General features: G+C 39.5%; 1 protein-coding gene across 12 annotated transcripts; it reads left to right on the top strand.

Moving 5' to 3' along the window:
• Window positions 1-590: 590 nt before the first annotated feature.
• Window positions 591-57,040, top strand: Agfg1 (ArfGAP with FG repeats 1). Of its 12 annotated transcripts, XM_060368730.1 has the most exons (16): window positions 977-1,031; window positions 15,946-16,039; window positions 19,725-19,809; window positions 28,059-28,174; window positions 31,971-32,133; window positions 32,632-32,785; window positions 36,283-36,402; window positions 37,042-37,113; window positions 38,367-38,576; window positions 39,431-39,611; window positions 42,452-42,528; window positions 42,719-42,811; window positions 47,302-47,349; window positions 49,242-49,400; window positions 50,209-50,300; window positions 50,858-57,040. In XM_060368730.1, the coding sequence occupies exons 2-16, from the start codon at window positions 16,029-16,031 to the stop codon at window positions 50,915-50,917; spliced, it is 1,641 nt and encodes a 546-aa protein (XP_060224713.1). In that variant the 5' UTR covers window positions 977-1,031; window positions 15,946-16,028; the 3' UTR covers window positions 50,918-57,040. The 12 variants fall into 12 exon arrangements, with proteins under 12 accessions (XP_021515929.1, XP_021515930.1, XP_021515933.1 ...); XM_060368729.1 differs by lacking the exon at window positions 19,725-19,809 and having other exon boundaries at window positions 731-1,031; window positions 39,494-39,611; XM_060368726.1 differs by lacking the exon at window positions 19,725-19,809 and having other exon boundaries at window positions 732-1,031; window positions 50,215-50,300.
• Window positions 57,041-72,089: the final 15,049 nt, after the last annotated feature.

Here is a 72,089-nt window from a genome sequence, read left to right on the forward strand (position 1 = left end):
GAGGACTTTTGGTTGCGGTACCTTGGAAAGAGAGGGGCCTTAGGGTCACGGCATTTAGTGGACAGAGGTGAGGCATGCTTCACCCGCAAACTATGCCGTGCCTAGGACAGCCTCGATGCCAAAATTAAACATTTCCAAAAACTCAGGAGCTTAAGGTGAAGTTGATGAACCTCGCTTGCTACACCGAGCACACCAAGGGCGGGAATGAGAAAGAAGCTGTGCTGGAGAGAACAAACCCAAGTCTAGAGAGGCTGAGGGAGTGGGAAAGGGAGAGGGCGACTAGGCTAGATTCCGCTGCTAGTGAGGAATTTGGAGGGAGTTACTCCTAAAGCAGCGGGAAGCTGTCGGGGACACTTCTGCGGGGAGGAGGGTAGCCGTTGCGAGGCGCCCGGCACGTACAGGCCCCCGCGGATGGATAAGGTCTGTTATTTATTGTCACCTTTGTGTCTTCCCTACCCCGCCCATCTCCGACCCCTGCCGCAGCGTGGCCGCAGTGACTCCTCCCGGCCAGTAGAGGGCGCCGGCCGGCACTTGGCCGCCGGCCGCCCGAGGCGGGTCTCCTCTTGCCGCTCCCCCGCTGCCCCCACCCCGTCTTTTCCCCCCTTAGGAGAAGTCGGCAAGGTGGCGGCGGCGGCGGCGGCGGCGGCGGTTGTCCCGCCGGGCCGGTTGGCGTGACCGGTCGGCGCGTGCTGCGCAGCGGCGTCCGCGTTTCGTCCGGCCGGGCGGAGCCGAGCGGCGGCCGAGGCCGGAGCCCGCGAGGGCGGAGGGCGGAGGCGGCCAGGGCGGCCCGTGGGAGGGAGCGCGGGGCCCCGGCAGCGCCGCCGGCTCCCGGCCCTGCCGGCCTCCTCCGTCGGAGCCGCGGCCATGGCGGCCAGCGCGAAGCGGAAGCAGGAGGAGAAGCACCTGAAGATGCTGCGGGACATGACGGGGTTGCCGCACAACCGCAAGTGCTTCGACTGCGACCAGCGCGGCCCCACCTACGTGAACATGACGGTCGGCTCGTTCGTGTGCACCTCCTGCTCCGGCAGCCTGTGAGTGCGGGCCGGGGGCCGGGGGCACCGGGCCGGGGCGGCTGGGCCCGTTGTGGATGCGTGCGGCCTGGGCCTCGGGCCCCGGGATGCCCCTCGCTGTGGCCGGGCCAGGGTCCGGCCCCTAGGGGTGGCCGGCTTGGGTGGGGCCGGCGGGGTCAGCGAGCGGCTGGCCCGGCGGAGCATCTCGGCTTCCCGCCGCCCAGCGGGCGTGGCTCGGCCTCGGGGGGCGCAGGCCGGGAGCAGCCCGGGGAGGGCCGTGCGGGGCCTTTGTGCGCCCCGCAGCTCCGCGGTTCGGAGCCCGGCATCTGCTCTGCGCCGCGGAGCCGGTGGGAGGGGAGAATGGACGCAGAAACTGGGGATCTTTCTCAGGTCCACGGCACGTAGGTAACTGTGGCGTGTGTGCGTGTTGGGGGGTGAGGGTGGCGGGGAGCCCCATTAAAACGTCTTGAGGGCTGAGGTGTCAATCCCAGGAGAAAAGTTCTCCCCAGAGGATTGCTTGAGGGGAGGCAGCAAAAAGCATGGGAGTTGTGGCTGCATGGCTGCAAGTGGGTCCTGAGTTGGGAAAAGTTTTACTGGAAATGGAGTGTCAGGAGTTGTGCGGTTCAAAGCAAGGAAGGATCTCGATGAGAGTACTGAGTCAGTACTCAACTGTCCTGTTCTGGCTGTATAGAGAAATGAGGGTAGCGAAGACAATATTGAGAAAGGAGATGGAGATGGCCGCCTGAAGTTACTCAGATGGCTTATGCCTGGCCCCTCTGTTTAAGCTGTGTTTTGATGGGAATTTTTGTTCCTGTGAAATTCCATATGTAAAGGCTGCGAGTGATTCTGGACCTGATTAGATGCTATCATATGCTATAGCTATTTTGAAGTCAACATAAGTTATTAGTGAGCCAGTAGTTATTCCTCGTATCTTAAGTATTACTGTGTGTCACACTTTGGGGGTCATGCGTGTCTGATTTGTATACCTGGGTTCGCTTTTACCGGCTGAACCTCTTCGCTGGCCCTCCCAACCTTTTTTTACTTTAGATTGATAACAATGTACATGACAAGTGGGAAAACGAATTTCTAAAAACTTGGAAAATGTGAGACATGGCCAGTAGTTCACTATCGGCCCATCCTTCCCCCGTTTATATTTGGGCAAGTCATCCTTGGTCCTCCGTTGGTATTACATTATTTTGGGTGGTACCTATTAAGTTTTTGATGAAGCTTTAGGGTGTGGTGATAAATCCCTTAGTCTCTTAGCACTTACATTCTAACAGAGACAGTGGAAATGCGTACTTGTGAGAAAATTGTTGGGGGAAGTGTGCTGAACTTGGGAGTAGTGTGGTAAGAGCCCTGGAGATTACTTTCAGGTTTGTAGCCAGAATTTGCCACAACTGCATGGCAAATAGCAGCTCCATGTGTGGTTCATGGTTTTCATTTATACATGAAATAACATTAGGACATTAAAGTCACTTATGTTAGGCAACTTCAGTTCCAAGATTAATAGTCCAATTTAAAGTGTACTTTATTTTTAGTATGTGCTTAAGAAGTATGTCTTGCTTTTGCTAAACATGAGGTCCTATGATGGATTTGAGTCTTAGGGTTGGTATACATATGTATTTACATATGCATAATTTATTGCTCTAGATTTGACATGTCTTCAGAGCTCTTTATAAGTACGTAAAGTGCTTCCCTTGCAGCATGTAGTAGGAAGACATTTTTCAGTGTTACAGAAACATTAGACATAGACCCCACCAGTGTAGTTTCTGTTTGTTTCTTTGGCCCCTGCCTCCCAACAAGGTTTCCCTGTGTAGACCAGGCTGTCCTGGACTGCACAGAGTTCTGCCTGCCTCTGCCTCCCAAGTGCTCTGATTAAAGGCATGCATCACCACCATACCCACCACTCCCCATACCTGGCCCAGATCCATAGTTACTGCCCTGCACAAAATTCAGCTCCAGATGCAGCAAGGACCTCAACATGCGGCCAGATACACACCAGCACCAGCTCTTCGGTGCACTTTTTTAAAGTTACACTTGTTTATACTGTATGCAGACATTTATTTTCTGTGCACAGATGCGTACACCGTAACACTGGGTTGCTGTCGGGGAGGGTTGTAGGAGTCAGCTCTCTGCTTTCACCATGTGGATCCTGGAGGTTGAACTAGGTCAGCAAGCTTGGTGGCAGTGCCTTTACTGAGCTCCCCGGGCTGCCAGTGTAATCTTTTATTTTAAGGGCTTTTTTTCCTGTGAGTATGCTATGTTTGGAATCTGTGAAGGTATGAACGTTGATAGGTAGACTTCACAGAGGAGTTGAGGTCTGAGGAAAGAGCAGTTTCAGGTAGCAGCAGCTTTGTGTAGAAGAGTAGAGTACTTAGGAGCTAGGTGAGCCTGCTTTTCATTTTGCCTCTAAAAGCTGTGTAATTAATATTGAAAATATCCACTCAGCAGTTTTTCTTGTATGTGAAATAGTGAGAATAAGAGTTTCTAATAGAGATTTGTTTTCCATCCTAAAGAGACAGAACCTCATACAATGACTGAGACACAGTAGGTTCCCAGTAGGCATTACTAATGAGGGAGAAGGGACAGTAAGACTTCGCTGAGAAGCACATGGATCACAGTCTCTCAGATCATTTGGGCCTTAACTTGAATCCTGACTCAAATTGACTTAAAAATATGAAGGTAATTTGCTGATTGGGTTTAAGTGATATTTTATTTTCCTCATCTGAAAAAAATGGCTGCCCCCAGCTCCTGGAGCCACAAACTGCACTTGAGTCTATTTGAGTCTATTGGAGCCAGTGCCCTCACTGCATGTGCCATTCTTGCATTAGTAGAACCAGGATCCCCAAAATTCCTAATTCAGAAGGCTCAGAGTCTTGCTTAGAAAATGTGGGTGCTGCAGTTGTGGCCATGGATTGTAGCATTTGGAGAACTGCAGTTCCCGAGGGCCTTTGTCTGTGGAAAGCCATAAGCTGGAAAACAGTTTAGAAAGAGTGAAGTATTAATTTTGTGTTTCTTTTTTTATTATTTTTTAATTTTGTGTTTCTTATGTAGAGGATACGGTGTAATATATACATGTGTGCATGTTGGCCTGGATCCATACCCTTGGCTTAATATTTAAATTGTGATGACAGCGTATGGTATGCTCATGGTTGTTAGGTGGGGATAGCACATGTGCTGTGTAACTTATTGAACACACTGCTAGAGGATAGGGCACGCAGTGGACAGACAAGGGTGAAGGAAGGCTTGTTGGGTACCATTGCCCGACTTCTCTAACAGTCACTCTCATCAGTAAATGGTATACAGGCCTGGTGTCTAGGTAAATGGTGTTCTACATTTAGGATAATAAATATAATAACATGCTTCTTACCATCCCCTCGATAATATCTTGTTTAGATGAAGCCACCATTTTATTGCTTATATTACTAGATTCAATACTTATCACTCCCCCCACCCAGATTTCTGTCTTGTATACTCAGATGGTGCTTATTCAGAATGACTGAACGAAGTTTTGAAACTTTTAGAAGATATTTGTGATTTAGATGCAGCTGAGTGTTTGTTAGGAAGTGTTTGCTAGTGTTTGTCATGGCTTACTGTTTTGTTTCTCCCTATCTCTTTATAGAATACTTAAGTCATGAACTTGAATCATAAAATACAGACAGCAGTAACATAAACTTCATACTGTAGTAAAAACTTGTCTTCAAGGGACTGGATTATAAGCTAGCAAGCTGGAGGCACTGCGTTTACTCTCCAGGACAAAGGCTAGGCCTTTTGCTGTTGGAGACAAGCTTTAATGTAACCCAGGCTGGCCTCATACTCACTGATGCCAAGGATGCTTTGAACTTGTGATCCTGCTACCACTACTTATCAAGTGCTGACTTCCTAGGCATGCTCCTCCATGCCTGGCTTATGCAGCGCTGGGGACAAATACTCTACCCACTGAGCTATGTTCTACCTCTTGTTTTTGTTATTTTGAGACAAGGTCTCATTGTGTAGCCCCCACTGGCCGTAAACTAGAGGTGGTTCTCCTGCGTCAGTCTCTTGAGCCACTGTCTGGCGCCTAAGGACTAGTTTGTGATGAAATTACTTGTTTTGTGGTGACTATAGAGAGTGGAATCAGTAACATGAGGTGGCTTTATTTTAAAAAACGGACACATAAATTTTTTAGTGAAGGGTTAGGAAAAATAAAGTAACATCTGAGAATCAGTTCTCTCCTCTCTCTCTTTCTCTTTCTCTTTCTTTTCTTTTCTTTTTTTTTTTTTTTGAGATAATGATTCACTGTATAGCTGGGAAATATGGAACTTAGCCTCTGGGATTACAAGTATGTGCCACCATGCCTGGCTCCAGACAACTTTAGTCAGAAGAGGACTTAGTTGGATGGAGGTCTTGCCATCAAATGCCCATTGTGTGTTAGGCATTGCTTGGAGCTTTTCCAAAGGGAAGTCAAAACATGGATTCATTCAGCAGGTGGGTTAAGGGACCAGCAAATCTGGGTTGAGCTTTTTGTGAGCGCTACAGACAGTCACATTTGTGAGAAGCTTCTAAGGAGAGAGAGCTTTGGGACTAGGCATCTTTATGTCATTCATTTTCTTCCCATTGTACATTTTCCATTTCAAATGGTCGAAGTAATGAAAGTCTACAGAGCATAGTGTGCATTTCTTTAATGCGTACGTAAAAAGGTCATTTATAGCTTTTGAGGACTTTGTCTTTCGCATATTCCTTATGACTTTCTTTTACTGCCTCCCTACACTAGAGCTATGGCTCCAGAAACACCTGACTTTACATGGTGAAAAGAAAATGCATTACTTTACAGTGGTGACCTATTTGAATTGTTTAAAATAGAGTGAGTGATGTGCATTTTAAAAGATTGAAGGTTCTGGGTGGTGGTGATGACTCATGGGTATAATCCTAGCACTTGAGTGGCAGAGTCAGGCAGATCTCCAGAGTTTGAGGCCAGCCTGATCTACAGAGGGATGCAAATGGTTATTGGATGGGTAATTTAGGCCTGTTGTAGTAAAAGAGTAATAAATTTCTTTTGTATTACTCTGGGGGTCTAGGGGAAATATGGTAGCATGTGGGAAAGGAAAGGAAGTTGTCTTAGAATTGTCATGTCTAGAGCTTCTTTTCTCCACTTTTTGTTAAATTTTGCAGGCTCTTTGGTGGAGTTATAATCCAAATTAGTAGGGCTAGTAATGTAGGAACATGTGAAAACCTTTTCTATTTTTCTTTCCAAGCGTTTGATCTGTTGGTTCTACCTTGGAACACTTGTTCAAAGTGTTTTCTTAAAGTTGTTAGTGTACAGTCAAGAATGTTAAAATTCTTGAAGCTTATAAAGTTTAAGGAGTTTTATTAGAATATTTTTCCCAACAGCTGAAGAAAATAACCTATAAATATATGCTAGTTAAGTTTAAATTTGAAAAGCAATTTGAGTTCATTTTATTTCAACTTTACAGAATTTACTCTTATTTAAAAACCATCACATATGATTTTAAAGCATAAAGGCTGTGAACAGTGGTCCTCTGCAAGAGCAAGAAGAGCTCTTCAGCAGTGAACCCCACTTTCTGATGACCATAAAAAGATTTTAAGCCCTTTTGGTTCCTTCCATATTTATTGGTTTTAGCTAACATAGTATTCCTATTCTCTTGTCCCCCAGTTTGGCCTTTCCCAAGTTTTCTACTAAGAGAGGAAGAAGATAGGACTTGCCCCTCCTGTTCTCACCATCCTCACTTAAACAGTGGATCCATTCCTCAAGTTTCTTGTTGTCTAGTTTTCTTAGTTTGCTTTGCTTTAGTGTATGGATAATTACTTGGCTCTTAGATATTATTTATGGCTGAGGTGTAAAATTTCTTTCAGTGTGTTAAGACTTACCAGTTTATTATTGGATGGGTATTGGTACATGAGTGTGGTATGTGGAGCCATAGGACACAGGGATGCCTGCTCTGTCCCCTCCACCTCATTTCTTCGAGTCTCTCATTGAACCTAGAGCTAGGCTAGTGGCCACCAAACCTCACGCACCCACTTACTCTCCCCAGCTCTGGGCTTACAGGCCTGTGTTAGCACACCCAGCTTTTGAAGTGGCTTTGGGGAGAATCAAACTGGGGGGGCTGTGCAGCAAGTGCTCTTACTGAGCCATCAGCCCCAGCCCATAGCAATTTTCTGATAAGTCATTCCTGGGTGATGTTGTAATCTGCTTTGGCAGTGCTGCTTTCTAGGCCTCTGTGTAGCTACCGTCTCGGGATGTTTCTTCCGGCTTTATTCTGGATGTTCCCAATCTCTCCACTCTCTGTGGACCTTTCACTCCAGTGTCTTGGCTAAAGATGAGTGGGGAGTCATTTCTCAAGTGCGATGCTGAAGATGCCTCGTGTTCCTCTGCCTCAGGGTTGCATGGGATGCATTTTTGTTACTGATTCTGCTGTGTCTTCTTCCCATTTTGAGAGTTTTTTTTTTTTTAATCTCTGCTATTCTGATCTGTGTTTTGAAATGTTGAATATATTGGTATAGGTCTTTTGGTCATTTGTGATAGGCTCTTTTTTCTCCTTTCTTTTTCTTTACTTTTTAAATGTAAAAATAATGAGTTGCCCACATGTTAGGGAAGAGTTGTTTTCTACCACACGTGATAAATATGATGAGAATTAGAAACTAGAGGTTAGTGTTCGTGCATCATTATTTACAGTGAACTATGTCGTTAAATATCATTCTGATTCTATAAAGTTATTCTTCTGAACTATTAAACCCGAATTCTGGAAAGATGATGCCTACATGTAAAGGATGAGTTGGTAAGGACAAAGCAAGCCCATCAGTAATTTATATTATAAAATGTTTAGTCATTTATATCAATAGGCTGTAACATGATAACATCTCCAACCATATGATTGCATTTCCATAAGCAGTCTTCTCTTTCTTGAATCATAGCCTTTTAATAACAAATTTCAACTTTGTATAAAGGAATGTCACACTTATGTGTCTATTTAAGTCTCACTTAGCTAAACAGTAGCCTAAAATGAGGATTTGTCTAGCATTCTTGTTTGGTGGCATGTTGGTAGCGATAACATTTTGCAAATGAATTACTGCGTTTGTGTGATGATCGAAGGATGAATTATGGTGTGGCTACTTTTAAACTATCTCACTCAAGCTTTAAGAATATTCTGCTTAATATTAAAGGTATGACTCTAGAAAAAAAATTCTTCCTAACATAAATGATTTTGATACAGAGAAAATCAGGGTCCCTTTTGGGCACCCAATCTCATTAATAAAAGAATTTAAGAATAAACTCAAGTGGAAGCTCAAAGAAAATTTTATTAGTGTTTAAAAGAAACACTCCTAGGGCAGGCAAGCTTTGAAGGAGGAGGAGAGAAGAAATCCTGTCATGTATCTGGCATGGAGGGCAAGCATGTGGGAGACCAGCAGTTACATGGTGGGGAGTTGTCTTAAGAGGAGTAAGGAAGCCCAGAATATTGGGGGAACCTAGTATTTGGGAAAGTGTGCCTACAAAAGAGAAAGCAGTAAGGGAGAAGTCACGCTGTTTCTAAATGATTCAGAACAGAGGGCGGGCTTTGGAAGCTGATGGCTACAGCTTGCTCGGCTGCTGCAGTATGGATGGGATTCTAGGAAGGAAAAGTACAGTGCTTAATTAAAGGACCAATTATTCCGCCTCTCTCTCTAGCATGGCTGAAGGTGAGCTTGCCTTTAGCTTGCTGAAGGTGGTCCTAGGTGCAGCCCAGCTGGAATGTTAGGCCTCCACTTAGGCAAGAGATTTTATTCTCTGGGTGAAGGAAATTTACCTTAATAGGCCTCTCTTTATGACAGTTTCTTAGGTTTCTCAGAATGATGGATTCTGATGGATGTGGGCTATGAGCCATTTTTTTGTTTTGTTCTGATGAAGTATTTATTTTTTTTTAAAGATTATGTTTTAATTTTAATTAGGTGGGGATGAGGTGGGGAATTTGTGGATATTGTTGGAGGCTAGAGACAGTAGGAATGCCATCCATACTGCTGCAGCTGAGCAGGCTGTAGCCTTGAACTTCCTAAGCCCATCCTCTGTTCTGAATCGTTCAGAAATAGCGTGACTTCTCCCTTACTGCTTTCTCTTTTGTAAGCATGATTTCCCTAATACTGGTTCCCCCAATAATTTGGGCTTCTTCACTTTAAGGCAGTTGCATCCATCGGATATGGGTGCCAGGAATCCAGCTTGGTCCTCTATGAGAACAGTTAAGATTTAACTGATGAGCCATTTCTCCAGCCCCTCTATTTGTTGAGTGAGTTTTTTAGTCACAGTCTCATTATGTAACCTTAGTGTTTTGGAACTTGCTGGTCTCTAGCTCATAGAGACCCACCTACCTTTCCCTCTCCAGTACTGGGGTTAAAGGCATGTGCCACTATTAGCATGGTGAATATTTTTAAAATGGTCACTTACATACATTTTTTATGTATCCAGATCAAAAAACAAAACCCCAAAACTAGCAGAATGGTTTTTCTACATACCACTTAAAAATAAAGTACCGATTTAGTAATGACTGGGAGATTTCCCAACATTTAGAAAATGCGGTTCTTCAATACTGAGAAAATACACATGGTATCAAACACTTTAAAGAACGCAGTTCCAGAAAGCTTTCATTTACTCTCAGCTGGTGTTCTTGATGCAAAACAAAAACTCAGAAAAAAGAAAACCTCATCAACTATCAGTATATATACCAGAACCAACATGCCACACTTAATACATAGAACGTAGTTATTATTGTACAGTACCAATTCAAAAACTAAGACCCAGATTTTACACCCCCCCCCCCACACACACACAGAGAGAGAGAGAGAGAGAGAGAGAGGCTTTGTACTCTAGGAGGATTAACATCTGAACAGTCTAGTATGTAGGGTGCTTTGGGCTTGTAGACTTTTAACCTAAAAGCATCTTCTACTATTTTGGATTTTAAATGTGTCATTTTTATAATATGAAAGGTGTGATAGTTTTTTAAAGTAAAACTATGATTAGGACAGACCTAATGTCAAATTAATGTTATTACTTTCTGACAGTAGTATTAGCAACCACATACATTTCCATAGCCTATTAAAATATTTTGAACAGCTTCTCCCTCAGTAGCAGAAAAACAATTAATAAAATGAACCGAATGAGCTTTCTTACTCATCCAGCACAGATTGGTATTTGAGTTGAACAAATGACTGTTTGCAAGATTGAGGCATAGTTAGGAGCATACTGGCAGGCATATGCAGTGAGTCACACCATCTGGCTACAGTCATACCTGGGTGGTGGTCATTAAAACAAAACTCCTGGGGATCTGTCTATGACTTAATTACACTGCAGAAACATATTGGGCTCAATTGGCAGGTTACTTCAGAACTTGAAGCCAATTAACTGGCACACATGCTTTCAAAACATCAATGTTGCACTTACTAAATGAGTCAAAAATGTTGGCCCCAGCTTGGAGACTTAAAATGTGTATTTTAGAGTTCAGGGTGGGCAGTGCTTTAGTATTGGCATGGAAAAAAAAATTGGTGTGATTTATTTGCCCAACAATTTCATCAAATAGTATGATTCATCTTTATAATGAGCTACATTCATGTGATAAGTAGACTAGCATGAAAAGTGACATCAGTTTTCAGGAGTACACTCTTAAGAATATGTCAGTTTTGATCCATTAAGGATTCTGTTAAAGATACTACGTTTGATAGGTGGAGAAGATCTGCTAGCTGGGCATGGTGGTGCACACTGCTAATCCCAGACTTGGGAAGTGGAGGGCAGAAGCCTGCAGACTGAATTGTAGGCTCAGCTGGGCTATGTGTGTCTCTGACTCAGGAAAAACAGAAACAAAAATCCCACAGTTTAACTTTTTCAGACATAAAGTTCTATAAATCAGTGTTTTGTTTTGTTTTGTCTTCTCTCTCTCTCTCTCTCTCTCTCTCTCTCTCTCTGTCACACACACAAACACACACAATTAGAACATGGAGGTCTTCCATGACCCAGTGAAACTGTTAGGTGTTTTCTCTATACTGACTAATTTCTTTTGTACATTAATAGCGAAGGTATAAACAAAAGAAGACAAGCTTTTGGGCAAATACAGATTTATATTTCATTTATGACCTTTTACTACAAGGTTTATATATAGCAAGTGTATATATATTTGATCTTATTAAGAAATTAACAGGCTTGTTCTGATTTTCTTTCTACTAGTTGTAGAAACCGTAAATTCCACTTTATAATCACTGTTGAAACTGTTAGTCACACTAACATTTCGGGATTAATTAGTATTTTAATTTGATAATAGTTGTTGAATATATAAAATGCTTTCTTAAGTATTATTATTGCTAAAAAGCTAAATGTGTCCCCTTTTACAAATTGTCATTGTATGTTTAGATTTGGGTCTGTTCGCTGAGTCAGTGTTTATTCCTTTCCATTTCAAGAACATTTTGCATAGTTTGGTTTTTTGAAAAGTTTTTTGATGTAAGTTTCTTTTCTAAAGTCTCCTGAGTAAAACTAACTTTTTTTTTTCTCTTAAGGCCACCATATATTCTTGTTCTCAATAATGGCTTTTCTGGATCACAGCAGTTATTTTCTTTATCATGTGAAGGTGATATTTTCCTTTCCACTGAAAATGGCTATAATTTATTTTAAAGTCTTTGAAATTTTGATAGAATGGTTCTGAGTGTAGTTTTTATTTCCACAATTTTGTTAAGTTAACTTTTGTTGGATCTGAAAAATCTCAGCCATTATGTCTTCAGATCAGTTCTCATTCTATGAGTTCTGTAGCTGTAGAGCTGGCTGTAGCTGTCTGTCAGGTTTCCTAGTTATGCCTTCCTTGTTTGTTTTTACCTTCTGCTTTTTCCTTTTTGCCTTTCTATCTTCTATTTCATTAATTTTTTGTTGAGGTATGTTTGTTTTGATTGATTGATTGATGATTTTTTTTTTTTTTTGTTAGGGGTCAGGGTCTTATTTATATAATCTTGGCTGTCCTGGAACTTGCTGTGGGGTCCAGGCTGGTCTCAGAGATCCTGAGTGTTGACCTTAAAGGTGTGCACCACCATGCCCAGCCTTTGTTCAGATATGTTTAATCTGCTTTTTAACTGGTTTGCTGAAATTTTAACTTTTACATTATAAGCTTTCATATCAGAAAGTTGGGATTTGAAAGATGCCCCATCTCTCTCCCCCACTTTTCCCCTTCCTGGAGAGGGCTTAACAGTTGTGAGCCTGTACTGCTCTTGCAGAGGGCCAGAGTGTGGTTCCCAGCACCGTACACTAGTCTCCGGGTATTCCTTTGCCCTATTCTGGCCTCCCTGACACCTGCACTGGCATCTACATGCTCCCATCTCGCATATATACACATTATTACAAACAACAAAACCCAAGGGATGTCATGTCTGTCGTACGTTAGAATCAAGTGAGATTAAATAAATAACACTGAGTGCCAAACTGTAGGTGCTTTGTGAGTTTTTGTTTGTGTATGAACTTTTTCTGGCCAGTCTCTTTGCATGATACGGTCATTCTTGGCTATTTGCTGCTGCTACTGTTTTTATTCTTTAGTCCTTTTAACATTGTTTTGTATATGTGAATGGGTGTGGGGTGTTACAGGTGCATGCGTGGAGGTCAGGGAACTGCTGCTGGGGTCAGCTGTCCCTGTGGTGTGGATTCTAGGAGTTGAGCCCGCTCAACAGCGACTAACCCTGCCGAGTCAGATCCAGCCACTTTTTAACCTTTAAACACCCTTCTGTTTATTTAGTGTCTGCACATGTGCCTATGTGAGTTTATGTGTGCATGAGCCCTGGGAGGCCAGAAAAGAGTGTCAGCTCCCCTGGAACTGAGTTCTAGGCAGTTGTGAGGCTCTGTTGGTGCTGGGAATAGATCTTGGGTCTTCTCTGTAAGAACAGTAAGTACTCTTAACTACTGAGCTTTCTTTCTGGCCCCTCGTTTTACTCTTTTAAACTTAAATTTGTACATACATACACACATACACTTAATGCACCTTATCCTTAATATGTTATTTACAGTTTTAGAGATTTAGCTATTTTACCGTCTGTTCTGTATATAAAGTTATGGAATCTTTTAAAAGTGTTTGTAGAAGATTAAAAACCCTGTAAAATTTATACCCGAGTAGACAATCTCAGGAGTTGTCAATTTCTCTAGTCTGATAATTAATATATTTGTTGTATTTTAAGCAGTGGATTTAATGACTGGGAATGATTTTGAAGGTTCATACTCACTGAGAGGTGTTACCTTTAGTGAAGCCAGGGCCACTGCTCAGCCCCTGGAGTGCACAGCCTCCCACGGTAAAGCTACTCAGGGTCAAATGTTAGCAGCATCCCAGGGTAAGTAAGAGACTGATGTGAAGTGAATATTCAATGCTGATGCTGGTAGGTGGGTGCCACAGTATTTGAGAGGAAGAAGGGGTTTCAGGTTTCAGGAAAATAAGGCAGCCATCGATTCCCCTTCTGTCTTTGAATTCTTTCTCTACTTCACCCTTGTTGTTTACATCCAGAAAGTCTGCTACTAGTCAGGCAGATTTTCTTGCAATGTTTTAGTTATATAAATGGATTTTAGTTGTGGAGATCTTGGCGAATAGAAAATTACACATAGAAAAAATTGTCATTAATGGCTCAGTGCACAAGGTGTTTGTTTCACAAACCTGATGTCCTGAGTTCTTATTTAAAAACTATGTTTTGTGGATGGGTGCTTATGCATGCGTGTGCTCGCCACAGAGCAGCACACATGGAGGTCAGAGGGCAATTTGTAGCTGTTCCCTGCTACAAATACCATGTGGATCTGGGTTCTAGGAACTGAACACAGGTCATCAGGCCCAGCAGCAAGCACCTTAGGCACTACTGTATCTCGTTGGCTCTGACATGTTTTTTTAAGTTTTTTTTTTTTTTTTTTTTGTTAAGAGTGTTTACATGGGAAATAGAAAAGTACAAGCTTTGCTGGAATAAGGAGAGGCAAAGTAGCAAAGTGAGAGGAAGTAGGCATTAGAGAGGGAATTCTGTAAAGGTGAGGATATAGGTGTGTATCATAAATTAATAACTCAGTGGTGAATTTACCTTGTTATAGCGATGAATTGGAAAACAAGTGTCAAGATTTTGGTGCATAATAGACTTCCTGCATTTAGAGGTTGAGCAGTAACGTTAACAGGTGACTGCAAGGTCCTTGGAAGTTAGAGTGCAGCTGTAGTTTGGTTCTGAAAGCTGTTCAGTTGTAGTGGCTGCAGCAGTGGCTAATGTTTAGTTTGTCCCCGGTCCACTGCTGATTTCCATACTTTCTGTTCTCTCACAAAGTGGCTGGAAGCAGTACATTGGTTTAGAGTTTAAGCAAAGCAGAACCAACAAGAAAGCCCAGGTTAGCCTTCCTCCAGCCCAGACTGTGAAAGATTCTAATGTGACTGCCTTAATTCTGACGAGAACCCGAAAGCTGCCGGTTGCCACTGATGGCTGGAGAGGAAGAAGCAGAGAGACTGGGGGCCTTGGTACTTCTGGAGGACTTCTCCTTAATGTTTAGACCTTAAAAAAAAAAGAGTTTCTAGATTGTTATACACAGTAATTATTCAAAAATGTTTTAGATACCCTGGATGACTTTTGGGTCACTTATAATTATATCATTCCTAAAACACATTTTTAATGTTTATAACAAACTTCATAAACAATAAATGTTGGGAACCGGATTCTAAGTAAGGTCCTAAACTAATTTGATAGGGCTCTGCTTGGAGTGTTTAAAGCTGCTTTGGCAGGTAGACCACTTGGTTTTTTTAGGGGTAGAATCCTCACTACATTTCCCTTCAATTTTCTTGAAGCCATCCATACAGAGGATTGGGTTGTAAATTTTAATTGTATAATTAAGTGTAAAATTTAATTTTAAATGTAGACTTCTGGATCTCCCAGTTCCCCAAGGCTTCTTCTTGCTGTTTTTAAATTATTATTATTATTATTATCATTATTATTACTTGTTTTTCAAGACAGGGTTTCTCTGTGTAGCCTTTGCCTGTCCTGGAACTCTGCAGATCAAGCTGACCTTAAACTCACAGAGATCAGCCTACCTCTGCCTCCTGAGTGCTGGGATTAAAGGTCTGTGCCATCACACCCAGCTAGGCTTCCTCTTGAATATTTACTCCTTATTGTGGTGATTAAAAAAAAAAAAGTCTTTTCTATAAGTCCTTACTTGACTTGGTAGGTGTTACTGCTCTAGTTGCTGGAGTGAATCTGGGAGAATGGAACCAAAAAATGAGGTGAACTGAAGTCTCATGCAGTAGCTGACTTGATTCAGGGCATCAAAACAATTTATGTTCTGAGGGGTAATCATGATCATGTGAGCAGAGTTCACTTGAATTCACATAAGATACAGTCAGAAGGGCAGAGTCTAGGCTGAGCACAGTCACAAAGACAACTTGTGCTTGGAAACTATTCTGGATAATAATGGGTAAAGTAGTCGGTAATCTAAAGTAAACCCACTCGTATTTACTACACCCAGAGAGGCACGAAAGCCTATTTCGTGAATAAATCCATGGGATGGGGGAAGAGAGGTTATAAGACTCTTGCCTTGTTTGCTTGGAGTTTTCTCACCTCAGATTTTCTTTTGCTACCTTTCAGAAAGTGATTTTAATTCGTTTCACATATCTGAGCATATCACTGTCTGTTTCTTAGAGAAACATGAAAATACTTAAGTAGTTGCAAAGTTCTTTACCATAGCGCCGTTCTTTCATCTGTCCATCACAGATGCATCATGGGAATACTTTTCCAGAAGCTCATGTGTTAGAGGTACTACTTGTTCCTACTGGGTAGTTGCTCAGATTTATCTTGAAGAATGCTAGTACTGTGGATTCTAACTAAGTTACCTGTATTATCATAAGCAGTTTATACTTGTTTGTTTAAATACACTATGTTTTGAATAATTAGAATAATTTTAAAATAGAGAGTAGTAAAATTTGTAACATATTTTATCTTTTAGGAGAGGGTTAAATCCACCTCACAGGGTGAAATCTATCTCCATGACAACATTTACACAACAGGAAATTGAATTCCTGCAAAAACATGGAAATGAAGTAAGTATATTGCAATTTTCAACTTTGTTACAGTCATTTTAGTGTGATTTAGTAAGTTGCTTAAATGGTGAATTTTCTTATCTCAATGTTATTTTTGTATTCTGTATTTAGACATTTCAGAAAGTTCTTATTTGATAATACGTTTGTAAATAATGTCTAAATGATTTACTGTAAACCTGAGGTAAAACATAGGTACTTACAACTTGGCAGTGTTGTGGTGGCTGTAGAAGGCAGCTTTGGCGAATGTCTAGCATCTTGAGATGAAGAGCCAGCTCTGTAATGTGGTACTAAACTTGTTAGGGTGCTGTGTCAAATGAGCTTTTGTTGGAGGCCATTTCCATCCTTTCTACTAACATTCTCATTATATATATATATGATGCTTAATGGTTAGCAGGTGGTTATAAAGGAGAGGATCCCTAAGTGCAGAAAGGCAGCAAAGCGAGCTAGGCAAAGATTTGAAGGGGAACTGGTTCCTGTGGCCTCAACTGGGTTCCCAGTAATCCCAGGCGACTCCTTTACTTATTTTTAGATTTAAATTTGGTTGATAATGAAAGTAGTGATCTATTGTTTTAAAAATGGGTAAAATAAAGAGTGTGGGATTGCTTTTTTCTTTTGTTTGTTTTCGGGGGCAGGTTTTGAGACTGGCTTTCTTTGTGTAACTCTGGGTGTCATGGAACTACTATGCAGGCAAGGCTGGCCTCAGATTCACAGAGATCCACCTGCCTCTACCTCTGGGATCAAAGTTGTGCACCACTACGCCTGGAGGGAATGCTTTTTAAATCTTGGTAAGATTGGGTCAGCCCAGCTCAGCTGAGTGATACAAACATTTTTGTGTCACAGGAAAAGCCTGCTTTCATGGAAGGCAATAGAACTTCAGGTGTACTATTGTAGTTGTGTGTCTGTGGTGAGCTTAGACACAAAAGAGGCTGAATGTTGGAATGTTAACATTTTACTGGTTTTAGTCATCTCTTTTACTTATAAAATGTATCCAAGTTTATTATACTTTCTTTTCCCAGTGCTTCAGAACTTAAAATTATTTACCTAACCAACCAAATGTTGTTGCTGTATTATAATCCCAGCACTCATATAGAGGAAAGAGGATCAAAAACTTAGGTCATCCTTGGTTACGTAGCAAGTTCTGGGCTAGTGTGGGCTGCATGAAAATCATCTTAAAACCAAAATGGAACAAGAATTATTTGCCTACTATGATGCACATGTATTTTTGTTTCTAAAATATTGAAGAGTGAGTTCACAATTGTGAAATTTTCTAAAATACATAGAGAATAATACACACAGTTTGCCAGTGATAAAATATTTTGAGTTTGTGGATGATTTGAGTTCAGTATAGGGAGCTATTCAAAGCTGGATGAAATGGCTCACCAGAAGAGCACATACTGTTCTTACAAGGACCTGAGTTCGGTTTCCAGTACCAAGTCAGGTGGCTCATGACTGCCTGTAATTCCAGCTCCAGTGGATCTGATGCCTTTTGACCTCCAAGGGCACTATACTCTGTCTGCCTGTTTGTCTGCTTAACCCCTCCCAAACCCAAGTAATATCTCCGAAAAAGGTGCCATACTTAAGCATATATATTTAGGATTAAAATGGCAGTTGTCGTCCATCTTATACATGAATGGATTTATACCTGGAGACACGTGTTTCTTAATTAGGAAATCAGAACGTATATTGGTTTTGGCGTGCTTACCACAGTTAAAGACATAATCTTCAAGCTTAGTATCTGGGACAAGTTTTGCTTATCACAGTAACACTAGCACTTACTAACAGTTTCTTGAATAAGGAAGGTGATTAATCAGTTTCAAAAATAAAAAATAGAAGGGGCTGGACAAAGCTCAGTTGTACAGTGTCTTGCATGCATGAAGCCCTTCCTGGGTTGCATCCCCACCGCAACACACACACACAGAGGAGGAGGAGGAGGAAGAAAGAAAGAAAGAAAGAAAGAGAGAGAGAGAGAGAGAGAGAGAGAGAAAGAAAGAAAGAAAGAAAGAAAGAAGGTGACAAATCGAACACACACAGCAAAGAAAAAATGTACTTTATTTCGAGGACTTTTTCTCAAAATCAATTATTATGTCCTCAGTCTAGCAGATAGCTCATCAAACACTAGCAAGCACAGTGAGGTTTTCCTTAGTCATAATACACACGGCAGATAATGTAATTCTAGGAAAAAATACTGTACAATCATTACATTGTCTTTCTATGGAATTATCTAGTCCATCATTCACTGGTTCTCTTTCTGCTACCTCTAAGAACAAATTTAACCCAACAATGAAATTCCTTTAATTAAAAAAAAATCATGATTTACACACATGTCACAAAAGAAGGCAGTTATAGAAATGTTTTCCCTCTGCCTCACTATCCTAGAGTGTTCGTGTGCTGGGGGATGTGTTTGATTGTTGTCACTATTGGAAAACATTGTTAATTTAATCTAGAAAGCACCATGGATGTTGGGTAACTTGTAATGTATTGAACAGAACTAACCTGCAAGCCATGTGCTATATATAGTCACCGAGACCTTTATATTAATGGAAAGCATCTGTGTACAACCATATGCACCTGTAACTTAATCTTGTTTTACGTGTATTACAGTTGTGTACATAATAACTGCAAAAGAAAGCCATGCTTCCAACCTGGAACTAGTGGCAAAGGTTATCAAGATTCAAGGCAAAAGGCAGGGAAACATGAGACCATCAATTGAAACTCAGTGCCTTGTTTTATCACATTTATTTATCTAGGGAGATTATCATGTCATTCAGAACTTTGTTGAGAATTTTTCACTAACTTGAAAAGTTATAAAACCAGTGGTTATAGTCATTGAAGTACCTCTGTATTGGGCTGTGTTGGTAGCTGTCTATGATAAGCAATTAATACTGTTTTTTTATTTATAAATATCCAGCAAGGGCAGATGTTTTACAGAGTATATCTTTAGTTTCTGTAGGTATGCTTTATAACTTGACTGTTGAGTGTGTGTAGACTGTCACAGAATGGAAGCAGATACAGTGGAGTATGTCTCGTATTAAGTCATAGGGCATGGAGTACCAGATGGTAAGGATAAGTATGACAGCAAACACTGTATTTATTTGCTGTGTTTTTGACCAACAAATTATTTCACAAAAATTTTCCACACACATTACCCTGTAGCTTAGTCAACTTTTGTCACTATAATAAATTACCTGAGATAAACTTATAAAGAGTAAATATTCACTTTGGCTTTTAAATTGTGTTTTTATTTTTAAGATAGCATCTCCATATAGCTCAGGCTGGCCTAGAAATTGCTGTGAGCCCTCTACTTCAGCCTTTTAGCAATAAGACTATGGGTGTACGCCATCATGCCCAGCTTTAAAAAGGTTGTTTTGGTTTAGTGTTTTGGAGGCTTCAGCTTGTGATCACTTGGACTGTATGGAGGTAACAATTGTGGCAAGAGGTTTAGCACAAAAGTGTCTGTCTCATTACCAGGGTGGGAAGGAAGAAGGGTGGTCCTTGGGGGCACATAGTTGTCTTCAAGGGCTTGTTGTAAAGACCTTAAAAACTTCCCACACTTCTTCATAAAGGTTCTGGCACCTTCAAGTAGTGTCACTGCTGGGACATGGCCCTCTGGGTCACATGCTAGAACCATCTGCTGTAATCCGAAAACATCTTGTGATGTCTCCTTTGTGTCCTAATGTTACTTCAGATTTCTGTCTGACGATGGCTGCACAAGCATGAGAACCTGTGTTCAGATCCCCAGGACCAACCTTAAAAGCCTGGCCTTGCAACGTGTGAGTGTGGCTGCACGGGGAGGCAGAGTCAGAAGAATTCTGGGAGCTTGCTGTCCAGCCATTGTAGCTAGTCAGTGAAACACACACACACGTGTGTGCTCAGAAACACATGAAACATTTCTATAACTGCCTTCTTTTGTGACATGTGTGTAAATCATGATTTTTTTTTAATTAAAGGAATTTCATTGTTGGGTTAAATTTGTTCTTAGAGATAGCAGAAAGAGAACCAGTGAATGATGGACTAGATAATTCCATAGAAAGACAATGTAATGATTGTACAGTATTTTTTCCTAGAATTACATTATCTGCCGTGTGTATTATGACTAAGGAAAACCTCACTGTGCTTGCTAGTGTTTGATGAGCTATCTGCTAGACTGAGGACATAATAATTGATTTTGAGAAAAAGTCCTCGAAATAAAGTACATTTTTTCTTTGCTGTGTGTGTTCGATTTGTCACCTTCTTTCTTTCTTTCTTTTTTTCTTTCTTTCTTTCTTTCTCTCTCTCTCTCTCTCTCTCTCTCTCTCTCTCTCTCTCTCTTTCTTTCTTTCTTTCTTTCTTCCTCCTCCTCCTCTGTGTGTGTGTGTTGCGGTGGGGATGCAACCCAGGAAGGGCTTCATGCATGCAAGACACTGTACAACTGAGCTTTGTCCAGCCCCTTCTATTTTTTATTTTTGAAACTGATTAATCACCTTCCTTATTCAAGAAACTGTTAGTAAGTGCTAGTGTTACTGTGATAAGCAAAACTTGTCCCAGATACTAAGCTTGAAGATTATGTCTTTAACTGTGGTAAGCACGCTTACATGAGACCTATGGTGGTAAACTTTAAGTGTGCAGCACACGGTTGCTAACCCTGGGCAGGCACAGTGTTAGTCTGCACATTGCTTTCAACCAGCATTTCTGGTTTCCTCAGCCCCTGCCAGCTACCTTTCTATGTTAGGTCCCTCATATAAATGGGATCATTTAATTTTTGTTTTTCTTAGACAAATTATTTTAGCCATTTGTTCTCAATGTTCATCTTTCTCACAGAATTATGGCAGACTTTTTGAAGAAATATATTTTAAGGAGGTGGCAGGGTAAATTTATATATATCCACTCTTGAACTCTTATCCCCTGCCACTGCCTCCCAAGTGCTGGGATCAAAGGTGTGTGCTACCACAGCCTGGCATATAAAAAGTTCTTGATTGTAATGAACTAACTTATCTACTAAATAGCAATACATAAACATTGGTGATGACAAGTGGGTTCCGCCCCACCCTCTTTTCTTTTGTCTGACGTTGAGACGGTTGCACTATATAGCCCAGGCTGGCCTCAAAAACCAGTTATCGTCTCGTTTCAGCCTTTTTAGTGCTGGGATTACAGACATGTGTCTCCATGGCTGCCTCCTTTATCTTTGTTTTTATAACCAGAGCCCTATTTGAAAAAAAAACCAGTAACTAAAGGCTCTACAATGGGACTAGGAATAAAAATCTGCCATTTTCATTTCATTACCACTCATTTGTGAGCCTTATGACTATAGGCAAACCATTTTTCTCTCTTGAGCTTCATTTTCCTTTATAATCTATAATGAATTCTGTATTATTTATTGCCTGAGGCTTAAAGAACAGTATTTTAAAAATTGATCTGTTATGCTGATGTCAGCTGACACTTTTATGAGGGAGGATATTTTTCTGATTGATTTCTAAGTTTAGAAAATAATTGTCACAAAGGAACATGTTGTGCTTTGAGCAGAATTTAGTGTACAGAGAAATTTGTAGAAATCTTTCACTGAAGGCAAACAGACATTACAGTAAGAGGTTGTCGTTTAAAACCTCCCTATTTCTGCTCTGACAACACCATGCAGTAATGGCTGTTTGCCTCTAGGGAAAGACTTCCTTCATTTTATGGCTTTATTTCCTGTGTACTTTTCAATGCCGTCGTCTAAAATAGGCTTCAGTTTTTCTTTTTAAATATTATTATTGGATGCTTGGGAGTTGTCATTTTTAGTCTGTGTTTGCGCCTGTGGTAGGAACCAGCAGGAACCAGCAGATGTTTTCTATGAAACATGAGATGTAAATATTTTAAGGTCTTTGTTGGAACTGATCAGTTCACATGTTGTAGCCTAAACAGGTCAGACTCTAGGTAAGCACGTAGCTGTGGCTATTTCAATAACATTCTGTCTATAAAGAAGACCTTAGGTCAGATCTGGATGAGAGGATGTGATTTGGTGACCTGTAGCCTATATATATATTGAGAATTTGGATTGTTGAATTTATTATTTCTGCCTAAGTTAAGTTGGGAACTCAGTATTCTAGGTCAGCATCTATATTTTAGATGGAACAAAGAAGAAAAGCATTTTATTCTACAGATGCTTCAGGGAGGTAGAAAGATGCTTTTGCTCAAGTGTCTCGTACCTGCTCCACTTCAGGGTGGAGCAGAGGAATAGCATGTTAAATAGGACGTTCATGCCTAATGAACAAACTGACACAGGTTGTGAGTAAGCTACATATCCTGTGATGTGCATCTAGGGTGTGCGGTGTCATATTCCCTTTGGATTGGCTGGGCAAGGGAGGACTTGCTGGAAAAAGCAATCTATCTAGTTATCTTTGAAGAGTCATCTCGGGGTCAGGGTTCATTGAGATTGATTGGTCAGGATAAGCACTTTGCTTCTTTCAAGGAACTCATTATAAGGCAAGGAATTCTGTGCCCTAAATTAAAAATGAAAACAAAAACCTAGGATAGAATGAAAAAGTTAGATGTGGTTCCCTAAGTCTCATTTTTCTCTCACACAATTATTTGGCTGGGTTATAAACCTGTGTGTCTGGTCTGACAAACAGCTTCTGCCCACTTTCACTCTGCTGTGTATGCTTTAATTCTTGCTAGCACTTTAGAAAAAGCAAGCTGTTAAGATGTAATATAACAGTTTTAAAAATGTACATACATATAGAACCATTAATTTCTTTTGCATAAGACATCTGGATAATAGTGGTTGGTTTTTATCTGTGCAAGCATTGTTCAGTTTATATATCAGTTAGCTCCTCTATCAGTGAGAAATATTTATTAGCTGGTGGTCTAGAAATATAGCATAGTCATGTGAATTAAGCATGCTACAGGTGGAAATGTTTATATTGTATTTGCTTTCACTGTTTATTTGTATTGGTTTCACTATTTAGTCCTACCTGGCTTGGAACTTGCTTTGTAGACCAGAATGGCTTTAAACCAGAGGATCCTCCTGATTCTGCCTTCCAAGTCCTGTGGTTAAAGATGTGCAGCACCACATCCAATTTACCTTAGGTTTTTTTGGGAGGTGGGACAGGCAAAATAGTATGTTGGTCTTAGGCTGGAGTGCAGCTCAGAGGTACATAGGTCCCTAAGTTTGATTTCCCATTACAAGGGCATGAGGGCTGGTAATGGGACTAGGTGTGGTAGTCAGTATCTGTAATGATGTAATGCTAGGCTGGGACGGTGGATTGGGGGTTTGAGGCCAGCCTGGGCTATGTACATAGCAAGACTGTGTCTCCCCAAAAGGAAGTAGAAATAGGTAATAGAGTTTTGTATGTATTCGTTGTAACTATTGTGTTTCTTTTTTTTTTTTTTACAAATTTTATTATTTTTTATTTTATTATTTATTTAATTTTTACTTTTTTCATATTAGTTACAGTTTGTTAATTTTGTATCCCTGCTGTATCCCACTCCCTATTTCCCTCCCAATCCTACCCTCCTACCATCATCTCCTCCCTGCCCCTTTCCAAGTCCACTGATAAGGGAGAACCTCCTCCCCTTACATCTGATACTGGTTTATCAGGTGTCTTCAGGACTGGCTGCAAAGTCCTCCTCTGTGACCTAGCAAAGCTGTTCCTCCCTGGCCTCTGAAAGACTCTACCTAGCAGTGTATCAAAGCAGATATTAAGACTCATAACCAAACCTCTGGCATAATGCAGGGAATCAAAAAAAGGGGGAGAGGGGCTAGTACGACCTGGAGAGGACAGGGGTCTTTTATGAGACTGTTTCTCCAAACAAGGACCGTGTATGGATGCAACCTAGAGCCCCTGCTCAGATGTAGCCCTTGGTAGCTTAGTATCCAGGTTCCTTCTTAGGGTATCCATGGGTACCCTAATAAGAGGAACAGGGACTGTTTCTGACATGAACTCTTTTAAGTGTTTCTAATAACATTCTTCTTAACTAATACTTTTTACTGTTTAGTTCTTTTTGTATTTATTTCTAAAAAGCAGGAACTAGGTACTTACTCAAGAAATTTTCATTTATTTAACTGTTTTTGTGTTTTATGGACAATATTATTAAATGTTTTATTATGTTTTACTATCAGGAGTCAGTATTCCATCTCTACATAGGAGACAACAGACCAAAAGGAAATTCTGAGAAGTTATATGTAGAGATGGATTATTGAGGAAAGATGCTCCACCTCCATCCTCTTGCTCTTCTTATTCTCATCTAGAAGTGAGCAGAATCATGCTACGTTGTTTATATATTTTATCCTTTTTATGACAATAACAGTAAAGGGGAGTGTGTCTTTTAGCATTTCTATTCCATTTGCCTTCCTTAAGAGGATAAAGCAGTAATAAGTGATACCTGCCCTTACCTGATATCTTTTTCTAGCTTACTATAACACTTTTTTTTTACCTTCCCTTTTAATACAAGTGATTGGGCGTGATATGCAGGTTTTCTTGCTTGGGTTTGTTAACTTACTCCCCTGTGTATGTTTGTATAACAACTGTCATACCCACTCTTGTGGGTTCTGGCCTTTACTTCAAAGTAGGTGGCAAGCCTGTCTGGACATAAACAGGGAAAGCTTGTTGTTCTGGTGTCTGGGTTCTGCTGTTGGGATGGCCACCCTCTCTGATTTCTGCAACATGGCCGAATCCTACAAGGCTATGTAGTTTCTTGGTTCATTACTAGTCATCCACATTGACCATTTGCCAACCAACTCTGACCAATGAAGTATCCATTAAAAATACTTTATATTTTGTTATTGGTGATCATGATGGTAATTCTAAAATTACTTAGCACTAAAGTGAAGAAAAAATAGCTCATGGCTTTATGAATTTATTTGTCTGCTAGTATCATTCATTTGTTCTTACCTCTTCCCTAAGATGGTTCTGAGTCATTTTGTTTGTTGAGCACTTGTGGCTTAACTTAGAGCATCATAAGAGTTGAGAAATGCATAAGGCACACACTTAGTGAGTGTAACGTGGGCAGTGTTCAGTGTGCTCTTTTGTAAAAGTGTAAAGCACTTTGAGTCCAGTGGAGGGTGATGAGTCAAGACCACTCTGATTCTTTCTGCAGCTGGATTGAAGGTGGACCTAGTTTCCTGCATTCCTGATAAGACCTCCCTTATCAGTTGATGCTTATCTAATCACACACCATTGCAGATTTCTCAAAATTAAAATAGCACAAAAATACTACTATATCAATGCTGTATTAGTACAGTATTATAGTAATATAGTATGTACCTCAGTGTCAGGTGTGCTAACTCTTTGAACCTGCCTAATATTCCTATCAAGTAAGTTCGTTATTTGCATTTTACAGAAGACATATCAGACAGCTCTCAAGAGCTGGCTGAGCTAGCTCAGTCTCTGGAGCATCCCAACCACATTATGCTATAATTAGGATGATTATCCACTTCCTTTCCCAAAGAGAGCTTCAAAACTAATCTCATTATGTTCGGAGTCCTTACAAATGATGGCTGCTAGGGGTCATTATTGGTCCTCAGTACTGTTTTTAGCCCCACAATCCCATGTTCCTCATGTTAATAGATGTTGTTACTTCCTGTGTCTTCTTGTCTCACAGTATTATTCACTTGAGGTTTTAGCTTCTTACACTTTTCTTTCATCTTTTCCTTGGCCTAGCGTGGAGTCTGTGGCCTGTTATCCCTTCACCTTTTGTCCTATTGTATTTGCCCAAAATCAACATTGCGCATACTAGTTCTTAAACAGCCTTGTGAGGATGGAGAACAAGCCCATTTAGACTACTTAGACTTTATGCTGTCACAAGTATACAGTATTACCTGCAGTTTTAGTTGGCTTTCTCTCTTTCTTCTGTAACGTAAAGCTCCCTCTCACCTTTAGTTAAAATTTATTAAAGCAGAACAGACAGAAGACTACTATTAGCAAAGGCTTATAGAGAGCAGTTTTAATATGACAGTAGATGCAGTACTCAGCTCTTCAGGGACCAGAGTGTGAGCAGAGGCAGGGTATTTTGGTATGTTGGGAAAGCTTTCCCTTTGAAATGAGTCTTGCTTAGTAACAAGTTTGCTGGTTAAATTTCAGATACACTTATTTTTGTTTTTGTTTTTTTAACTGGTAGAAAGGTACTACAGTATCTGATAATCAGCTGTCAGTTGTATAAAGGCATGGAGGTCTTTTTAGAAAATTATTTATGTATGTGTACATGTGCAGCCTGTCTGCCATGCTATCACCTGCGGGCAGAGGACAGTTTGAGGGGATCATTTCTCTCCTTCTAGGGTGGGTTTCAGGTATTGAATGTAAGTTGTTTACAGGTATTTTTACCTGTGGCTTGTGCTGCCTCTTTTATGTTTGGTTTCATTTTTCCCAGTCAGCATGATTGCCTTAAAACTTGTCTTAGTTAGGGTTTCCTAAGGCTATGAAGAGGCACCAAGACCACAGCAACTCTTATAAAAGAAAACATTTACTTGGGCCTGGCTTACGTTTTCAGAGGTTAGTCCATTATTGTCCTGGTGGGAAGCATGATGACATGCAGGCAGATTTGGTTCTGGAGAAGTTGCTGAGAACTGCATCTGGGTCTACAGGCAGCAGGAAGGGAATGCGACATTAGGCTTGGTGTGAGCTTTTGAGAACTCAAAGCCCACCTCCAGTGACATACTTCCTCCAACAAGGCGACCTCCTAGTAGTACCAGTCCCTATGAATCTATTGGGCCATTTTTATTCAAACTACCAAGAGTTTATGCATCACCACATTGTTTTATTTGCTATATAGTATTCTGCTTGGGCTATTTTGTAATTTGTTTATCCATCACCTCTTATACACATTTGGTTGTATTCTTTCTAATTTGGGCTCACCAGTAAAACTACGTGAACCATTGTGTACAATCCTGCAGCTAGACACGCGCTTTCATACTTTCTGGGTAGATAGCTCCAAAAAGACCTGTTCATAGGGTAGGTGTATTTAGTATTTAAGACACTGCCCAACTGTTTTCTTTAGGTATTGTGTCATTTACATTCTGGAGAGCTTCAGTTGCTCCATATTAGCATTGCAAGATATAGTCAGTGAGCCACTGTTACTTTAATAGTAAGACTATGGGATTATGAGTCTGTATCCTATGAGTGTTTCTGCTATTGGGACATTGGTATTAAGCTACTTATCTGCAGTGCATACATCCTTGGAGAAGTGACTGTTTAGGTCTCTCCACCCCTGTGTTTTATTCTTTCAAAAATTGTTTTTATTTTATGCACATCCGTGTTTTGCCTGCACACGTTCGTGAGGGTGTCAGATTGCCTGGAACTGGAGTTACAGACAGCTTTAGCTACCATATTGGTGCTGGGAATTGAACTTGGGTTCTTTGGAAGGAAGCCAGTACTCTTAACCATTGAGCCATTCCTCCAGCCCCCGGTGTTTTATTCTTAACAGTTGTATTCTTGTAGTTTCTTACATATTCTAGGTTTAAGGGCTTTCAGATTCTTAAACATTTTATTACTTAACTATTATTTTTCTCCTTTATAGTTCCTTTTTGTGTCTTACTTGAGTTCTGTCTCATTTCATTTCTTTTAATTCTTCAAAAGAGAAAATTCTTAATTCAAAAGAGTCTCAGACTATCATCAGGTTAAGAAAGACATAGACTCTAATTATGAGTCTTGAATTGTTCTGTGTTATTATACTTCATCAACAGACTTCATGATTCTGGTGTTTTTGTGTTCTTTTTGGCTGGTTTTTAGCTTGCTAGATGGCCCTAAATTGCTGTTGATGAGCTTTCTGTTTTATCAGCAAAGGAGTTGAGGTTCCCATAGCTCATCATGCCGAGACTGAAGGAGTCCACTGCTCCCAAGTCTCAGTTCACTCCTTGTATTCTTGTGGGGTTCTCTTTAGGAGCCTGTTGCTAAGATTTCACTGACTTGCAGTGTATGCTGTCATGTTCAGTTCCTGAGTTTGACTGCAGTGAATATCCTCACTGGAAGCAGCATTGTTAATGGCTTTCTAAAGGAATCAGAATTTTCTCTTGAAATTACATTAAATTAAGACTTTTTAATGCTTTTTTCTCCCCCAATTCTTTCCAAAGGTCTGCAAACAGATTTGGCTAGGATTATTTGATGATAGATCTTCAGCAATTCCAGACTTCAGGGATCCACAAAAAGTGAAAGAGTTTCTACAAGAGAAATACGAAAAGAAAAGATGGTGAGTGAATAGATTGTATTTAGCTAAATTTGTGCTCTAAATATCCAGTATCTCTCACCCAAGAAATTAACTTACTGATTGGGCAAGAAGTTTGTTTGTTTGTTTGTTTCTTTCTTTCTTTCTCTCTCTCTCTCTCTTTTTTTCCCCTCCCTCTACACTACACTAAATCCAGAATGTCTCTTGAGCAGGACATAGTTGTAATTGTAGAGCTAGGATTCAGTTACTCCTCAGCTTTAGCTTCATGAGATAACCAGGTACAGTACGGATGAGTTAAGTGTTTCTGTAGCAGTCAGTACTGAACAGTGCATATTTCTCTTCTTGCATGATTAAGGAGATGAGAGAGCTAAGGATAGAGGGAGTGGATAACTACAAAGTAAATTGCCTCTCGTTTTTTTCCCCTGAGGAACAGTGTTTTGACCCAAGGAATGATATAGTCAAAGGCGATATTGATTAGAGGGAGCTTACTGTGGTTTATGGGAAAGATACCCTTGAATAGTAAGCACATTTGCTCTGCAGTCTATATTCTTTATTTTTAAAGATTTATTTATTTATTATGTATACAATGTTCTGTCTGCATGTACGTATGTATGCAAGAAGAGGTTGCCAGATCTCATTATAAATAGTTATGAGCCACCATGTGGTTGCTGGGAATTGAACTCAGGACCTCTACAAGAAGAGCCAGTGCGCTTAAACTGTGAGCCATCTCTCCAGCCTCCAGTCTGTAATCTTAACATTGTCTAAAATAGACTACTTCTTATAAGATGAGGTTAATTTAACTAGGACTTTCTTCAGATGCACTAGATACATTAAGTGAATATAGGTACAAATGTACCAGTGAAATTTTAGCCAGGAATGAAGAAAATATTTTAAGGTCCCCAGGGTGATAGTTAAATATAGAACACAGATGATTTTTTTTTTAAACAAAAAACAGTTTTTATCATTTCTGTTCTTAATTTTTTAATTAAGCATATAGATAAAACTGTTCTCCTTGGGTAACCTCCGCATAGCAATTTGCTTATGGACCAGCACTAATTTTCAACATTTCAGAAAGTGGGTTTGGGGCTGGAGATATAGCTCAGTGGTTAAGAGCACTGGCTGTTCTTCCTAAAGGTCCTGGGTTCAATTCCCAGCAACCAGTGTGGCTCACAACCATCTATGAAATCTGGTGCCCTCTTCTAGTGTGCAGGTGTACATGCAGGCAGAAAGTGGGTTTGCTGTTAGGAATTAGCTAGGTGGGATTTTAATGATGTTAGCTCTAGCTACAAAGAAAAGCAGGAATGTGAGAAAGATAGAATGTGGATGGCCCTGGTAGAGTCAAAATCATCCTCAATTCCTGTCCTGAATTTATAACAAGAAGTTTCTCCTTCAAACTACATTCCAAAAACTTGAAAATCTCAAATAATAGTTTGTGTTATTTTTTTTCTTTCCTATGAGACACAGTATTCACAAGTAAGACCAGTATAGATACAAGCTTTTTAAAAGTGATGATGTAGCCAGAAAATCTGCATCCATCTGCCTCACCACACTTCTACCGTTTGATTAGAGAGCAGTGAGATGCTTCTGTGCACGGTCTGAGCTGCAGCCATTGAGTGCAGCCTGTCTGCAGCAGGGGTGGTATTGTACAGAATTTTGAGATGGTTTTGCTTAGATACATATTCTTACTTTAAGTGGGGCAAATCATTTTAGCCTTTAACCTTTTGTTGTTCTGTTTGTTTTGATGAGGAAACGGTTTATTTGGCTTGTATTTCCATATTGTAGTACACCACAAGGAAGTCAGGACAGGAACTCAAGCATGGTGGGAACCTGGAGGCAGGAGCTGATGCAGAGGCCTTGGAAAGGTGCTGCTTTACTGGCTTGCTTCTCGTGGCTTGCTCAGCCTGTTTTCACATAGAACCCAGCAGCCTAGAGATGGTACCACCCACCATGGATTGAGCCTTCCTTCATCAATCACTAATTAAGAAAATGCCTTACAGTTTTGTATACGGCTGGATACTATGGAGACATTTATTTTTAATTTATCATTATTATTTATTACAATTTATTCACTTTGTATCCTGGCTGTAGACTTCTCCCTCATCTCCTCTCCATTCCAACCTCCCTCCCTCTCCCCATCCCTCCTCTAGTCCACTGATAGGGGAGGTCCTCCTCCCTTATCTGACCCTCCACAACTGTTATCTGTCTTATCCTGTGATTGGAATTAGCCACACCTAAGAATTCATGTTGTCAGTGCAATGCCAGAATATTGGAGAACAAACATGGAGTTTGTTTGATTTTTTTTTTTTTTCTTCCAGATCTCATCAGATCTTGTATTTATTTGGTGGGGGTAGTTGTATTATTTGTGGGTGTTACATGGTTGGATAATAGCTAATACACTGGCAGCTAATTCTAACCGTACTACAAATGTAATTTGTTTAGACCCCATAGGAACTTTATAGGTGAAAAGATAGAAGCGTGGAGTTGAAGTGATTTGGCCAAAGTTTCACAGCTATTGAGTGGTAGAGCTGGGGTGTGAACTCTGTCTTTGAAATAACTGGTTTTTGCTACCTTAATGTTTTATTTCTCCCTCACCTACTTGATAATGGTGAATAAGGAAGAGGGTAGGAATACACCTAAAGTTACAGAGAATAAAAGTTGCCAAATGATTCCTTCCTTAGAGATGAGCATTGCTGAAATGTGGGCATTATATTTCTGCATTCTTCTCCTTCCTTCATTTCTTTCCCTTATGTCCTATTTATGTGACAGAGGTAAGACTTGAAGGACTTGTTGAGTCACATGGGCACCTGTACATGCTAAAGGGTAATGGCTATGCAGAATTATATACATTTTGGCATAATGTATATGAATATTTTCTGTTGACAGATATTTGTTGACTTTGTTCTTAGTTTTTTTTTTTTTTTTTAAATTAAGATTGCAAGAATACCATAATATGTATCTGCAAATACTTATCTAGTTACTTGCTTAGGAGAAATACTTGTGAAGTATAGACCATACCTGTATTTTCATTAGATAGCAAACTCAGCTCGTAGATCGGAGGTAAAGAATGGAATAATTTACATTTTATTTGCTTTCAGTTTTCATATTCTTTTATGACTTGCTTCTTTTGTTCATTTTAAAGAGGCATTTTCTTTTTAACGATTTCTCCATTTTAGGCCATTAGTTATAAGTTTCCTTTTTGTATTTATTTCCAGATTTTTATTATCCAAGCACTCAGGTAGAGGCAGGCGGATCTCTGAGTTTGAGGCCAGCCTGAGGTCTGTAAAGTGAGTCCAGGACAGCCAAGGTGACACAAAGAAACCCTGTCCCAAAAAAACAAACAAACAAAAAAACTTCCTCACTTAAAAAATTATAGTGTTAACCATTGATTGTGATGATTAATTGTAAATCCTCTGTCTTCAAAGCAGCAGTTGTTTTGGTGTGTTATTTTAGGAACTCTGTGAATAAATAATTTAAACAAATTTTGTGACTGATAGGTATTTTTTCTGTGAGTAATTTTAGGTAATTAATGGCCTTAAGTTGTCAACTTTAAGTACTACCTTTTCAAGTAAGATTAATGTTGTAAAAATAATGAATAAAATCTGAATTGAATATTTCAAATATGGGTTCCTCAGCTGGGTGGTGCTGTACTCCTTTAATCCCAGTGTTTGGGAGGTAAAGTAGATGTATCTCTGAGTTTGAGGCTCGGCTGGTCTACAGAGCGAGTTCCAGGAGAGCCAGGACCACACCTTGTCTTGGGGAAAAAAAGAGTATGTATTCCTCAAATTTTTCTTAGCAGTCTGTTTGGATTTTCACATTGTAGGTATGTTCCGCCAGAGCAAGCCAAAGTGGTGGCATCAGTTCACGCATCTATTTCGGGGTCTTCTGCCAGCAGCACGAGCAGCACCCCCGAGGTCAAGCCCCTGAAGTCTCTGCTGGGAGATTCTGCACCAGCTCTGCACTTAAATAAGGGCACACCTAGTCAGGTGAGGAGTTGCTAACTTAGACCTAAGGAAGGTTGAGTGCGAAGAACTTTTAACATAATATGACTGTAAAATACATTAAAAGATTGTTTGATATGTTGTAGGAATGTGTGTTTTTGTTGGCTTTGCTGTCACTTTGTAAGATGCTCAGTCTGTTTATTTTAGAGAGCCCTTGTCCGTTAACTAGCAGAGTTAGAACAGACTAGCCTCTGGTTCTTTAACAGAAAATAGTAGGATTCGCAGTACACCCAATTATGTAGCATGCTTACTATCTTTGAAACGCACATGGCTTTACAGTATACTTTACCCTAAATTGAAGAGACTGAAACCATTTGTATGCTGAAACCTAAATATTTACCTTGTTTTAGTTAAGAGGTTATGAAATGCAGTGAATTGGAGATAGCTTTATATAAAACTTAGAAGATCTGACTGAAAAAATCTTTATAGTTAATGCATAAGTCTGTATTTTAGAAGCACCATGAGTAAGTAATGTGCTTGTAGTCCCCAGTTGTAGGTCGCTCTCAAGGGCAGCAGCAGGAGAAGAAGCAGTTTGACCTTTTGAGTGATCTTGGCTCAGACATCTTTGCTGCTCCGGCTCCTCAGTCAACAGCTACAGCCAATTTTGCTAACTTTGCACATTTTAACAGTCATGCAGGTATGTGTTTTCCTGATAGCTGTTGCCTGGGATATGTGTGAATCACCAAGAAACATTAGTTGTTTATTATAATTAAGTATCAGTAAGCGTAGTCCACTGAAGAATTTTGATCCCCCCTGAACATTATACCATATAGACATACAGCCTTGGTACCTGTAGAGCAACTCTTTAGACTGAGTTTCATGTGGCCCAAGCTGTTTGGCCCTGAACTTGCTGTATATTAAGAATGGTTATGAGCTCCTTGTTGTCCCACTCTGCCTCCTGAGTGGTAAAATTACAGGCATATGCTTAACTGTGGTCCTTTTAAAATATTTGTTTGTTTTTTGAGGTGGTTTCTCTGTGTAGCTTAAGCTGTGCTGGAACTCATCCTGTAGACCAAGCTGTCCTTGAATTCAGAACTGTCATCCCAAGTGGTGGATGTGTGAAGGTCAAAGACAACCTGCAGGAGTTAGTGCTCTCCGTTTTTATCTTGTGGGTCCTGGCAATTAAACGTAGTTTTACAGGCTTGGTGGCAGGTGCCTTGACCTACCGAGCCATGTCAGCAGCATGGCCTGAGAGAAGACATTAATGTGTATGGAGATACTGCTTTTTTATTATGGAAAATTACAAACAACCAAACGTAGATGGGTAATGGGGCTTAAGTATTAATCTCATGTGCCTAGTACTGTTTAATTTCTCATTCCTCTCATCTGATTTTGAAACAAATTCTAGACAAATTTTGTGTCTGTGCTCCCCTTCCTGTGTGTGTTTTGTCTGTCCCTGCATATCTGCATGCACATGACTTCCTGGGTCAGCATCAGGTGTCTTCAGTCTTTCTCCACTTCCTTTTAACACAGAGTCTCTCACTGAGTTTGAGGCTAACCAGTTGCCTAGACGAGCTAGCCAGTGAGCTCCAGGAATCTTGCCTCTGACCCCTATCTTACTACCTCCAAGCACTGAGGTTCAGACACACATCACTGAACATTTGCTGGGGAGACCTAAATTTAGTTCCTCAAGCTTACTACTTTGCTACTTTGCTGAATGAGAACCATTGCCCCAAACTCTACAATTTTCTCTGTTAAATATCACAGCAAGTTGTAGAATCATTCTAAATAATGGTGTTTAGTATTAGTTAGTCAATATTCAAATTTTCACTTCAGTTCAAATTTGTGTTTGTTTATATAGTGTGATAAACACACACACTTACTCTCTCACACAGTATATATGATATGTTGGAATCATGTTTTTAAAAAAACCATATCCTTTGCAACTGAAATATATTGTTAAGTTTCTACAGGTAATTTCTTCATCCCATTTTCTGTGTGATTTGTTAGAGAAAATAGGTTGTCTTACAGATTTTGGGTATTCTGAACTTGTTAATTGTCCTCCAGTGGTACCTTTAGAAGTTCTTTCTTGCATTGCTTTTAAGTTAGTAGTTGGATCTAGAGACTCCCATCAGTTGAAGGTTTGTATGTTTCTTGGCAGGGATTGAGAATTGCTAGGTAAGTTACAGATTTTTGTGTGTATGTTGTAGGAGTGTGGCTAGGGCACTTATTAGGGATTAAGAGACACATAAATTTTAAAGGTTTATTTATTTCCCGTGTTTGTGTTTTGTTTGCATGTATGAATGTGTGCCACTTGTGTGTCTGCCTATGGATGTCAGAAGAGGGTGGTAGCTCCTGGGTTTCCTGAAACTGAGATACAGATGGGTGTGAATCACCATGTGCACAATAAAATTGAACCTGGGTGCGCTGCAAGAGCATCAAGTGCTCTTAATCACTGAGCCATGTCTTTATCCCCATTTTACTTTTTAAAGGAAGGTAGATCAGGTGGGTCTCTTGAGCTAAGGCGAGCCTTATCTACATGTCAAGTTCCAGGCCAGCTAAGGCTACATACTGAGATTTTGAGGAGGGTTAGAAATCTGCAGGTGTCATTTGTTAAGATAAATTACAAGTTTCTTTTTCCTGTTTTAGCTGATACACCAAAATCTCCCACGTAAGGAGAACCTTTCCCCTTCTCTTTCAGCTAACCTATAGAGCAAAGTGCTTCTTTATCAAACAAGGGACCAAGGACTTTTTTTTTTTAAGGTTCATTTTTAGTGTGTAGATATTTTACCTACATGCATGTCTATATACCATATATATAGTACCTGTGGAGGCCCAAAGAGAGGGCTTTGAACCCTTTAGAACAGGAGCTATAGACAGTTGTGAACGACTCTGTGGGTGATGGGAACTGAACCTGGGTCTTTTTGCAAGAACAACAAGTGCTCTTAACTGCTGAGCCATCTTTCCAGCCCTATGAGTTTACTGTGGTTTTATGAGTATATTACAGTTTTATCCCATTTTCAAAATGGCTTTTGGATTATCTTATTTACATATTTAAAGTTTTGGGCAGTCTAGAATTTTGATCTTGGGTTTGTGTCCCTCGCAGTTACCTTTTATTGTTTCCTGAATTTTAATGAGCTTTAAATGGCTTCTAAAAAATGTAAATATCTTCATTTTTTTGGTGATTGTGTCTATATACATTTTCTCCACTTTTCTGTACCCATGGTATGACATATTTATGAACATTAGATAAACATTAGGGCATGATGGTACACATTGGATAGTCCCAGCACTTGGGAAGCTAAGGCCTGAGATCATGAGGGAGAGGCCTACCCAGGCGTCAGAGTGGGACCCTGTTTCTCAAAACTAAAAACAAAAGCAAAACAGAAAAAGGAAAAAGCATTTTATTAATGTGATTAAACCATCTTTATGTCATTATTTTGGTTGTTTAAAGAGCTCTTCAGACTCCCCAAGCTGCCTGTCATTTTAAAGTGGGCTACTGGACTGGAAGGTGGCTGAGTAAAACGCTTGCTAACCTCATCTTAGGTTGTCAGCATGTATATAAAAGTTGGGTACAGATGTGTGCATCTTTAACTCCAGCACTGTGGCACTTAGGTGCTTCACGTGACTCAGTGTCCAGAAATAGATGGAGGGAGCCCTGTGGGTAGTATGCCTCAGAAGAACAAGCAGGAGAACATCCAGCTTCTGCCTCTGTTCATGTCCAACAAGTAAATGCAGTTAAAAATCAAGGCCAGTCTGCTCTACAGAGCAAGTTCAAGCACAGCCAGGGCTTCACAGAGAAACCCTATCTTGAAAAATAAATGAATAAGTAAAATGAATTTCATAGAATGTAGCCACAGTTTTGTTTACTAAAAGGAATGTAATTAGTGCTCTGAATCAGTTTTCTTTTGTTGCTAGAGTCTTTTTAAAATAGTGCTGTAAGTAAGGCCATTCAAATGGTATTGTGCATAGATTATCATTACAAAGCACTTTGGAGATTTCTGGGTACTATTTAGTATATACTAGTAATTGGGTTCAATACTGGTAGTATTTAAGGTATAATTTTTAAATAAATTCTCTTTAAAGTGAGTTGTATTGCATTAGCATTTCCATAAAATTCTTAAATTCATTTGTCATGTCTTTTCAGTTGTAATTTTCATACTCATTAACATATGTTGTCCTTGCCATTTACAGCTCAGAATTCTGCAAATGCAGATTTTGCAAACTTTGATGCATTTGGACAGTCTAGTGGTTCGAGTAATTTTGGAGGTTTCCCCACAGCAAGTCATTCTCCTTTTCAGCCCCAAACTACAGGTAGAGCCTCTCCAGCATTGCGCTTAATTAAATGTTTACTTTAAAATACAAAACTCTACAAATGTAGTTTTTCAAAACTAAATTCTCTAATGACCTAATTTTAATGTAGCTCTATTTTACAAAGCTCTGGGGAAACCTGAAATCTGTTTCTCTGAACTAGTTGGTCATTGTCTGCTGTTCATCACCTGTCCTTTTCCTGCACATGGTTCTGCCTTAAGATCTCTCTCCACTGAGGCTGTAAACAACAGATTTTACAAAATTAAACACAGTGGTTAAGGCTTATGTTCTATCTTGGGATGGAGGAAGCTAGCTGATGGCTTCCATAGGAATGAAAATAAGTTATTTTGTGGGCAGCAAGTTTAAGACATTTTTAAATGTTTAGTCGGGTGAAAGTTTTTATTGATCATTTTAATCAAATATGGGAATAGTTCTGTGCAGGAATTGGTTTTCAAACCTTGAAAATTCTTCCATAAAGTGTACTGTTTTCAGAAATTCATTGAACCCCTATTTAGCTTTTTGGCTGAATATTTTTCTTTCAACTTTTTAACTCTGTATGTGTTGTCTTAAAGGCTTTTCTTTGAATTTTCTTTCTCCCCCCCCCCTTAACTTTCATCATTTCCATAATTTCTGGCTGTCCAGCATTTAAAGTACTTTCATCTAGCTGCAGTTTTGGTGAATTTACTTCAGCTTTTCCTCTCCAGGCTGCCCACAGTAAGTTCTGTTGTCGAGTAGGCATCATGCATTAATTTATGTGCTTTTTGTGTTATTTCAGTTATAGATCATCATCATTTTTAATGATTAGCCTTCATAAATTCAATTTATTCTCACTTCTTTTATTAAACTCAGTGTTAAAGATATAATAATTTTTAATGAAAATTAGTTGGTTTAATAATTTGAAATAAAATTGTTCATAAAAATATCATAAGTTTAGAATTTAATTTGTTAGCTAGCTACTCGTACCCGATCACTGTCTTTTAACATGTCTATGTTAGTTTTAGCTTATTTTTCTTTAAAATTTGATTTTTAAAATGGAGACTTGCTGTGCTGACCAGGTTGGCATTGAACCGGCAGTCCTCTGGCCTCAGCCTCCTGAGTTAAGTCAGATTAAAGGCATGTGTCACCATGCCCAATTTTCTTACTTTTCACTTCAACAACCAGAGCTTAATTCTTGAAAAAAAATTTATCAGTTTTTATTTGGTTTAGAATGTCAAAGAATTAACTGATGTAAGGTCTTTTGCATAGGTAATGATCCATTGTGCCTTAAAAATATTCTTTAACTTTGCTATCACCTTAAAATGTGTGATATGATTTTGACAGTTTAGGAAAAAGAACTAATACCTATGTAGGATTCAAAGCATAGAGCGGAATGCATTTGAGGGCATTAGAAAAGTCAAAGTATGGAGAACATACTTTAGAGATTTAGTAGGCAATGTTTCATTGATAGTTACATAAATTGTATTTTATGAAGCTAAAAATTACTGTCATGTACGTTTAATTTTTATACTTTGAACTACATGGTAGTAGGAATTAGTTTTACTAATTGCTGTGTAGAATTAAGTAATGGTTTCTTCAAGTGAAAAAAGTTGAGGATTTTAAAAAGTTTATCATCAATATAATCTTACACATTACTCAGAGTCTGTTGAAAAACTGACAAGATGATACTTAGTATTTAGCTGGAAGTAAGGTAATTCCACTGTTCCCAAGACCTTTCTGCATCATAAGTTCTGTTGTTTATCTCAGGCTAGATATTGTCTTAAATATTGTTACAGCCTTAGAAACTCAAGTTTAGTATTTTATGAAAGTCATGTGTAGATGGTTGTCCTTTAACAGTCTCTGATTTTAGAAACATACATGATTATGAGTGTACTTACGGGACAGCTATCTCAGGCAGAAATGATCAAGTAATCTACAAGCGAATATTAAGAAAAGCCTAGAAATTTCATGTTCTGTTTATTGTGTTGCAGGTGGAAGTGCTGGATCAGTAAATGCTAATTTTGCTCATTTTGATAACTTCCCCAAATCCTCCAGTGCTGATTTTGGAAGCTTCAGTACATCCCAGAGTCATCAGACAGCATCAACTGTTAGTAAAGTTTCAACAAACAAAGCTGGTTTACAGACAGCAGACAAATATGCGGCACTTGCTAATTTAGACAATATCTTCAGTGCTGGGCAAGGTATCAATGTGTAAATAAAACAGATACTAATTTGTCTAGATTACATATGTTAAAATCCAAGGAAATAATGGTTTTCTCACTTGTGTGCACATTAAATGTTTTGAGTAAAGGGTTCTTGGCATTTTTGCACATAAAATACCAATGAAACTGAAGACCTAGAAATTAATTTCTAAGCAGTTTTGGAAAGTAGTTGAAAATAATTGTATTTTTGTCTTAAAAAAACATGCTTTACTACTCTGTGGTTAGAACGGGCCAAGAATTTTCATGTACAGAGTTGACTAAAGTCCTATTTTTTAAATTTTAATCATATTTGTTTTGAACTGTTTTTTATTAACCTTCCTGCATTTTGACCCATTACTTTTTTAAATATATTTTTGTAGTAAATTCTGGCCTATAACGGTGTGTAGATGAATGGAGGACAGTGGGGATGTGTCCTATATTGGATTCTGAATCCTCATGTCCAGCATTGTTTTTATCTCCAAACTGAGAGAGATCATAGGATTGAATTACTGGACTTAGATTTTGTGAGCTGTTGTATGTAAGGCATTTAGAGCAGCATCTAGCACAGGAAGTACTTAATAAACCTTTCCTATTAGAATTATCTCTGATTTTTTTTTTTTTGGAAGACCCTGAAAGACTAGTATTATTAATAGATTGTGTACATTAGGTCTGTCATATAATTTATTTGTTTATATGAATGAAACCATCTGTCCTAGAGCTCTTTGAATCCTGTCCATTTAAAGTTTAGATCAAGTCAGTCTTGGGTTTACCTGTGTTTCATGGCAGATACGGTTGATAAACTGACAATATAGTATTACAGTTTTGTTGTAACTTTTTTGTTTGTTTGCCTCTAGGAGGTGATCAAGGGAGTGGTTTTGGGACCACGGGTAAAGCTCCTGTTGGTTCTGTGGTTTCAGTTCCCAGTCATTCAAGTGCATCTTCAGACAAGTACGCAGCCCTGGCAGAGTTAGACAGCGTGTTCAGTTCTGCGGCCACTTCCAGCAATGCTTACACGTCCACAAGTAATGCTAGCAGGTACCCCTTGTCTCAGTCAGCACTCCTGTCTGTTACCTTCTCCTTTCTTCTGTCTCAGTAACATAGTAAAGTGGCTCTTGTGGGGTTGTCACTTAAAAATAACTGAATAGTTTTCAAGTCTGAGGAAATTTTCTATTTAAAATGTAATTCTTGAGTATTTGCTAAAATTCTTTTTATCAAATCTTAGAAATCTTACTCCTTTTCACTCTTGGATGCTAAACGTACTTCAAAGAACAAGCATTTTTAGATGGACAATTACATATTGATTGTACTCAGCAGTGAATTTGTTTAGCACTCAGATTGCATGTCAGGAAAGTATTTAGTTATAAAGACTAAACAGGAAAAAGGAACATGTTTGCAGTCTGTTTTTAGTTTGTTTACACCACACCCCACTGCCACTGTCATCTTTCTAACTTATCACTGTCAGAACGTTTAAAAGTTAGTCCTGTGTTAAATACGGTTCATTGTGAGCTCATGGCCCTATGTCTCTCCGGAGTGCTTAACAGGCATGTGATACCAAACCTGGAAGAACATCTTACATTTATGGAGAATGTACAGTATTCTAGTTATTTCTATAGATTATATGTGCTATATTAATATTATTATTTAGTTTTTTTCTCTTTGACATCTTTTCTGCAGAGAAATTTTAACAACTTGGGATGAAACAGATTGAATCCAAACAATAAAATTGGACATTATTTCAGTTTGCTTGACTAATATTGTCTGTTGTATTTTAATAATAATGACAACAACGAGATGGCCTTAAGCCTAGAAACCTAGATGAATTCCATGTGATAAATGGATTATAGGCATTGCATTGTGATACATTCATGGTTACAGGTGTGATCTGTGGGGTATTTGAGTTACCTAAGACCTTTTGAAGGCTTTGTTAGGTCAGACCTCTTTTTCATAATAATTCTGAGATGTTAACTTGATTTTTCAGTGATTGACATTTGTTTTCATGGTACACAAAATAAAATAAGGCAGGAAAACTTTGCTGGAATCCTGAGCAGAAATAAGGTAGTGTCATCAGATTGTAACAGAGTAGATGTTGTGTTTCTGCACAACACAGTTTTATTTCTGATTTAAAAAAAAAAAAACTGTGGTCTCCTTTTGTGGCCACTAGTGTCTTACTTAGTGTTTCCATTGCTCTGAAGAGACACTATGACCGAGGCAACTCTTACCAAAGGAAAATTTAACTGGGCCTGGGCTTACAGTTTGAGAGGATTAGTTCATTATCATGGTGGAGAGCGAGCATGGCAGCATCCAGCAGACATAGTGCTGGAAGGAGCTGAGAGCGGTACTTCTTGATCTGAGGGCATCAGAAGACCGTGTGCCACACTGGGCATGGCTTGATCATGAGCCCTCAAAGCCTGCCCACAGTGCACCTCCTCATACTGCCACTCCCGAAGGGCCAAGCATCCAAGCATAAGAGTCGGGTAGCTGCACCTGTTCACACTACTGCAGCTGGTGTTGGACTCACGATCCCTCACTCATCCTCTTGTTGCATATGCTACCATTTCCCTCTTCACCTTACAAATCGTGTTGATTCTTGGCAAAAAATTACAACATTTTCAACTTTATTGAATGTTTTCCATTAAATGTATATTCTGCATGTTAAAGTGGTCTGCATCTAGTTTGAGTGCGTAGTAAAACATAGTCTTTTTGAAAGAAATTTATGGTTGTTGAGTTTTTTGACAAACCAGCTTCTCATTTTTTGGCAGTTTGAATTTGAGTATTTCTCAGACATTTTTACAAAAAAAAATATAACCACTGTAAAAAGGACGTCTTCTGATACGGTTCGAGCTCAGGTAGTAGTGCTTGCCCGGCATGCACAAAGCTCTGGATTTGATCCCAGCATCATAGATGGGTGCAGAAGCACATAACTTTATTAACAGCCCCTGGAAGTAGAGGTTCAAGGACACCCTGTATAACAGGTTGTAGGCTAGGTTGTGTTATATGAAACCTTGTCTTAAAAAAGAAAACTTTTTGTTACGCTTGCTTTCAGAAAATTTGTATATTCTACCATAAACCTGATAGCTTTCCAATAAATACTCTTGATGAGATGATTTATGATTTGAATAAGTATTTCCATTTTGTTAAATAACCAATATGATAGAAAACTGCTCAAACAGTTATTGAAAGTTGAACCTTGGAGGGTGGAAAAAGTTCATTAGTAGGTTTCAAGTTCTTTATTTCAGCTGACCCTTAAGAAGCTGCCACTTTAGGTAGGATATCAAAGAAAATTAGATACTTTTTGTTTTTGTTCAGGACAGGGTTTCTCTGTGTAGCCTGGCTGTCCTGGACTCCCTCTGTAGACCAGGCTGGCCTCGAACTCACAGAGATCTGCTTGCCTTTGCCTTCCAGAGTGCTGGGATTGCAGGCATGCGCCACTACCCCTGGCGGAAGTACTTTTGATTGTTAATTTGTATGTATATAAGGCTACATGTTCATCCTGTACTTAAACAAATGGTAATATGTACATTTGTTTTCTGTTCAGTCAGCCATTATGTGGATTAGTAGAAAAATAGAACTTTTTTCTTTGAAAATACAGTTATTGCTAAAAATACTTATGCTGTCCTGTATTGGAATCTAATCTTAGATATTTAATTTTTAATTTCTATATACAGCTGATTGATGAAAATAGCACATATAAACAATTTATTATTGGAATTTCAGTAATTTTTATAATGTAAACTCATCTCTATTACTGTTGAGAACTGCAGTAATGTATAGAATAGGTAATTTTTAAAATTTAATTATTATTTTTTAATGTGTTAGGTAAGTAGGTAGGTAAATGGTCTTGTCTCTGTTAAATGCTGACTTGGTATTCTCTCCAGCAGTGTCTTTGGAACAGTGCCTGTGGGTGCTTCTGCTCAGACACAACCAGCTTCAAGTGGGCCTGCTCCATTTGGGGGTATGTGCTGTTTATGGAGAACCTGAATATGTTGTATACATTCCTTTTGGGGTCCTGGAAGACAGAAAGAGAGCAATGCTTTATTATTGAGACGTTCACATTTCTGTCTTCAGGAATGTAGTGAAGAAAATGTTAAAATCTTGAACATTAACTATTAGGAATTTATAGCATTTTTATACTTCTTTAAAAGCTACGCCTTCTACGAATCCATTTGTTGCTGCTACGGGTCCTTCTGCGGCATCGTCTACAAACCCTTTTCAGACCAACGCCAGAGGAGCAACAGGTAAGGAGAGCAGGCAGACAGGCACCCAGTGACCTCAGGGTCGGAGGGAAGCACCTAAACACAAAGCCTCCTTCCTAGCAAATAGTAGTGTAAGAGGACGCCGCTGGTGTGCTTGCCTGTGCCTCTTACCCTGGGGCTTGGAAGCAGGGGCAGGGTAATGAGTGTGAGGCCAGCCTGAGTCGCATAGAGAGACCTTCCTAAAACAACAAGACAAATAATAGTGGAAGTTTATAAAGTTTAGGAATTTATCAGTTACAAGGGACCTGAGAAATTATGTTTCAGTCCTCCTGATCGAAACTTTGGTTTTTCAGGTATGGAAACAAATATGGGCAGAACTTGATTGACAGAAGTAGTTTGGCTTACTTGGCTGTCATTCAATATTAACAAAACAATTCATAATAGCCACATGCAATTATTGGATTAATGAACTGTATTATACTTCTTTATTATTTATAATAATACTTTATTATTATAAACTATATATATATATATAATTGTAATTAAATGTCTCCATTACCTCTTTTTCAGGGTCCCTATTTTTTGTTTCTTTGGTTTTCGTTTTTATGATTGCTTAGGATCAAACCCTCGGTCCTCCTGCATCCTAGGCATGTCCTCTACCAGCCAACTACATCCCTAAACATTTTGGAGTTCAATATTTGAACTCCAGATATTTTACTTTTCACTACTTTTTAAAAATTAATTCTGTTTATCTTTCCATCTTTTTTTATACGTGTTTCCCACACAAGCCAGTCACATCATTTTCATTGCATTTCTTCCAGTTTTGTTTTACTGCCATTGCCTAGAATGGCATGCCAGCTGGTACAGGTGGTAAAACCAACTATCCAGTCAGTTTAGACTTCATAAGCTTTATTTTTGTGTTTCAGAGTAATGTTGGAACCAGATCTTCCACTCCAATTATAGCAAGCATTGATATGAAATTTTAAGAGTATATCATTATAGGCTGGACTGTGGTGGTGCACGCCTTTAATCACAGTACTTTTGAGGCAGAGGCAGGAAGATCTCTGTAAGTTTGAGGCCAGCCTGGTATACAGAGTGATATCCAGAACGACATCAGCTACTCAGAGAAACCCTATTTTAAAACACTTCGCCTAACCCCCCCCAAAAGTATCATTATAATATACCTAAGTCATTAAGAATTAGTAATTATGATAAATGTCTTTATTATTGGCAAGACTTAAGAATTATAACAGTAAGAATTCTGTGGTGGTATTTGTTAACCTAACCATGAGAGGCAGAAGAGGATTGAAATTGGAGGCCAGTCTAAACTACTACCAGGAGAATTAAAAGAATTAAAAACTATGATACCAAAAGTCTGACTAAATGAGTATTATTTTCCATTACATAAACACTTTAGTTATAATTTAAGTAAGTATTTGAAATTCCTGTTAGATTGTCTGTCTGCATCTATCTATCTGTCTATCTATGTATCTACCTATCTGTCTGTCTGTCTGGGTGGTTTCTCTGTGTAACAGAGGCCCTGGCTGTCCTGTACTCACTCTGTACATGAGGTTGGCCTCAAACTCACAGAGATCTACTTGCCTGCCTCTGTCTCCGGAGTGCTGGAATTATAGGTGTATACCACCATGCCCTTCTCAGATTTAATTTAAAAAAAAAAAATTGTTTATGGGCTGCTGATGTGGCTAAGTGTGTAGACATGCTTCTTGCTAATCCCTCACTGGAGCTCGCATTATGGAAAGAGAACCAACTGTCCTAATGTGTGCTTGCTGTGTTAAAATTCTTGCAGCGCATTGCTCAGTTTGTAGAGATAACCAAAGAACTTCGCTTCCAGCTGAGTGCTGAGCTTACCTCTGGTGTGAGCAGGGCTCCCTAGGCAGCCGGGCTGTTGGGAGGTTACCCTGTGTGTTTGTGCTTTACTGTATACATCAGAGTTAAGGGCTCCCCCTTCACCCCTTTTATCTTTTTCTGCTTTTGAATATGCTATATAGAATATAATACTATGTATACAATCTACAGCTGATACAAGCAATATTTAATGTTGAAGTTTATCAGAAAGAAAATCTCTACAAATTTTTATTTCAAGTTTTTTTTAATAAAATTTTGTTAATTTTATTTCAAATTAATTTTGTGTGTGTGTTTGTTGTTATTTGTTTTTTTGAGATAAGGTTTCTCTGTGGAGTCCTGGCTGTCCTGAAATTTGGTGTTATAAACCAGGCTGACTTGAACTCACAGAAATCTTCCTGCTATTTTAAAGTAATTTTTGTACTAAAAGGTGTTTTGAATATATCACATTGGATTTCTTTCTTAGGTCATTACTGAACTAAGTTGACACATGTTGAAACTGCAGCACTACCCTGCTGGAACAGATGCCCTGGTCCTTGGGAGTTTTCAGTCCTCTGTAGCACTTGCGCTCCTTGGGGCTCTTTCTTCCCTTCTTCACATAGCTTTGCAAGAACAGGGTGACAGTTCTGTGCTCTTGACAATGAAAAAACAAATGAGTTTCAACCTAGGAGTCAACTCTGTTTCGGACTAAAGTCTGGTGGTGGTTAATACTGATTAACTCACTGCTGACTGAAAAAATTTTAAATATTTTTTATTATAGAAAAACTGGGCTGGGGGTGGGGAATTGAGAATGGCCGTAGCACCTGCGTGGAGGCCAGAAGACCACTTTGGGGATCAGTTCTACTGTGGGATCTGGGGACCTAACCCAGGCCTCAGGCTTATGCACGTTCTATCTGCTGAGTCACATTGCTGGCCTTAAGAAGTTTTTACATTGGTAGTCAGTGGAAGAGCTCTGTGCCTCAATAGCGCATAGGGAAAATACCGAGACGGTACGGCTTAACAGTTTTTTGGTGCAAGACTAGTTGAAGACTTCAGATTTCTAAGAAGAAAGTTAAATGGACTGACTAAACTTTTTATCACAGAACTCTTTTCCTTGTTTTTTTTTTCTTTTTTTAACTTTTAAACCTTTTTAAAATGTCTTAAGCTTTTTTTTACTTTGAAAGTAAAAGTGTGTGCACCTGCACACATGCTCACATAGTTCTGTTCATACAGTGAGAGACAACACTGGGTATCAGCCTCAGGGATGCCGTCTACCTCCCTTGGGACAGTGTCTCTCATTGGCCTGGAGCTCACCAATTAGCTAGTTGACCTGTCTGGAACTACAGGTCTGTGCTACCATATCTGACATTTCCACATGGACTTCCATGTGAGATTTTAGCCAAAAGGCAGAGAAGTGATTACATGGGTTCTGGATATTGAACTCAGGTCTCCGTGTTTATAGGAACTTTGCAAATTGAACCATCCTTCCAGCCCCTTCTCAGTATTTTGCTGAATTCAGAGTACAATATAAAATCTGCTTAAATTGGCAAGAAAAATGTTTCTTGCTTTCTATATGGTACATTAACTCGTTACACTTAATATTTTTAGCAGCTTTGTGACATGCCTAGGTCCTGTTTTCTCTCAATCCTTCCATCCTCCCCTGTGCAATGAGGAGACTGCAGCTTAGATTAGTTAAAACATCATAGAGCTAGAAAGCGACAGAACAAAGACTCAGAGTCTTCTCTTCCATCACCTTGGCCTAAACGCATAGAAATATATTTAGAAATAACCCTGATACAAACTTAACACCAGAACAGTTTTAGAATTAGTAAGCCAGGTGTCTTTTCTGTGTTCTCCTGTACGCCAGCTGAGTGTGCATAGGATGCACTTCTCTAGGCTTTTGGCCATGATGCTTTAAGTAGACTAAGTTACTAGACTCACTTTCTAGTTTTGTTTGTTTTATGATTTTTCTAAATTAATTTTAGATATTTCTAGTTTGTAAAGAAAATTCTGGTACTGTTCAGGTGCTCTGTTCAAGACTTGGAGTTTCAGTTGGTAAAGAAACATTTTTTGACATGTGTCATGATGCTTACTCTGTGTGTGTAGATAAGGTTTGATGTAGCCCACACTGGCCCTGAATTTACTTTGTAGCTGAAGCTGGCCTTGAAATACTGATATTCCTGCCTTTACATCTAAACTGTTGTCAGGATTTCAAGTGTATACCCCCACCACCATTTTTAGGTTATAATTGTATCTTCACGTGATAAAACAAAGCTAAGATTAATTTTGTTTTGAGACAGAGTCTCACTTTTCAGGCCTGGTAGGTTTGGAATTCGATATACAGATAGGGCTGGCCTCAAATTCACAGAAGTAATCCCCTTCCCATGCTGGAATTTAAAGTATGGGCTGCCAGGCCCAGCTACAAAGGATTTTTAAGAATGGATTTCATCAGTGTTTTTTCACTTGGTATTTGTTGTTCTAAACTGTTAAAAGTGACATATTACAATGTCATAAATGTAACTGAAACGAGATCTCATTTTTTGGGGTGTGTTTCTATCATATATTTCTGTGACACCCAGGGGACAACATACGTTCAAACTCTTGAGATCTTAATGAAACCAGTTAACTTTTACTTTAGCAGTAGCTGTGTATAACTAATTGACCTCGGTCTTTTTATGGCTTCCCATAAGGCCTTTCTGGAGCAATGCATTCTCAAGTGTTCCCTCACGCTCATTTTGGTAGGTGGTCACACCTAGATTTGTGTGGCAGTTTGTCTAGCTGCTTGTGGAAGCTTCTGCTGGTGTTCTGGATCCTTGCATGTGGAATTAAGTTATTTCCATGTTTTAATATGGAGTGGGCATGGATGTGTGCATTAAGGTCATGTTGTATTTAAAGTAACATGCAAATCCTCTGTAATGATTTATGTTTAATACCAAAAAGCATTATTGCTTACCTCCATGGTCACAGTAGAATGTTAATAACTGTTTTGATTATTTTTCTTATGTTTAAGTTCATAGTACTTTAAGTGATAACTTTTTGATGTACAAAATCATTTTCCTGCTTCTTCTCATAGAGTTTGGTTTTGCCTAATTGTCCAAGCTTTGCATTGAGTGCTTTAAGCAGTGACTTGTCAGTTGCATTAGTGCATTTTGTCTGCAGTGAAACCCTCCTGTGTCCCCTGCAATGTGCTCAGACTTATTTTCACTTGCTTCCCAATAGCCTGTTTTTCTTTCGTTCTTTTCTTTTTTTCCCAGTCCTCATCAACAGTAAAGAAATCAAAACAAAAACCCAATGACCTTCTGTAGTCTAACTAGGCTCCTTGAGCAAATTTGCATTGTCATAAATAGTAGGATTGCTGTGGGTAATGTAACACTTTCATTTTGTTTGTTTTTAGATAAAAAACATGGAGTACTTTTAATATTTAATTTCTTTGCCTTGAACCAGTCATCTGTTTGGCAAAATTTTTGCAATCAGGAAATTCAACAAATTGATAGGCTTTTACGGCATTTCACTGCAGCCTTAACTATAGTATACAGTTAGAGAAACATTACTGTCACTTCGTTCACTGAGTGCCTTCCTAGAGCAAGTGTATTATTGGAAGGTGCTGCTTGAAGTACTGCTACCAACAGCTCACAGGGTTTGCTATTGCAAGTCTCTAAAGTGAGAATTTGTTCATAAATGTGATCATTTATGTAAATAGGGGTGATGTAGGCATAATCACATAAACGTTGGTGATTCCCAGCTCAGTTAGTGCTCTATCCATCAAGCACAGCAAGCCAAAGGAGAACCAGGTAACAATGGACATGGGACCTGATAGGCTTCATCTCTTCTAAAAAATGCCTTTTGCACTCTTTTTTAATCTTTGTGCATTTACACCAATTTCTGTAGCTCAGTGTCAGATATCCTCCATTCTCTTGCAGTTGTAAAATGGGGTGTAGATGTATGTTTACATGTGTTTGTGCATATATAAAAATATATTTATATGTTTATATATGCATATATCTGTAAATATATACATACACAATTAGTTAATGGGAACTTAATATGTTCTTATGTTTGCATTAGTGCTTTAAATGAAATTAAAGAATTTAAAGAATTCTTTCTTTGTCTTTTACTCTAGTTATAAAACTATAGTTTTAAATATTTTGCCGTTTATGCTAGCTTGCCCTATAAATTCTATAATTTTTAGAGTGAGCTCTTTTGAAGAGGTCTTAAAATTTCTCTTCAGAAAAATGAACCTTACATGATAGCAGATACTTAATAATTACAGTTTGATTGTTTTTAATTTGGTATAGGAAAACAGCCTCAAACCTAGGACATATTCTGCTGTATATAGAACAATCTGACTGGCTTCTGAAAGCAGGCTGTTTGAATTTATGTAGTTACTTAGGGAAGATTTCTTGGGATTTCAAATGTAGTTTCTCTCTGGACATTACCTTTCAGAACAAAACTGCCCAGGTTATATTACGCTGATCATAGACAGTGCTAATCTGTACTCATTCTGTCAGGATTTGGGGTTTCAGGTACCTGTAATGTTCATCTTAGTGTTTTTGAGGTAAGTAAGTATGTGTATTCCACAGTGTTGATTGTTTTGAGTGACTCTAACCCCACCCTCCCTTTCTTCTGTCAGCGGCAACCTTTGGCACTGCATCCATGAGTATGCCAGCAGGATTCGGCACTCCTGCCCAGTACAGCCTCCCCACCAGCTTTAGCGGCAGTTTCCAGCAGCCTGCCTTCCCAGCCCAAGCAGCTTTCCCCCAGCAGACAGCTTTCTCTCAGCAGCCCAATGGTAAGCTCAGACATTTGGCTAGCCGCGTGACTTCAGTACCCTTTACATACTGTGCTATTAAGTGCTTGAGACAAAGATTATCAGAGCCTTTGGCATTTGGGCCTTAAGATGATTGTGATTTTATAAATTTTCGTGACCCTATATAAGGAGACATCAGTGACCATAAAACTCTTCTCAGAATCCCCCACGCTTGTCTTATAAGTCCACCCTGTGTGTTCTCATATATATAGTCCTGGAGGACTGGAGTATGAGTTTTGTCTTTCATTTTCATGACAAATGATTGCTGGTATGACTTTTTGGGGTAGGAGTGTGTATTTTGTTCAGTGCTCTATAAAGAGTTGATAGTGCTGCACTTTCAGGCCGAAAGATTCACTCAGCCTTTCTTTTTACCTAATTTCTTACTTGCTGAACTTTGAAATCCATACATTTCAAGAATGTTCATGGATCACATACATCCAATAGTTAGGAAATACAGTGTGTAGAATAGTCATAAATGATGACGTTTCATGAGAAATACAGTGGTGTTATGTAGATTCCATTGTATTGTCCAAATTGACCCCTGCCAAATATTCACACGGTTGTCTGTTAAATCCTTGAATGTCAATGACCTACTCTGAGTGGAAGTAGATTATTTCATAGCTCTGGGGCTCTTAATACATGCCAGAGGATGTTTGTTTCTGGTATCTGAAAAGACATGAAAGCTAATGTTTTAATCTTGCTCTTTATTTTGCCACTTTAGTCTTAATGTAACAAAGTCTATTTTACAACTGTGGTTCTCTCTGTTTCTCTCTCTCTTTCTCTCAACAAGGTGCAGGTTTTGCCACATTTGGACAAACAAAACCAGTGGTAACCCCTTTTGGTCAAGTTGCAGCTGCTGGAGTGTCTAGTAATCCTTTTATGGTAAGTGAATTTTAGAATCTTAAAAGAGGACTTATGTCTTATTTTTAAACTAGGGAAAACAGAGTGTGATTAGAACTATGACGTCCTGCATACAACTTAGTGTTCTTTTAATATGATATAGATTATGCGGGGCCTAGACAAGACATTTCAGACGTTAGTTGCAGATGAAAATGCTGATAGCAGAGTAGCTATTTTATAATGTGAAATGCATGCATTCTTGTCAAAATTTTACTTGAGAAACCGTTGGATTTAGGGGAAAAGGAGTCTTAGGAATGAGATTTTTTTTTTTGAATTTGAACTTACAAGTACCTCCTTAAGTGCTAAGTTCTCTCTTAGGCAGTATTCAAGCACTGTATAAACAAATGTAGATGAAAAAGCACAGTATAGTCTAAATAACATGTAGTAAGTAGTTTTGTAGTTTGTTGAAAACAATGATAAATAAATGTCAGTAAGTTCTTAAGAGTTTGAAGTTATAAATAAAGCACAACTTAATGCTTTCATCTCAAACAAATATCATTTCTGTTTATTTATTTTGTTCTTGTGTTTTTTTCTGATAGACTGGTGCACCAACAGGACAATTTCCAACAGGAAGCTCATCAACCAATCCTTTCTTATAGCCTTATAGAGACACTATACTGGAACGAACTTTTATGTGATCATATTACATCTCTCCGCCTCTTGCACTGTTGTCTTGTTTCACTGATCTTAGCTTTAAACATGAGAGAAGTCTTTAAAAAGCCTGCATTGTGTATTAAACACCAGGTAATATGTGCAAAACAGAGGGCTCAGCAACAACTTTTTACTTGCGAATTGGCAGAAAAGGTAGCGGCATCATGTACGTTAAAAATTGGCTAATGTTAAGTTATTGCAGATCCCACATTCATTATGCTGCAGTACTGTACATATTTTTCTTAGAAATTAGCTATTTGTGCATATCAGTATTTGTAACTTTAACACATTGTTATGTGAGAAATGTTACTGGGGAAATAGATCAGCCACTTTTAAGGTGCTGTCATATATCTTGGAATGAATGATTAAAATCATTTGAAGCATTGCTTCTGGAAAGTTCAAAGTCAAAATCAGAAGGTTTTATTCATTCTTGAATTTTCCCTTCTAAAGAGCTCTTCTATTTATTCACGGCTAAATTCTTTAAAGATGTGGAGACACCTGTCTGCGGAATAAAGCTGATCATGTTTTGCTACAGTTTGCAGGTGAACAAAATAAATATTAGAAAATATGCTATTGTTTTTGTGTTCTTGCTGCAATGCCTTTACCAAAGTGGCCTTAAATAATGAGTAGTGAGTTGAGAACATCTTGAATTCTTAAAGACTTCTAGTGACTAACTTTTCTAAAAAAGGCCATGTAGAAAATTTATTAAAACTACTAGGACTGCTATATTCAGGAATGTGACAGTGGAAAAGCATTTAAATGTAGCTTATCAGATTCACCAACGCTACTTCTCATTTCTCTGCAACTTCTTAATTTTGTGAAATTTGTAAATATGGAGAATTTGCATGTATGTGTATTTACAAATATTTTTTAAAGATCTTGAATTCTCAAGACTGCAAATGGCCTATTTTAACTATTTTTTTTTCTCCATTTTAATTGTCTTTGAATGTATTGGAAGCAGACGTGCATTGACTGTGACATGATTGCACCTGAGGTTTTCTCCCCCCCTCATTTTCCAGACAGACTGATATTATCTATAGAACATTTGTTTGTGTTTGTTTTGGAGATAAACAGGAACCCATTGTTACCTTACAGTGATGAATAATTTGTGTAAAAAGGTAGCAATACTAAGCTTAGTTTTATCTTTTTGTTAATATTCAAATGAACTTGTTTACATATTTATATGTAGCAGGGCCTCATTCATCCCAAGATAATCTGGCACTCTCATCAAAACCAAACACAACTAAGAGAGCTGAAACGATTAAAAAAATGCTTTGAACAATACCCCTAAGTCATGAATTCTATATGTAGAACATACGTGTTTCTCGGAATGTGAGAGTTTAATAATTTGATAATTTGATTTATTAATCCATAGCATATTAGTGTTGATGAAAGGAAGGAGTCCAGAGCAATGATGGAGATCACACACTGCCAAAGGCCGTAGGGACAGCCCAGTCTAAAGGACAGCCATATTAGTAATCTGGTAATGACTCTGTGCCATCAAAATAGTATGCAATGCCTGTATGAAAGGAAATTAACATTTTTTAAAGCTTTGTTTTTAGGCAATGTAAGCATCACTTTCCCCACATTTTATTTATATTGGATGCATTTTTTGCAGTGATGGCTATTACGTCATGCTTTAAAGTCTGGGTGTTTACTTGAGGTGGCTGCGGTCAGGTGCCCTCCTCAGCGGGGGTGAGGTTTCTATGTACTTGACGAGAGATAAGCCTGTGACTTGGTCCTTTCTGAACAACCTGCCACTTAGAATCCAGTTACTGTTGCTCAGGCTCAGCTGCACTCTGGGCGTAGTCTTGAACTCTTTGTACATTTGGGGGACGTCATCTGTTTTCATGGAAGGAGAACTTAAATGTCTTTAAACTTCTGTTTGAGATTGTATGAGATTCAAATCAATTCTATGTACAAGTTATACTATTATAGGCCATTACCCAAATAACCCAACCGGCTTTCCATCTATTAAGTAAATTAAACAGTTGTTATCAAAATAGTTTTAAAGACTATTTTTTCTAGATTTTGAGATATGTTATTAAATGGGGGACCAGTTTTGACTCTCAGTAAGGGCCTGTATTCAAAATACAACGTACTTAGGTTCAGAATAGTTCCACTGTTAAAGTCAGTTTTCTCATGACCTTTGTTTTTTTTAAAACTCCCCACCTTTTAGGCTTAAATTTGGGTTTCCTCTTAGTTTTAGGCATCAGTTGCCCATTTGAAGGTCAGCGCACGGAGTAATGGCTGAGGGTCTTCACACTGCTGGCTTACTGCTTGCAGCATGTTTCCTGTTCTGTCTTTGATCAGAAATGAATTTCCGTTTTAGGGTAGCAAAAACTGTGTTGATAAATTTTAAAACATTTGTTGTTTTTATGACACAAGGAAGGTTTTACTTTAGATTTTGAAAATACAAGTTAGGTTTTCATTTTCTTCCTAAAAGCATTTGTTTTATAAATTAAATACCCTTTGTATGGGAGGTACTTGGGACTGTCCCTGTTAGTTGCAAAGTCAGAGAGTAACTGGCTTCTTACTGTCACTGTGCCAGCATTTATGAAACATGCTGTTTTTATGTTCAGAGTTTTAATAACTGCTGAAGATCCCCCAAAGAGCTTTTTGTTTATGAAACTTGAGTCTTTCATAATTAGTATGTTACATATGAGTATAGAGGATTTTAAAAACATCTTTTAAATATGATTGCAGTAGTCCTATTACTTGTTAACATAGATATTTGATGTAAACTAACCTTTCCAGAATGAAAACACTTTTATGTTTTGCCTACCTTTTCAATATTGGGGTTAATAGAAACTGAGATATTCATACTGTTTGCATTCAGACTCGATGTCGCACAGCAGGAAGGCACTGGAAACGTCATTGTGCTCTTGTGAAGTCCAGATGGTGAGAAAGTCACACACCCCTTACAATCAATAGAGAAGCAGTTTGACCTGATGCAGCTCTTCAGGGTCCTCAGATAAGCTTTTGAGAACTCAGTCCTATTTGTGTGCTTCTGGTCTGTCTCCCTGTGAGAAACCTTGCTCCTTCTGAACTGAAGGGGTTGTTTGTTTCCTTTCATGAAATTCCAGTTGAATTCATTGTTAATTTCTGTAAGATAGTAATGGTGATATTGTGGGTGTGGTGTTTTCTACACCCTTTGAGTATATCAGGCACTCACTGTGTGGTTTTCTTCTATCAGCTCATGTAATGAAATGTACAAGGCATAGAACAGGTGAGCTGGTAACAGCTTTTATTCTTGGGAGCAAGTACTGTTGGATTAAATTGTACTTTGATATTTAGGTGTGACTAGATTCGCTTAATTTTGAAATTTCAAGTAACTTCAAATATTTTTCAAAAACACTTAAATCATTTAACATCAGTTCTTTTTTGGTGAAATAAGGACTGTTTGCTCTGTAGAGTCTGTTTTGTTTGTTTGTTTGTTTTATAATGACAGAGTCTCTGCATAGCCCTGGCTATCCTGGAACTCACTCTGTAGATCAGGCTGGCCTCAGACTCACATAGATCCACCCACCACCCCGAGTGCTGGGATTAAAGGTTGTCCTTCACCACACCTATCAATCCCCGAGAGTCTTAGTAGGCTGTAGAGCAGTGGAGTTAGTGACTGAACAGCTTTGTACCTCAAGTTGACAGTGGCTCATTGTGTGGGACACTACATACGTATTTATATAGCCTAAAAGGAAATAAAAAATTTGTATGAATTGGGTTTATTGTATTGAACTTACCCTCAGCCAGTTGAACTTTGTGTATTTTAAACTAGTGCCATTAATTTGCTTTTTGTGTGGTTGTATTTGAACAAGTGAAGATGAGGCGGGTGTAACCAGGACTGTGCTGCTGAGTGTTTGACAGCCATCTCTGAAGAAAAGAACAAGGACCCTGCTTTCTAACTTCAGGCTCATTTAACAGTAGTCTACGGAATGCCATGAAATACAGTTTGGAAAAAGCATGAGTGGATCTCCTAAGCACCCGGTTAGACAGCTGCAGCACAGCACTGATGTGTGGTCCCAGAACTGATTGACTAGCTTTATCGGTCCCTGATGATTGTATCTGGGCTGTGAAAAGCCATGGTTTGTGTTTTCAGTGATTCATTCTGTAAGCATCTGGACAGTAGCTTACTTCTGAAAGTACCCTATAATTTGAAAATGTCCAAGTGCTGTGAAGGCTTGGAGAAGATGATAGTCTGTCCTGGTGTACAGGCACTGTGCTGTCTGCTGATGTGTGTGTGTAGAACTTGGGTTTGAATCCCACAGGGGAGCATGTACTTAGAAAGGGCTCCTGGTCTCCCACATTCCACTGCTCCACCAAGTCTTTCAATGGGTAGATCCTGGGTAGGTAGGAAAAGTAGGTAGAGCTTTTCTCTGACACCTTTTCTTCCAACTTAGGACTCTGTTGCTCTTTCCAGTGAAGACTTCTGCCAAGAAGGTGCATCTAATATCTTGTCCATTCTGAATGTTTTATGCCTATTGTTAGAATCCATTGTTCTGAAGTGTGTATGTGGCCAGCACCTAGACCTGTGGGGGCTAATGAAAACAGAATGTTTTGATTCAGATTTTTTGCAAAAAGAAAAAAATCCTAGACAGAATATTTTAATTGCTGATAAATATGCCTATTGAATTAATTTTTTAAGTTGGTTTGTGCTTCAGAATCTGCATCATGTCATCTAAGCCACAGTCTAAATACTCCAAAAGCCTTGTGACTGTGACATTTGAGTCAGTGACTTGAGGCAGCTAAGGTTGTAAACTAATGTTACATAGTGTTCCTAGAATGTGATGAGTAGGGCCAGGTTTTTACAGACTTAGAGGTTTTTATATGTTCTAAATAACATCTGCTTAGGACTTTTTACCGTTGTGCAGTGTACACAGGGTATAAGGTGCAAAAATAATGTTTCCCTCTGCGGCTTGATTTTTCATACTCCAGGGGAAAGAAATACTGCCTTGTATTTTTGATCGTTTTCAGGAATGCTGTCTTTTATTATGTCTTGTCCACAAATCTATGCATGCTTTTCATGGTTCTTCTTTTAAAACTTCAGGATTTTGCAACCTATTTTTTTGTTGTTGTTGTTTAAACTTGTACACCTTTCATTTTGCCACATGCAGCCCTATCCCATTGTGTGACTGGTATCAGGATCGAGGGTTGGGTGTCTCTTTGCAGGAACATTTATATATGTGTGTTTATATGTATGCACATATGTATATGTGTGTATATGCATATATATACTTATTTGAAAATTCTCGATTTTTGCCTGATAGGAAATGTTCAGTAAAACAGATAATTCTATTTTGAGGCTCACCAGCTATTTAAATGTTTTTGTATTCCCATCTTAGAAATTTTTCAGATCTCTCAAACAAACTATCTTTAAATACTTGGAAAATCCCAGCATTTAAATTAAACCACGAGACCATTCAGTGCACTCACTGAGAGACTTTGGAAACCCATGTCTTAGTTTACACCTTACTCTTTTTGTCACCCTACCTGTTCATCCTGCAGTTTCTCAGAGTGGCTTGAAGACGTTCTTCGAAGTTTGTCAGTATTATCTCCTCATTTACTGTAGCTTGGAATGAATCTTATATTTATGAAAAGAAAGTACAAGTCTTTTTTTTCACATTAGTGTTTACTTGTTGTCTTCAAAATTAGCTTTTTACTCTGGAAAACAAATTGAGGAACAACTCTGCTTACATAAATTAACATGCATTTAGTATTCGTTATGCATAGGACTTACTTCCTAGGAAAGTTTGTTTTTAATAAGGAACACTTACCTAATAACTGATCAAAAGTATCTGGGCATTTGAAGGGTAGAAGCAGAGTGAGGGAAGTGTGAAGAACAGTAGTAAGGTGCTTGCATATGGGAAATGTTAACATTCTAAGGGGAAGTGGTTTTAGGTTAGAAATGTAATAATTTTGATAATTCTTTCCTTTTTTGGAGATGCTGAGGAGTAAAGTCTTGGTCTTGCACATGCTAGGCAATGCTCTACAACTGAGTCTAGCTAATTTCTTGTCATTGTGAAATATTGTTGAAAGAACTTTTTAAAAATAAAGACATGAATTTGTGTACCATTTGGGATGGCCTCTTCAATTACGTCATAACATAACAGATGCCTTGGAGATTGAAAGAAGCACCTCGTTTCCATCATAGCACAGATCCCTGTAACACACATGCAACAGAGAATAAGTAAACTAGAGCTGCTAAGTTGCGTTGCAGCTCTCTGCTAAGAGAGGACCGCTCACTGTCTGACCCAGGCTGAGGTCTTCCTGTGTCTACAGAAGTGGCGTTTCTTTGCATAGTCTCACCACATACCTGGATAGAGAATGTTTGTTAAGGAGATCTAATCTCTTCATTGAGTTTGTATTGATTTAAAAAAAAAAAAAAATCCTTCCTAAAGACAACCCAGAGCCAAGTTGTTTTTATCCTGTTCTCTTGTACTAACCCTGCACACAGTAGAGAATTCACAGCACCAGGTGTGGTGGTGCACAGCTGTATTTCTGGCCCTGTGGAGCCTGGCCACACAGCAAGATGTGTGCCCCCTGCCTTTCTCAAAAACTAAACAAAACAAGTTTTAAAGGACTAAGGAAAATTTCTTGGAATCTTTAAAGGATTTTTATCATTTTAAATGTGGTTATCACTTTCGGTGCACACAAAATTTCCATAAAGTTCTCTTAGGAAAGTTTCATGGTATTTAAAAGACTTACAGAAAAATATCTACAAATTAACACAATGGAAACAGCTTACAGTGACACATATTAGCTGTGATTTTTAGATTTAGTTTTGACAGTTTGTGCTTCAAACACTCACAACCCTCAGTTCTTAGTTTTTGTTTGTTTTAATGCTGTCAAGACTTTAAAACACACATAGCAAAACGTTCTTTTTGGTTACACTGCTTACAACTGAACCCAGGGTTTTCGGCCTGCTCAGTAAGTTCCTCCGTCACTGAGCTACCCTCCAGTTTTCGTTTGTATTCTTTAACATAGTCTTCCTAAATAGGAAAGAAATACTAGAGCCCGCTAGAGCGTGCGGGTCTCCGACTGCTCCTAGCCCAGCTGATAGTGATTCTCTCCTCTTTGAATGGAGCTGTCGAGATAATCTCAGTAGCCAAAGCGACACGGCCGAGGGCTTTTGAAATGTTTTGGCTTACCAACTCTGAGTGTGTACACTTGCCAGGTTGCTAGGTTGACGGTGTTAGCTGATATTTGTCTTATCTGATACTTCATATTTCTTGGATTATAATGAGATTGGCCACCTTTTCTTCGCAAATTAACGTCTCATGACATTGTACTCTTTTCTAGTATGCCCTTTTGTAATCTTTTATAAGCCTGGGAGCGTAGTTCAGTGGAAGAGCAGGTACGTCAGACGTGTAAGGACCTGGATTCAAGCCTTGTGGTTGCACAGACTTTGAACCTTTTTTTTTTTATGTTAACATTTAGTAAAAGTGATATTATGTATTTTGTAAATATTTTTGCTTTGTGTTTTTCATAGATGTTTTATGTCTTTCTAAAGTCATGCCTGTTGGTCTTTTCTATAATTTTAAACTTTGACTTTATGCTAAAAACCATTTATCAGGCCAATGCTATACAAACATTACTTAGTGCTCCTATACTTTTGTGGTTAGTTTTAGATTAAATAATTCAGGGTTGATAAATCTTAAGATGCTGGAGAGAAAAAAAATTCTGTGTTGCCTGCATAGTTATTATCTAATTCTTGTGGAAGTGTACACAAGGATATAAGGCTGTTCACAGAAGTCTGTAGCTGGCTTTGCTACTGGGTTCTTCCTTTTCCCACCCTTTATCCCCACCTCACGCCCACCCCCAGTTTTACTCCACTAGATTGGAGAGAAACAAGAATAGAGGGGAAACGAGAGAAGAAGAAAGATCCCTGAATGTAATTTCTTTCCTTTTGTTCTCTGACTCCCGCTACTGACAAACTGCAGCCAGCCTCCCTACCTAACCAGCAACCACTGACCATGCCTGTTGGGGCTCTAGCATTTCTACACCCTCCGAAAAATTTCTAGAATTCCAAACGTCACATAGTTGCAGCAATTATCTGCAGCTGATGAAACCATGCTTCTGCTAGAACACGAGGTAAATCATGTGACAGTCCAAAGCAGTGCCACATCCTACATCTGGGAAGAAGATGAAAGCACATTTGTACAGTAGTTCTCTGTTTTTTAAAGAAACCAAAACTCAGGAATTGTCACTACAGAAAGCTGCCCAGGAACACTGCCTGTGATACTTTGCAGTGATACATAAATTGAGCCCAGCTTCAAAGTTATAAAACCCCAAAAGATATGTAAAGGACAGCTAGAAAAGGAAAGCCAGCGAGAGAAAAAGATAGGAAAGCTACTGCAGGAGTTGGTTGGTGAGAAAGACAGCATGGATGGGAGGGCATACACCATAGAATCTCTTTTCTCAATAAGCTGCTGTGGGCACTCAGAGACGGAAAATGCCAGTTTCTTCATATGCTTAATGCTAGCCTGTGGGCTTCAGAGATGTACATCAGACTGCCCTTGCTAATCTTAGGGGTTAAGGTATAAGTAGAAAATAATAGTTTCTTGAAAGCTACAAACACTAGTGAGATTAGGCAGCTAAAGTATAAGAACACTGAAGATAAATTTGCTATTAGAATTAAAAATGCATTTAAGGGGCTGGAAAGATGATGTCACAGTGGTTAACAGCACCAAATGCTCTTGGGGAGGACCAGGCCCAATTCCCAGCACCCAGGTGGTGGCTCACAGCCATCTGTAGCTCTAGTTCCGTGGATCCAGTGCCTCTCTGGCCTCTGGGTACCAGGCATGCACATGCAGTCAAAACACCTGAACACAGAAAATAACTGACATGAGAAATGAAGTAGAAAGCTTGCCTTTGATTTCTCCTAGTCCTGTGGGTCCATTACAAAGACTAGTTGCACTTTTTTGCTTGGTCAGAGGTCAGCAAACAGCACACTCCCAGCCAGCTGAGTAAATCTGATACTCTGCTCAGTTATTGTAAACAAAATCTTATTGTGATAGATCCTTTTTTTAATTTTGTTGCTCTGACCTTAGAGTGGGGGTTGTGTAGTTTTGGCAGTCAGCAGAACTTAAAATACTTTATAGAAAAGCTACTGACGTGCTTAAGTTATCAGATAAACGTGGGAAGATGAGCAAACCAGATTGTCTACAGTTTTATTCCTCGAGTTTACATGTTCTCAGTTTACCCACCAGAATGTAAAATGATTCTGCATAATTGTACAAGGGCTTGGGTTTGGTTTTTTGAGAAGAAAAAATGTGGTGGTGCTGTGTGTGAGCCAAAAGACAAGGCTGGCCTTGCACCCGTGACCCTGAGGATCAACCCCAGTTTAAAAAGACATATATATATATATATATATATATATATATATATATATATATACAGTGTCTCACTATGTAGCCTTGGCTGGCCTTGAATGCAGAGATCCACCTACTTCTACCCTGTAGTGCTGGAATTTTGTGTACCACCACATCTGGCTAAAATAAGAGCACCCACATAGTACTTTATAACGTAGGTACCTTTCTCTGTTTCCAGACATTTATTTATTTATTTATATTTATTTTTTAAAGACAGGATCTGATATATCCCAAGCTAGCCTCAAATTCACTGGGTAGCTGAAGATGTTGAATTCCCATGTCTATTCTTGTTATTGTTTTGGTGCTAGGGACTAAACTCGGTGCTTCATGCATGCCAGGGAAGCAGTTGACCAATATCTACAGGCTACTGTAGTTGATACCTTTATACACCCTTGTGTGTGAAGCCTTTTTCAAGATCCATTTCTAAGTGTGTGTTTGCTGGAATTCACCTTTAATGGTTCCTTTGTAAGGCCCAGTTACCTAAAAGGTATTTGCTGGGTTTCACTTTTGCCTTTAAGATAAGGAGTGTTTATTTTTCTTGATATTCACTCCGTAAGATTTTAAAGTGATCCTAGTTCCTGTTTTCTAAATCCTCATTTGCTTAGTCTCGTTCTTTTTGGTTTGCTTATTCTCTATCTTAGCAAATTCCCAATGGACATGGGAATCAACACTGGAACATACAGATTTTTCTGCCAATAAGGTTTGATCTGTTTGTTGCCTTTTCTGTTATCTGCCCCTCTAGGTCACTTACACAGATGGGTTCACTGTGCCCAGCTTACCACTTACATTTCTAATATACATTGTACCTGCTTCTAGGTTAGATTAGTCTAAAGTGTTTTGATCCTGGATATGTAGGTAGACCAGGCTCTAGCTAGCTAGCCTCTTAACCTGTCTTTTGAGTGCTGGGGTTATATTTATGTCCCATGATGCCCAGTTTATGTAGCATAGTTTTTATAATTTATTTTCTGCTTTGCCCACAAGGCTGAGACATCCATGAGAGTAGCTCTACAATAGGTGACTAAATTACTGTTAAGACATCTCCTCGGCTTTATATGCTTAATACTCAGTGTTGCTTAAGTCAGGGAATGTTCTTTTGGATTCACTGATAGAAAAAATAAGAGCTAACATTGGAAAGTAACAGTCCTTGAAAGTTATTGTGGCTAAATTATCTTCATCTGCACAGATACCTAGAATGTACCATGAGCCAGGTACTAATTTTGGTATTGGGTCATAGCCAGATGTAATATGCAGTGCTGGTCCAAAAATCTAGTAGCAAACATGGATTTGTGTTCAAGTTAGACTACAGTGAGGATACAGACAAATCCACAGGAAACAGAAGCTGTGATGGAAGCTGAGGTGCCATGGATACAGCACTGACAAACGGCTTCTAGAAAAAGATGTCCAACTGAGACTTGAAGTCAAGGAAGAATGATGTAGTTCAAAGAGCAGCACAAGCATGCAATTGAGGTAGTGCAAAAGTCTAGGACTTGTAGAAACTTCAGGTGTAAAGCATGGAGAAAACAGGCTAGAGATCAAATTATGGGGCCCGGCTGAACTGGCAGGAAACAGGCTTCCTAGGCCGTGTTCTGACTTAAAAGAGTTAAATATAGCCCAGTTTACAACCTTGAGCTATGACTAGCTGCAGAATAAGGAGAGTTTAAAAAGAAGCACAATGAGGCTAGACATTAGGCCGCGATAACTTGTGAGTGTCTTGACATTGAATCTATACAGAAGGTTAAGAGCGCAGTCATGCTCAGGTGATAAGCTTGGGAAGTTGGATGAAGAGTGGTGCGAGCTCTTGGCTTAGGAAAGGAGTTGGTTCATAGGAAGATGTTGAGCTCAGCTTAGACACGTCCAGGACAGTCACGAGTAGATATGCTCATTAAGAAGTGAGACTGACCTAGAACCCCTGCACAGATGTAGCTCATGGTAGTTCAGTGTCCAAGTGGGTTCCATAGTAATGGGAACAGGGACTGCTTCTGACATGAACTGATTGGTCTGCTCTTTGATCACCTCCCCCTGAGGGGGGAGCAGCCTTACCAGGCCACAGAGGAAGACAATGCAGCCACTCCTGATGAGACCTAACAGACTAGGATCAGAAGGAAGAAAAAGAAACCCTCCCCTACGGTGGACATGGGGAGGGGCATATGTGGAGAAGGGGGAGGAAGGGAGGGATTGGGAGGGGAAGAGGGAGGGAACTAGAGGGAGGATACAAAGTAAAGTAATTAAAAAAACTAAAAATAGAATTATATGTGTATATATATATGCATATATATAAACCATAGCTTTAATATGATAAACCATTACATTAATAAAGCTGCAATGACCTATTTATTTAAAAAAAAAAGAAGTGAGACTGGAGATGGGTGCTATCTCTTGCAAAAAAGAAAAAAAACTGGCGGAAACCTAGAGCTATCGACAACGGTGCAGAGAAGATTCAAGGGCCAGATCCTGATGTCCAGCATTGGTTAGAAACAACAAGAAAACCAGGCACATGCTGTCTACTGGCTTCCAACAGTTTCTGGTCCACAGTGTCAAGAAGCTGGAAGTGCTGCTGCTGGGCAACAAATCTTACTGTGCTGAGATTGCTCACAATGTGTCTCCTAAGAACCAAAAAGCCATCTAGAAAGAGCAACACACCAGGCCATCAGAGCCACCAATCCTAATGCTAGACTGCTCAGCAAAGAAAATGAGGAGATGGCTAGCTTATGGCTTGCATGTTTTATTTGTTTAAAATAAAACAACAACAACAAAAAAATGCAAAAAAAAAAAAAAGATTCAAGTGAGAGGTCTGAGCTAGAGAGACATTTGGATGTGCACATCATTAGTATATAAAAGCAAATTAGGGGTGGTGGCTCATGCCTACAGTCAAAGCATTTGGGAGGCCAAGATGGGCAGAGTGCCATGAGTTCGAGGTCAGCCTGGAGAACAGAATGACGACCCCATTTCAGAAATGAGGGGGAAACTGCCCAAAGCATACATTGAGCTGAAAAATGGAATTTTATTTTTTTTACAATTTATTCATTATATATCCCAATTGAAGGCCTCCCTCAACAACTCCCAGTCCTATCCTCCCTCCTTCCCCCATCCCCTTCCCCTAGTCCACTGATAGGGGGTGTTCTCCTCCTCTGCCATGTGCTCATAGCTTATCAGGTCTCATCAGGACTGCCTGGATCCTCTTCCCTCTGTGCTCTGGGCAAGGCCACATCACCAGGGGCGAGTGCTCAAGGAGCAGGCAACTGAGCCCGCTTACTCAGGAACCCAAATGGAGATGTTCCTCAGCGGAGGAATGGATACAGAAATTGTGGCACATTTACACAATGGCGTACGACTCAGCTATTAAAAACAAGGAAATCAAGAAAATTGCAGGCAAATGGATGGAACTAGAAAAGATAATCCCGGGTGAGGTGACACAGAAGCAGAAAGACATGCATGGTATACACTCACTTATAAAGGGATATTAGCTGTATAATATAGGATAGCCATACTAAAATCTGCAGACCTAAAGAAAAATAGAATTTTAAATCTGATAAATCCATTATCACCCTGGAAATGACAGAAGGTCTGTGATCTTGAAGACCCTCCAAGTGTAAGTTATTCACAGATAACAGAGTTATTCAGAAAACATCAAAAGATCTAATTTAAGAATAATTGAATTTTAAGGGGAAAAAAGTTTTGAGGAAGCAATGGGTAAACATTTGCTCAAAGCCCTAAAAGGATGACCCAAGAATCTTTGAAGATCTCCCAATAAAGGTAAATTAAAAAGTTTAATAAAACTGAACACTACTGCAAAAGAGCAGTAGTTGCTGGGAGCTAGAGGAGGTGAATGTGTTCAATACTTTTTCTCAATGTCATGGCTGAATACCTGGGGCAGTGTGTGTGTGTGTGTGTGTGTGTGTGTGTGTGTGTGTGTTGGGTCACAGTTCAGGGCACAGCTCTTCAAGGTAGGGAGGAATGGAGTTGGAAACTGGCCTGTCTGTGGCAGCAGGATGCTGTTTGCTCATGTCAGAGAACCAGGAAGTGAAGGAAAGGGATGCCAATGCCCAGTACTCCTCTTGATTCAGCCTAGCCAGCGGCATGGTGCAGCTGCCGTTCAGGGCAGGTCTTTCCTCTTCAGTCACCTGTTGGAGACACTCAATAGGCATACTCCAAAGGTGTTCCTTGCCAGTGCCCAAGAATGAACAGGAAGGATGTGGGTTTTTCTTTTTAAATTTATTTATTCATTTGGTCATGTGTGAATGTGTGCCACCTCAGGCATCTAGAGGTGAGAGGACAATGCTTTGAGTGTGTTCTATCATATGAGTCCTGGGGATTGAACTCATGTCAGGTTTGACAGCAAGCATCTTTACGTGTTGAGTCATCCCTCTGGCCCATTGCAAGACCCTCAGAGCAAGGAAGTTACGTTGTGAGATTTGTATAATTATGCATTTCTTCAAACACAAACCTTGCCACACCGAAGGGTGAAGCTGATGTGAATTAAGGACTTACAGAAATTGCCGTAAGCTCACTGATTATAACAAATAGCACTCAAATGGAGGGTGTGAGGAGTGAAGGAGGCTCTGATGGGAAACCTGTGTAGCTTCTCATTTGTGAGTGTCAACCTGAGTCCCCCCTAAAATGTGTGTAATTTAAAGGTTCCTGAGCACCTCATGGTCATGCTGAAAACCAAACGAATGAAAACGAATCTTGAAAGGACCAGGAGAAAGCGACGGTGCTGATGCAAAACGTCACCTCTGACTTCAGAAGCCTTGGGCCTGGGCAGTCAGGGAGCCAGATTGTGTAAAGATAAACTTGAGAGAGTGTACTTTCTAGGCCTCAAAGGAGCAGGTATATGGAAGCGAGCAGATCAGTGGTGGCATGTTTGAGAACCACATCAAGTAACAAGTGGATAGAGGGTTTATACAAAAATTATTAATGATACAGAACTTAAGGGAAGAAAACTCGAAGATGGAAGGAGGTGCCGTGAACTGTATCCACCTCCCAAATAAAGTAAAGTGACCAGTGAAACGTAACAAGTGCCCACTGCATCAGACAAGGAATTTGTAGTCATATTAGCAAGAGCAGACTCAGCGACCCTGACGCAGAAGCCACCATATGGGTGCAGTTGCAGAGACAACAGAACTAGTTAGTTCAGTCTGAAAAGAGAAGTGAAGGAAAATCTAAGAATGGAAGGGTAACATTTGCTTTTAGCCATAGATATGACTTAATTATGAAATTATGAGACACCCATTTAATATAACGCATGTGCACGGTAATTTGTATAGTCATCTTGAACGGTAAGTTTCATTGCACTTGACTTAAAACAATTTGTGGCTCAGATTTTATGAAGATTTATTAATGAAATTCACAGCTGTTAGACATTTAATTAGTTGTCAGTGGAGAAGAGTTGTGTGACCAGCTTATAAAGAATTTAACACAGTTATCAGAGCTGTTGAGAAATATCCTATCGTAAAATGTAAATTCACTTTTGTTGCTGCTAGCTCTTTACGGGTTGGTAGACCTTTTGGCACTCCTTACATTTTTTCTCTGTATGAAAACTCAGAGCCGAACTTCTTAGTACCAATTTAAAATGATAGAAAAATATAAGATTATGTTCATATTTTATTTTAGTGTGCATTCAGAGATGGGATAACAATGAATGAGATATTCTTAAGCCTTTATATGGAACAACTTTGGGGTTTTGTTTATTTCCTTTTTTTTTTTTTTTTTTTCTAAGAGTGTTGCTATGGAGCCTTCTATGGAAGGTCCTCTGAAAGGTTTCACCCAACAGGGGATCGAAGCAGATGCTGAGACTCAGGGTCAAACTTTGGGCAGAGCACAGGGAGTCTTATGGAGGAAGAGAGGGATAAAAATAGAGGGACATGGAGGGGACAGGAGCCCCACAAGGAGACCAACAAAACTAAAAGATCTGAGCCCAGGGGGTCTTGCAGAGACTGATGCATCAACGGAGGACCATGCACTGAGAGGACCTAGACCTCCTGCTCAGATGTGGCTGATTGGCAGCTCAGTCTCCATGTGGATCTCTGAGTGAGGGGAGCAGGGGCTGCCTGTATCATGAACTCAGTGGACTGCTCTTTGGTCACTCACCGCTGATGATGCAGCCTTGCCAGGCCATAGAGGGAGAGGATCCAGGTAGTCCTGATGAGACTTCACCGAGCTATGGGCAGATGGCAATCGTGGAGAACTCTCCCTTTTAGTGGACTAGGGGAAGGAGGTAGGGAGAAGAGAGAGGGAGGGAGCTTCAGTCGGGATATATAATGAATAAACTGTGAAGAAACAAACAAAAACCAGTGTTGCTCTGTGGCATAGGCTAGGATAGAATTTGCTATGTAGCTTAGTCTGACGTCAATGTGCCATTCATCTCCTTCAGTGTCCCACACTTTGGAGTGCCAGGTGTGCAGTGTCATGCCTTGCTGGAACCACTCTTAAACCTCAACAGTAAAAGGAGTAGTGAATTAGATAAAAAACAAACAAACAAAAAAAAAAAAACCAAGCAAAATAATCTGAATATTTTCCCCTAAAAGATACTAAATGTCCAGTAAGCACGTGAGGGAAATTCTCAGTACCTAAGTACCTCTCAGTCAGTAGGGAAAACAAACCAGAATCATAACAGACACCACTTTGTACCTTCTGATTTCTCACCAAGACACTGGGCAATAACAAGTGTCAGCAAGGGAGGGGAGGCCTTAGAAGTTCACATACTGCTGGGGTGGAAAATGCACTTGCTTTGCAACACAATAGTACATCTAAGTAGACAATGCTGATATGACCCAGTTAATTGCTAGATCAGTAGACTCCAGAGGAATACAAATGTATGTCTACAGATGAGGTATTCGACGGTCACGGTCACATCGTTTTTAAGGGCCAAATGGTGTAAACCCAAATGTCCACTAGGTGGTAAAATGCCAAGTGTGATCTGTTCACACAGTCGAACATCATTCATTCACTCAAGGAATGAAGTGCTAATTCATGCTGCAGTGTGGATGTACCTTGCAAGCATTATGCAAAGTGAAAGAACCTGATGCAAATGACCGTGTACTTATGATTCTGTTTATGGAGTGTTCAAGGTAGGCAAATCCAGCTGGGTGTGGTGGAGGCCTAGGCAGGGGGGTTGAGAGAAAAAGGAGGAGGAGGGGAAAAAATGGAGGGAGGGAGGAAAGAGGAGGGTTGTGTTGGTAGGCTTTTTGGTCAACACAAGAGAGAACCTCAACTGGGAAAATGCCTCCGCCGGAATGGCTCGTAGGTGCATCTGGGGCATTTTTCTTGATTAGCATGGATGTGGGAGGCTCCAGCCCAGTGTGGATTGATGCCACACATAGGCAGGTGGTCTAAGAAAGAAGGTTGAGCAAGCAATAAGAACAAAACAAGTAAGTAGCATTCTTGTGTAATCTCTGTTTCAGTTCCTGCTTCCAGGTTTTTATCCTGACTTTACTTCATGATAGACTGCGATTGAGTTGTGTAAGGTAAATATACTCTTTCCTTCCCACGTTGATTTTGATTATGGTGTTTTATCACAGCAATAGACCACTACCAAGAACAAAGCACCAAAGAGACAGGTGAATGGTGGTTAGATGGGCATAGAGAAATGGCCACTAATGGATACAGTTATGTTTTATGGAGTATGATGGTTTGAATGAAAACGGTTTCCATAGGTCCATAGGGAGTGGCTCTATTAGGAGGTGTGGCCTAGATGGAGGAAGTGTGTCACTGGGGGTGGGCTTTGTGGTCTCATGCTCAAGCCAGGCCCATAGTCTCACTCTTTTCCTGCTACATGCCCATCCAAACGTAAAATTCTCAGCTACCTTTCCAGCACCATGTCTGCCTGCCCACTGCCATGTTTCCCGCCGTGACGACAGTGGTCTAAAACCCTGAACTATATATAAGCCAGCCCCAATTTAAATGTTTTTCATTGCTGAAAATAAATGGTATCGGGCTAACTATGTTTATTATTAGCCCTATGATTATTGTGGTGGTATTATCTAACCTGCTATCACAATCAAATAAAACACAGATTTTACATTTTAGATTTGCCTTATTGGGCTGGGCAGGTAATTCACTTACACTATCTCCTATCTTCCAGTCCTCATCCCATACCTTCTATCTTAACCATTCCTAATTGGGCTACCTCCCATTCGTAATCCCAAATACTTGCTAACGTTCTCCATCTGGGTCCATCTTTTCCACGTCCTTTTGGAGTCCTTTCTCCTGGCCCACGTGGTTCCTTTTTTGCGATAACCCATCGCGGCTTCCTCCTTCCTTCTCTATTCCTGTCTGTCTCCTTCCCAAAATCCTCCAAGCCCTCGAACCTTAGCTCCACTCACGTCACTGTTGCCCAGCTCAGGTGTCAACTTTTTATTGGTCAAACAGGAGTAATTTCTTAGGCAAGGTTTACACAAGGACAGGCATAGGTGAGAATGTGTGCGTCCAGGCAGGGACCAGATTTTAGGGGGCAATAATTAGCATTAAAATACATAGAACCACCACAACCAATGCAACTAGTCCTGATGAGACCTGATAGGCTAGAGTCAGGAGGAAGACCTCCCCTATCAGTGGACTAGGGGAGGAACATAGGAGGAGAAGAAGGAGGGAGGGTAGGATTGGAAGGAAACAAGGGAGGGGGCCACAGCTGGGATACAAATTGAATAAATTGTAATAAATGATAATAATAATAAAAAAAGAAAAAAAATACATAGCACCAGACCAACCCTCAATACTTTCCTTTGTAAGAGTTACTCTGTTCGTGGTGTCTCTTCACAGCAATAGAACCCTAACTAAGACATAGGAAGATGCTAAAATAGTCTGGAATTAAATAGATTTTGTGACTAGACTGAAACTGAGATATTTTGTGTAACAATTTTAATTGTAATTGAAAGGAAATATTTATAGTATAAGAATTATATCTCATTTTATTACATTTGCCCATTATGTGAATACACACTTGCCATGCTACACCTATGGGGAAGTCAGAAGACAGTTTTCAGGAGTGGGTTATTTCCTTTGACCATAAGGATCACATTAAGCCCGGCAGCAAACACTGAGCCACGTCTCTGGCTCTGTAGCTCACTTTTAAGCGCAAACGTAAAATAACTATATATGAATAGAACACTCCAATATTTATTCTCCTGTGCTGAAGCATGCAGAATTATTTGAATCTCTGACATGAGGTCAATTCATACCAAGTGGCAGGCACTCTCTAATATACATTTTTAAGCACTTGAACAAGAGGATGGCTAAGAAGCTAATTGCAAATAATCTAAATAAAATTTCTCTGTCTCGTTTCCTGGGATAATGAGATTGGGGAAACTGGGGCACTGTGACTCAGTTCCCAGTTGTGACGCACTGCCATTCTTGTAAGTCCTTCTGTTTCCCCTCATAAGGGCTTTTGTCAGTCAGCTGCTCGCCTATCATGACGCATGTCCATACATAATAAGGTGGGCTGCCAGCCAACAGTGACTGCATCCCAGTACTTTGATGGTGATTTCATATAGGAACCATTCTAGGTGATAACACAGATCAAACAAGCCACATGGGACTTTGTGTGGTCATAATGATAGAAACCAATCACTTTTCACATCTCAGTAAGGAGAAGGAAGCAATGATATAATTGGTAGTGAGGATAAAGGAGAGAGAGAAAAAAACAAAACAAAACAAAAAACCTGTCCAAAATCCACTTGTGAAAACATTCTATTTCAACAAAGAGAGAACCCAGTATCTGAAATTCTTTGCTAGTCTTTTGGTTGAGTGATCTGACCCTACCAAGGGTTTAATTGTCAACTTCAACTAAACCTGCATCCTGAGGATGTTTCTCCTTGACCAGAAAAAACAAGCAAGTTTGGTAGTCACTGCTGAAATACATGATGACATCTCCCTCTGGTCACTGACCTCGATTCACCCTGTTTTCATGGCTCTGCTGGTATTTGTGGTACACTGACTGATGTTGACTCTTGAACCTCTTAAATCTGGATTCAAATTCTAGCTGTGCACCTCAGGAAGCTCAAGCCTTTGATGCCTTATGTAAGTTCCCAGCTGTAAATTTTTCTGTTTGTAAGATGTGGATCATGATATCAATCTTTTATGGCTGTCAGAATTAATTTAAACGGATGGATGGATGGTCTGCACTATGGATAACTACAATCTAAGAACTGTTATTTAGCTACTTAGCTAGTTTAAATGATTAACATGGTTTTTATTTTCAAGTTTTTCCCAGGAAGAAAAGGTTAGAATCCATTTTAAGAGTAGGGTTTGAGCCTGTATATTTTTATTAATTTGCTTTTAGAATTCTAGCATTCTCTGCTTGATTCTTCATGAAGAAACTAGATTTCACTGAAATCACACATTAGTTTACCAAGTTAGTGAAAACCCACTTCTGTTCTTTTTAGGCAAACTCATAATTCCCTTAATGAGTGTACATCTAGGGGCTACATTTTTACATTTAAGTGGGTCAGTCTATGTATCATTGAACTCAGGAATTTAAAAACTAAATGACCCTTGGAAAAAAAAATCTGAGCTTCGGCTTTTCCAAGGAAAGACTTGGGCTTATGGACCACCGATGAGCAGACTTCTCCCTAGTGTTTTCACCACTGTCCCCTCCCTGACCGATGGCTTCCTCCAAGGCACCAATGAACACCAGCGTTGAAAAGATGGACAATGAGATGGGTCACTTATCTCAGGGGCTTTATGTCATCCCTTTAGTGATCTGTTTGCCTTTTCCAGGACGCCACCCCTGTGACATAGTTCCCTACCCTTTCTAGACTGTTCACCCGATAAACGCCCAGCCTGATTAATAACCTCAGGTTCAAAGGGCTTCTTAGACAGCTTCCGGTGGTAATTAGACTCTCCACACAGTATTCCCACAGTCTTATGAACAATTTCCAACTGTTTTTTTCTGGGGAAGAGCGTTCATCCTCATGTCCTCTGGCTCTTGTGGAGAATTGTTTGATGAAGATCTTGGTCCTACCTGCTGTGTTAACAATGTTGCCCAGATGTCTGTTTTATGTTCCCTTCAATAGCCCTTAGTTTCTAATTCTTTCTTTCTATTCTGTGTCAGAATAACCCAAAGAGAAAAAAAGAATATGCCATTAACATCCTTCTTGAAAAAATAGAAACCATTTGAAGACTTTAGGTTTCAGGAAATGGGTATGTCTCTTTGTTCTTGCCTTGGTCCCTCTGCTAAAACTTTCTAACCAGTGTTGAGAGTCTAGTGGTTCAGAACCAAGATGGCCCTCGGGGCTAGTGTAGCTGAATGGCCTGGCCTATCCATCCATCGTCTGCACATGCATGTTGGCTGAGAGGCATGTTTCTCTGGAGGCTGAGTGTCAGGCCTGCAGAAACTAGATAGGGCGGTCAGATGAGGAGTGACAAAACCCCACACTGATCGGCACTTCAGACTCTCACTGCAAACCTTGTCTTTCCATTTCCCAACTCATTTTCTGTCGTTGGAGGGTGGTATGTGTTTGTGTCTGTGCATGTCCTGTGGCTTAGTTTTCTTTGTATCTAATCATCTTTTTTTTTTAAAAAAAATAGCAAACAGTAACAGTTGCAGAAGCAGGAGATGAATTGGAGGACCACCTTCATATTTAGGAGCAACAGGGTAGGGCAAGAGAGACACTGGCCTCAAAAGTAGTTGCTGCTCTTACAAAGAAGGCAAGTTTAATTAGCAGCTCCACATGAAGTGCCTCACAACCACCTGCATATCCAGTTCCAGGGGCTCTGACACACTTTTCTGGAGTGTAGGCACCAGCACTCATATGGC

Source organism: Meriones unguiculatus, chromosome 15, assembly GCF_030254825.1.
Source record: "Meriones unguiculatus strain TT.TT164.6M chromosome 15, Bangor_MerUng_6.1, whole genome shotgun sequence".
Classification (NCBI taxonomy): domain Eukaryota; kingdom Metazoa; phylum Chordata; class Mammalia; order Rodentia; family Muridae; genus Meriones; species Meriones unguiculatus.

Excerpts from the sequence above, each read along its gene's own strand:
- Agfg1 (XM_060368724.1), top strand. The coding sequence starts at position 865 with ATGGCGGCCAGCGCGAAGCGGAAGCAGGAGGAGAAGCACCTGAAGATG. Across the intron at positions 32,786-36,282 it reads ACATTTTAACAGTCATGCAG|CTCAGAATTCTGCAAATGCA; the intron begins GTATGTGTTTTC and ends TGCCATTTACAG. Across the intron at positions 50,301-50,857 it reads TGTCTAGTAATCCTTTTATG|ACTGGTGCACCAACAGGACA; the intron begins GTAAGTGAATTT and ends TTTTTCTGATAG.